We start from the raw sequence: 72,089 nt of genomic DNA, 5'->3' as shown, positions 1-72,089 counted from the left end.
CCTATTTTGGGCTTAGGTACAAATTGCGTTCTTACAATAATTATAATTTACAAAATCCAAACAAATATTAAAACAATTCTTCAATTTTTCCTTTATCATTACTATTTCCATGCGTAAGCATGGATTACAACCTGGTATAGATTTGTGAAGGAATGCAAAAATTTTAGTTGTGGTGTTTATTATATACAGGAATAAAATAAATTAATCAAATAATTCGTGAACAAACTAAAACTTAACTTGCGTTTCAAATAAAATTAAATAAACAATATTGAATTTTTAATACTTGAGACAACACTAAAAGCTATAGGAAAGTCTCAAATCACCAAATATCCTCCCCTTGTTCTTTGTTAAAAGATGAGGAAACTTGAGGTCAATAAAAAGAGAAAACAGTGTATTGTTCTTTGTCAAGGGATGGGAGAAGACTGAGGTCAATAAAAGGAGAAAATAGTACAAATAAATTAAATAATTAATAGTCGAGCATTATATCCTTTTGAGGTTTAGCACCAAGAAGCAAAGATTGGTTGCCACTTGCCAACAATTAATCTAGAATCAATTATGAGAGTTTGTTTAGACTCCTTAAAACAGATTGTTTAACCTTATTTATTAACCAAGTGATTACTCAGATTAATTTTCAAATCTAGGTTAAATACAAATAAATCATATCATGCAAAGATGCGGAAAAGTAAATAACACTACGATATGATGACCCAAGAAAACTAATGAAACTAACTGTTTCAAGGTAAAAACCTAGAAATGATTTAACCTAACTATCCACTATAAGAGAATTGAAGTGTTTATAAAAGATTTAACCCTAAATCAATTGCTACCTTATGTAGTAACTTACTGACACGACCACGTACAAGCTCCAAATCCACAGGCTCCTTCTCTTCTTGGATTTACACCAACAAAAGCACCCACGCTTGTAACTTTGAGATCCCACTTAAAGGTTTCAGCAACACAAACTGTCCAATTTGTGACTCCAAGACCACCCTTGAAGGTTTAGATCATTAGCAGTTGTTGATCTTGTTGTAGCAACTTCAGATCTGCTGGATCTAATGATATGAGAATGATTTCCGGCAGTGACTTTGATAAAAGAAGGTACAATACCTTTTTGATCTTATAAGATCACCTCCAAAGTCTCTCAAAAGCTCTCGAAACGTAGTTAGGGTTTTCCTTTATATACTAAAAGTGTTTCACTTGAAATCCAAAACGTTTAAGTAGAGTTTGGGCTGAAATAGAATTTTGTAGAAATTTTATGTCTGCGATTTTCGATTGGTCAGATCTAATTTTTGATCGGTTAGATTTCACTGAATTTGAATTCTTTGACTTTCTGCAGCTTTTATGTTCTTGTGTTCAGACTTGTAACACCTTGAGTATTGTCAAATAAACTCTATAGACTCCAAGATTTATACCTAGACAAGTTTGTGCTCATAGTTTGCCAATCGTTCTAAACTCTTTGAACCTAACAAATTAATCCGCATAAACAATTCTATAGCCTCCAATTTTACACTGGTAGGTAGAGGAGACCCATCAGATCATAATTTTCATGTCTTTGGCATTTGATTTTCTCAGTTTCAAGCTGGCGAGATTCAAAAATTCTGCATCAAAAAATTATACTCGAAACTATGCTTTTGGTATTGAAGTTTTCCTTGTGAATGCAATTGATTCTTCAAGTTTTAAGTGATCACTATTGGTCCCTTAAATTTTTTTTAAAAAAATGAGGGCTATATATAGTCCTTTTGTTAATTGTCGTTATTGCTATTGTCTATTTTTTATATGGCTAATGGAATAATAAGTGTTTTACAAAGTTGACCTGGCATGATGCTGCATCAGCTTTAAAAAAATATTTAGGGCACATTTGGTACATTGAATGAGGATTACGATTGGAATTTTAATATTTATTACTATGGATAAAATGTGTTGTAATGGAATAACTAAATATATTTATAAGTTTAGTTGTGAGTTGTAACATTAGAATAAAACTTAAGATCTATTTTAGGAAATATCTTACTCAGACAATTATATTTTCCAGAAAAACAATTCACGCTCGCTAACAGAGAGACCCACAAGGCCTATAATTTTCGGAGTCTTTGGCCAATGACTTGAAGAAACATCTGCAGGTTGAAGACTTCTAATCACTTTGCAGCATATAAATATTTATCTATGCCATCTTAATTCTCATCTCTTTCTATTGTTTAATGTTTTAGGTATCATGCAATTAAAAGTTCAATGATTAAAGAATGCTAATGAGATATCAAAGTTCAAACAATTAATTCTTTAGAAAAGGAGGAAGAAAACCTGAACCACTGATGCTCATTCTAAAAGGAAAAAGTCATCATAAAAAAACAATACAAAGGATATTTGACTGGTAAAGATCTTGAACAAATAATTATATCCTTACATTCATAGACCATTAACCATGATAAGAAATATTTAATAGCATTAGAGCACCTTCGTGGATACTCATATCATTCAAGGACTCGTTTTTAAATTGTCATGCTTTCTAATATGCTTTTTGGAATACATCTAAGACATAAATGAAGGTACTGGTCTAGCTATAATGATGGAATAAATCTTGTGATTCATATGTTAATGCGTATCTTCTTCTTCTTATGGGACAAGCATTTTCAAGGACATTGCATTGACTATTCGATTTTGCGTTTACTGAATCCACCACAGTCTATAGTCTACACCCAATTCACAAGTTAAAACAAGGGGAAAATCATAGAAACAATTAATGTTGACAAGGACTATGGTGAAAAGCAGTGTTGCAAGGTACTCAAGCACCCAACATTAAATAACAAAAACCAATAAATAAAAAACAATAATTTATGAGATGTCTCCAACAAAACACATGAATCTCACATGTGTGGGTTTCACATGTCATGAGAGGATGATTTATGAGCTCGATACCCTCCCACCATTGTAGGAAAATAGATTAGATGATTAAATGAAAATGCAAAACCAAAGGTATTTTCTTAAGCTTATGTGTTGATAAGATTTGCAAAAATATGGCTCCATATACCCAACGTTGTTTTAACATACATACATACATACATACATACATACATACATACATATATATATATATATATATATAGTTGACACTCTCCCTCCTTCATTTTCTTTTTTATTTTTAATATTTTCCTTTTTTATTTGTCCCTTATATCGTGTGAGGCTTTGTAAGTACAGTAAAATAATTAACATAATATTTTTCTAAATAAATCTCTAACGTCAAAGTTTCAAGAATTTTAAGAAAATAATTCCAATTTAAATTATGTTACCAAACGTACAAAAAAAAATTAAAATTTTTATTATTTATTTAGATTATTTTAATAATCCATTATACTTTTTAGGTTGTAATAAAACTCGGTCTTACATAATTTCATTTCTCTATGTAACATAAAGTACTTTTTCATTTTAACCATGTATTTTATCATTCACTTCCAATTATATTGTTGATTTTTTTTTATAATATTTTACCTACAATATTTTATTAATCTGCACATTATACAAGAATAATACTAATTTGTAATCATCGTGATGAAAAATAATGTTCCATCGTGATGAATAATACTTAATTTGCGTTCAAAATAAAATAAAATAAATAATATACATAATTTCATTTCTCTATGTAACATAAAGTAATTTTTAATTTTTACCATGTATTTTATCTTTCATTTTCAATTATATTGTTTAATTTTTTAGTTATATTTTACATACAATATTTTTATTATATTGTTGATTTTTTATTATATTTTACATACAATATTTTTATTAATCTGCCCATTATACAAGAATAATACTAATTTGTAATCATCGTGATGAAAATATTGTTCCATGGGACCGTGAAGCATCCATCTAGCAAGGAGAAATAATGTTAGATGATTAAATCAAAATGAAAACCCAATGGATTTATTTAAACTTGTTCGAACAAGGTTCACAGTGAATATTTTATAGAGAATGTGACGTAAAATTCAATTAACCATCAAATGGAGTGGATTTTTTTTTTTCTTTTGTATTCTGTGCATCATTACATGCATGATAAAACATTCTTACGCGAAAAGGCAAAGTCTTTTGTATTCTGTGCATCATTACCGTCATACCCAATCCTTGGATTAGAATTTAAATCGAAATAGAGAAATTCAAATATTGTTACTACAAGCTTGTAGCCCACAATATATGATTTGGCTCCTCTCATTGTTTCTCCCTAGCCTCAACTCAACCAACATTTTTAGTTCAAACACAACGAACCCCTCTTCCTTCGCATTCTTTCCTCCCTCTCATTCGACTTTTGTAGCGTAGCTGTAATGCCTCTAAATCCATGGAACACCCTCTTTTCCTTCTTAACAATCATCCTTCCCCTCCTGAATCCTTTTGTAGCTTTCGCTGTTAATCCACAAGGCGAAGCTCTTCTTTCATGGAAGCAAAGCCTGAATGGACCCACTGAGGCCTTGTCTAATTGGAACCCAACAGATGAAACTCCATGTGGGTGGTTTGGTATCACTTGCAACATCAACAAGGAGGTCGTGGAATTGGAATTAAGGTACTTGAGTTTATATGGTACAGTTCCAACTAATCTCTCTTCCTTGGTTTCATTAACCAAGGTTGTACTTTCTAGTACAAACCTCACGGGTTCAGTCCCAAGAGAGATTGCTATTCTACATGAACTGAATTACTTGGACTTGAGTGACAATGCGTTAACCGGTGAAATCCCATCTGAGATTTGCAACTTGCTTAAGTTCCAAGAAATCCACCTCAACTCGAACCAGTTGGAAGGCTCAATTCCGGTTCAAATCGGCAACCTCAAAAGCTTGAAATGGCTGACTCTCTATGACAACCAGCTCAATGGAGAAATACCCAGTTCAATAGGCAACTTGAAGAACCTCCAGGTGATAAGAGCCGGTGGAAACAAGAATCTCGGAGGCCTTATACCCCAAGAAATCGGGAATTGTACCGAGTTGACCATGCTAGGTCTAGCCGAAACAAGCGTCTCGGGTTTCCTTCCTCCGAGTCTTGGTCTCCTCAAGAAGCTTGAAACCATATACATCAGTACAACTCTCCTCTCCGGCCAAATTCCACCTGAAATTGGCGACTGTATCGCCCTCCGAAACATCTCACTCTCTAAAAACTCGCTCACCGGTTCAATACCGAAAAGTCTTGGAAACCTCAAAAATCTCCAAAAGCTTTTTCTCTGGGACAACAGCTTGGTGGGTACTATTCCATCAGAGCTTGGGAATTGCAAGAAGTTAACAGTTCTCGATGTTTCAGAGAACTCATTAACCGGAAACATTCCTCAAAGTTTCGGAAACTTATCGGCTTTGCAAGAACTCAATCTCCAAATGAATCAAATATCGGACAAAATTCCAGCACAATTAGAAAACTGTAAGGAGCTCACTTGCATCGACTTAGGCAACAACAGTATCGCCGGTACGATACCATCCGAAATTGGAAACCTTACGGAACTTCAGCTACTTTTCTTATATAAAAACAAGTTAGTGGGACCTATTCCATCGTCGATTTCCAAATGTCAAAATGTCAAAATTCTTGATTTGGCTTCTAACGGTTTGACTGGCAATATTCCCCCAAGAATCTTTCAGTTGAAGAAACTGAAAATAATCCAACTTTTCTCCAACAATTTATCTGGTGAAATACCGGAAAATATTGGAAACTGTTCGTCTCTATTTTGGTTCGAAGTTAGAGACAACAAGCTTACAGGGCCAATACCGAGAGAGATTGGGAACTTGGAAAATCTAGATATCTTGGATCTCAGTTTGAATCGAATTTCGGGAATTGTACCAGCCGAGATCTCAGGCTGCCGAAACTTGACGTATCTCAGTTTGCATTCTAATTTGATCACCGGAAACTTTCCTGGTAAGTTAAGCCGCCTTGTTTTGTTGCAGTTTGTTGATTTTTCGGATAATTTTATTGAAGGTACTTGGCCACTTCATGTACTTCCACGACACATTGCTTTCTTTTCAATCTCAAGGAACAATTTAAGTGGAGAGATCCCTTCCTCGATTTGCAATCTCTATTTTGTTAACTACCTTGAATTCTCTCATAATCATTTTAGTATGATTCCTCCATGTTTGGGAAATATGAGTGATCTCATAAATTTGGAACTGCAAAATAACAATCTTCATGGCACCATCCCAAAATTTGTAGAGTGCAGTAACTTGAAAAGTCTTAAACTAGCCGGCAATCAATTAGAAGGGTCATTGCCACGTTCATTGGTCAATTGCAAGAAATTAGAAATTCTAGACGTTGCTAACAACAAGGTTAATGGCACATTCCCTCATTGGTTGGTGAATCTTCCAGAGTTGCGGGTTCTCTTATTGCGATCAAACAACTTTCATGGTTCCATAGGCAATCACAAGACTAAATTCTCATTCCCTAATTTGAGAATTATAGACCTCTCTCACAATATGTTCCATGGTCATTTGCCATCAAACTTTTTCAAGTGTTTATCAGCCATGATGAATGGGAACATGGATAACGATGGATTGCAATACATGGGTGATGATTATTATTTTGTTTTGAGAAGATATATGGATGATTATAATTATTATTATGATTATTATGATTTTGTTACAATTGATGTTACAATTGATATTAAAGGGAATTATATTGATGTGGTGAAAATACTAACTATATTGACAACCATTGATTTTTCCAACAATAGTTTCAAAGGAGAAATTCCAAAGGTAATTGGAAAGCTTGGATCACTTAAAGGGCTAAATTTTTCACACAATAATCTTATAGGTCATATACCTATATTATTCGGAAATTTAACTAATCTTGAATGGTTAGATCTCTCCTCAAACAAGCTCACAGGCAACATTCCTATACAATTGACAGATCTTACATCATTGGAAATTTTAAATCTCTCAAAAAACCATCTTGTGGGATTGATACCTCAAGGTAAACAGTTCAATACATTTACAAATGCTTCTTATAGTGGAAACTTGGGTTTATGTGGATTTCCATTGACAAAAACTTGTGGCAATGATGAGGGACAACAACCACCACCATCACCAACCATCCAAGAAGATGATTTTGGGTTTGCAAATGGATTTCATTGGAAAGTTGTATTGTTGGGGTACGGATGTGGTTTCATGTTTGGATTAGGTATGGGATATCTTGTGTTCTCAAGTGAAAAACCAAAATGTCTCTTGAATATTGTTTATGGAGAACAACGCAACAAGGTGCGAAGATCCAAGAAGAATGCTCATGGAAGAATTAATTGAAGGAGAATTTTGCAGATACAAATAATGATTTCAGGTATATATTTATGCACTATTATATTAGAAAATACATTTTTTATTGAGTCATATTAGAAAATATTTTATTCAATAATTTTAGTTCTTTAAAAAATGCCCTTTTAAATTGTAAAGATGATTTTTCATTTTTAATTTATTTTCTACCAGTGAAAAATACCTGTTTTGTGTCTATGTTGAGGCTATTACCATATTTTATTTTATTTGTTATTATTATTATTATTTTAGGAGGCAACTCCTCTGTCTAGCTAATTAAGGTGTCAAATAATTGGGGGCATATTCTAAAACTACACTTAAAAAAAAATTATTATTACATCTTTCTAACTATTACCTACATTTTGCAGGACAAAGAAGATGTTGTTGGTTGGATCACTTGAAGAGTGGAGTTAATTTTACTAGTGCAAAGTAAGATGTTTTAATTAGGCACGTTTTATTTCAATTATGTTTCTCCTAGAGTTTTTTTTTTCCCAACCAAATGTGTTGAAATAAAACTTTATTTTGATATAACTAAGCTGTGATGCATTTTGGTTTTACTTTTATTTTTTTTCACTTTGTCTGGTTGGTAGATTATTTGTTATTGTTATTTTTAACTATTTGTTTGACCCTCATGGCTTACTCGGGTGATGAGCTCATTGGTCTAGGGTATGACATAAATTTGGAGGTTCCACTCTTAATCTATCACATTATCTATTCACAGGGAATTTTTGGGGGGGTTTTTTGGGGTATTTCATAAAAAAGGGAGTGGAATAATTTGGCCAAATATTATAACAACACTTCCTTATATCAAACAAACATAAAAATATTTCTAGCTGGACTGCTGTAGCATCATTTAGTTTTTTGGTTTAATTCCTGCTTAAAATGGTCATCTACTAAAGAATAAAAAAGAATAATAATTTTATTTGCATTTGCAAATTTTGCTAGAAATATTCAATGTAGACAAGAGTGGAATTTAAATTGAAGTCCCTATGAAAGTTGTTGAGTTTTCTCTTCTTTGTATACCACCTAATTTTGTAGAAAAAAAAATACATGTTTGTATCGCATACAAAACATACGCAGCGAAAAATTAACAGATCTACTTCATTCGCAATTAATAACATGCACTATGTAAGTTTCAGAATTTAAGAACAAGAGAGTTTTCCTTGGAGTGGTGAATTTCAAAAACATAAATCAAAAGCACTTGGAAACACTTTTAATCTTCACTCCGATTCCACTAACGTCCAAGAAGTGTGGTCTCTCAATCAGTTTAAGGAAGAAATAAAGAGTGGCATTCACTCATACATACACATTATTTCACAATAGTGTTGTTACTTACTAAATTCTGTATGTTTCTCTCTTTGTATCTAACTAATTATCTAATTGGGCTAGCCTTTTAGGTCTTTTCAATAGGGCTTAAGTATGGGACTTGGAGTGAGACCAACATGGACCAATAAGAAACTAGCTTCAATGGGCCTTGGGCTTTTCTGTCAACTTTTAACAAGTCCAAAGTTACCATTAACTATATTTAATACTACTGTATAAATATAGTTGCACTTTAGGCCTTATTTATAAATTATATCCCAAGACTTTATTGTACATGCAACCCCTTCATAAAATATTCGTAGTAATACAAAGTCACGAATATAGACTGCTACTTTGAAGATTACTACATCTTAATTCCTTGAGTACTCGGTTTAATCCTTTAAGTTATTCATCATATATTTATGAAATGTAATTTCATAAATATATACTTTAATAACTCCTTACTAAAGTGGTTAGGCCTAACACTCTGAATAACCAAACCCATTAAACTTATCTCAATGGAATATTTTGTATCTCCATTAAGAAATTATGAATTCCATCTTGAGAATAAATGTTCCATCAACACTAAATGTGGTTGTCCAACATACTGAGGTTTTGATCGTGATTTTAGACCTCACTCCTGATATATCAAAGCAACCTACACTTTATGATCAGGTCCATTATTCTCTCAGAATTAAAAGTTCATGCAAATAGAAGTCGTGAGCTTATTATTCATTTGACAATCGTTAGAAGAATAATAAATCTCACAGCGGTCCAGTTTAATATGTTTTAACTCTTAAAACATATCAATATACCAACTAGAAATCTCAATTTCCATGATCACGACAAATCATCTTAGTTGATATGTTATAGTCTTCGCAGATGAAATGTCCAATTTCATCATCGACTATGAACTAAAATTCTGAATTTACAAAGAACTTGTGATTTATATCTTCTGTGACTAAATCACATAAATCACATACTATGCATCTCATGAACTATATGATAATGTCCCACTATTCATGTTATCATTATTTTAGATAATAATAAAACAATTTTATTAATCACAACATTAAGTCATACATAATGTCATACACAGCATCATACAATAGGATTTAAGGGTATACATCTTAACAAATTCTTCAAACCGAATAGCTTGTTATGATTAAATACATTTTCATATATTTAAAAGTATATATATCTTTGGGACCTAGTGTAAAGAACATTTTCCAAGGGAGAAACAATTTAGAAAATGCACCTAGTGCTTTAAGGATTGACACTTATATGGTTAAAACACACATTGTTTAATCCATTATTCGTAGGGAAATTAGAGTAATTGTTTTATAAAGGTCTGTCAAATGTGTACAAGTTGCTTATTTATTTGACTGAGGCAAATTATTATGTGGATTTTCAAGGACAATTCATACAACCTAGCAAGATTCAATTAGGCATTTTTTGCCGACTTTTTTTAAGGAGTGTTCTTTATTGATATTAAACTGTGAAAGGATTAAAAAGTAAGCAACACACTTCAACAAAACACAACACACAAATAAATAATTTACCCTAAGATATGATGAAACTACAAAGACCAATAGTCTTACAAATTTCTTTAAGAAATCCACCGAAACTCTTAAATATCTTTTTCTTTGTAATTCAACATCTTTTTTTTTTCTTTGGGTATTAATTCATGATCAAACAGTCTAGAGACACACACTCTACCACAATTTGTACACATGTCAAGTTGTTATTAGATTAATTTGAGTGCTTTAAGTGATGGACCTATGTGTAAGTGATGTAATGCAATTATTAATTGATACCAAACAAGTTGTGGTAAAGTGTGTGCCAAAATACGTCCCTTAAAAAACACTCGAATCAACCAACGCGACGATGCCCAAGCATCAGTCAAAAACTGGCTTACAACAAAATTACAAAATTAGGGGGATTAGTACCTCCCTACAATTAATTCTTGTTTTAGTTAAAATATCAGCACAGTAGTTTCTTTCCTGATGAGCATGTTGGGGATGGACTTCCTAAAAATGTTGGATTAGTAAGTTGTAGTTAGAAATCACGGCGCTGCATGGATGACAATTAAAACACGAGTTTAAATTTTTTTTTTTTTTTTTTTTTTCATCCATAGCCTATTCAATGAGAAGCAATTCTCTCAGTTTCCTCTCTTATATGTGGAAATGCATTCCATATTCTTATGCAACAATTTAGAGGAAATTTTTAAATCAAACTTGTTAGAAGAAACTCTTGGACTTTTCAGCAAAAGCTGCACAGCAATAGCTGAGTGGCCCAAGTTGGGTAATGAGTTACTTGGGTAAGGCTTAAAAGACCGACAAGCACTGTGAGCTGAAATTGAGATGAGCCCAACTATGGCTTGATGAGCCCAACTGGCCTATAGCCATTTGATAAGCTTTGATGCTTCTGGCCTGTTCTCTTAAATAGGCTTTCTGTCTATAGTACTATGCCTGTATTGGCTTGCTAATTTCTTAATGCAATTTTCCTTTTAACAAAAAATGAAATAGATGAGCCCAACTAATTCAATGATCTGGTGAACCCATTACTAGGAACAAGCATTAATGTGGTGGGCCTGTTGGGTTGCCCGTTGAAGTTTTTTTTTTTTTAAGAATACTAAATATTTTTAACACACACTAAGAGAGGAGAAGGTTTTAAAGAAACTTACAATGGTGTGTGGAACTTAATAGGTTTTTTTACATTTTTTTTTTGGGTAAGACCATGTTAATCCAGTAATCCACACTTCTTGTACAGTACCACATGGATTTAGGAGAGGAGGTTATTGGATTCTAATAGTAAAAGAACAATGTTAATTGGTTCCAGTTAACTCAATTGGTAAAATCTCTGATGGTTGAAAAAGAGATCTGGGATTTAATCCGCGCCTATATTAGAAACCGATTGATGTCTTGATCTGATGATAAAAAGCTATCATCAGGAGCGGACGTCATAAGTTGAAACTCTCTCTAGAAAAAAAAAATAAGAACGTTCGAAAACAAATAATCTCTTATTGAGATGAACCCACTATAACCTCATTTACAATCATTTCTCTAGTTGTTAGCCTAATTCCATTCCAATCTCCCAAATTTTGAGAGCAACCATTGTACAAAATCCTCATTTGTTAACCATTGCACCTATCTAAAAATTCTCCTCTAGCTACCTCAGATCTAGTTGGAGGGCAGAACTAGTAATTCTGTTTCAAAATACTAGAAATTTGGCATTCACATTACTTGCAGCTTCAAGAATCATCCAGTAACCAAACTTATGCAATAATGCACCTTCAGGGTGCCAATTATCATGCCTAACGAATGTCTTACCACCATTAGTAATGGAATGTTTGACCCAAAAATTTACTCCAACCGCATGACCAATTTTGAGGAATTCTCCATTTCTATTTTATAAGGATGGTGTTTGAGATTATATGACTGAATAATCAATTGTTTATATTTTTTAAGTAGTGTCAAATTAATAATTACATGTAGATCCAAGTAAGAGTGTTCATTTAACCAACCAACCAACCTAATGCTTCATGTTGGTTTTTTCATGGGTTGATGGGTTTTATTTTAGGTTGGATTTTTTTTGGGGGGGGGGGGGGGGGGGACTTAGGTTGGATCAAATTTAGGTTGGCAAAGTTTTCAATATGATTAACCTGAAGTGACCCACATTATGTATAGTATATGTATTTTATTTGTTAGTTTGATTTATGTTGGATTTTAAGACTTTGCATAAAATTGCTAGTTCTATTTATTTTAATTAGTTTTAAAAGAGATTGAATATTATGCCCAATTGTGTAAATTAAAATAAATAAATGGGTTTAGATAGTTGAATAGTAGTTTTTTTCCCCCTTAAGCGACAAAATGGCTCCTACATGATGATGTAAATCAACTTGAGTTGGGTTAGTTTTTAGAGCTAACATGGGTTGAGTTGGATTGGAGATTTCCAAATCTAAAGGTTGTGCTATGATATGCACTCTTCATAGTCTAGGTTGAATAAGAGATTATTACAAAAACAAGAGTGAAAACTCAATTTTATTAGCTTACAACAATTGAGTTGGGTTGGTTTTTAGAGCTAACATGGGTTGGGTTGGATTGGAGATTTCCAAATTTAAAGGTTGTGCTATGATAACCACTCTTCATAGTCTAGGTTGAATCAGAGATTATTACAAAAATAAGAGAGAAAACTCAATTTAATTAGCTTACAACAAAGTGAAGGAGTGTTGGGGGGGGGGGGGAGGGGGGGAGGACTTGAACCCAAGTTCTCTTTAGTGAGAGAATCCATTAATGTAGCTGAAACACAAGAATCTCTCTTCAAATGTTGTGAAGTAAATGATTAAAAAAGCTAGTCACCTCTCATTCATGGCTAACTTCACATTGTTAATTATAAGAGTTTGCATCTCTCTTCAAATATTCTTGAGAAGTTTATAAAAGAGCCTATTCTCAAGGTGGCATTATTGCTCCCTTTATGTGAGCAAACGATCTTGAATCTTGCACATTTAGTCTTGAATCATGTGATTGACAAGATAGTTTTGTAAATTAACAAATAACAGAGGAAATTCAAAATCTAGAGTGTTTCTACACTTCTACTACTACGTACTATTCCACAACTTTTTATCACAATTCTATCGTAGCAAACTATGAGTAGTTATTTATCTATCAGTTGGACCTAAATAAAAAATAAAATCCCAATGAACCAAGTTTTTCCAATCTAATGTAGAGAGTGTCCGTTAGACCAAAATAAAAAATATCCCAATAGAGTGTCACATTTTGAGGTTTTTGGCCTCTTTAAATGATGCTTACAAATGAGTGTAGTGATGTATGGTAATTATATCAATGAATATATAATTTATGTGATTATTTAATATACCAATGTGTATTTCTTTTTCCTCAAATAATGTAGGATCTTACAATCTACAATCCGATTTTACGATCTACAATCCCACCTACCTCCCATGATCCTATGTAGGATCTTGATTTTGACAACCTTGAATGCAGTTGATAATTGATTCTAAGTGTCAACAAAATATAGTAGTGTATTTGTGTGCATCGAATTAGTTTTGACTAAAGCCAGACCAAAATTTATAGTTGGTAGAGAGAGCAATCAATATTTGATGATCAATTATGTATATCAACCAAAATCAAGACAAACCAAACATGAGTAATAGAAAAGACTCAAGCGCAAAGGAGCCCTGTAGTAAATTTAGATATGACTCATGTCAGTAAGCTGATCTCACCTCTAATATTTATGATAAAACTTTTATTTAAAAAAGATTGTTAAATCATAACGGTTTATTTCATAGAAAACACTTACGAGTAGCTTATCTAAAAATAAGAAAACACTCATTAATTAGTAAAAACATCTTCCAATGTAAGCCTTGATTTTATTTATCTTGAGACTTTTAGACCACAAACTCTTGCTTTGTGACCTTTGCTATAAATACTTGAAAGAAAGTATGGTCATTTTAATTGGATTTGACTCATCATCTTAGAGACTTTTAGTGTTCGTTTGGGAACAGCTTATTTAGCTGAAACTGAAAACTTTTTGCTGAGAGTACTGTAAATAAAGGCAAAAGTTAATTGAATATTATAGTAGAACCCATGAATAGTACCAAAAAGTCTAGTAGGACCCATAAATAGTAACAAAAATAAGCTAAAATTGTATATAAGTTGAAATTTTTAGCTTGTCCCAAACGCACACTTAATTAGTAAATTTTACAGATCAACACCAATTAAAAATAGAACGTATGTGTTACGTATTTGGAGTAGACTCATGTACTTAGAAATTTGGCTGTGAAGAAGGATGAGTGAAAGATGGTATTAGGTGATTCATAACACAGACACGAAATAATACCTAGCTTGGGTAAAAGTTGTAACCAAAGGAGTAGTTTGATCTTTTTTATACAAGCAAACCAATAGGCTGGGGAAATTCTTCCCCTCTTAAGTGAATAAACATATGCTATCAAGGCTTTTATTTAAAGGAATCAAACTCATTTGGGAAAAAAAAGAAGTTGTACCCATTGATTATCTAAGCGAAAATGGGGATATACCCCTTTCGGCTAAAAATTCCAGCAAAATGTCCCATTTCTGGAACTATTTAGGGATATGCTCTTATTTTGAAACTCGATTTTCTTAAAATCGAGTTTCAGTGTAGAACTCGAGTTCCTTGAAAATTTTCAAGTGGAACTCGAGTTCTACAAAATATATATATAAGATTGATTTGGCTATAACTCGATTTTGAGAAAATTGAATTTCAAAATATGGACATATCCCTAAATAGTTTCAAAAATTGGGCATTTTGGTGAAATTTTTGGCCGAAAGGGGTATATTCCCATTTTTTCCAATTATCTATTAAGAATAGTAGCTCAAGCTTTTGGCTAATAAAACATATTTTCTAAATGATTTCTTCCTGCATCTAAAGTCTAAACATGGAACACGTAGACAATGTCTGATCAGTGTAATTTTAAGATAATTGTTTTAGTACTCTACCAAATTGATTTTTCAAAGAGCCTAAAGTAGCTCTTATTTAATCGGCCACCACCGACACCGGTTGTCAATTGGAGGTTGAGGCGGAAGGTTTAGGGGAGGAGATGAATCTAAAGTTTAGATTTTTTTTTTTAGTTGCTTTTTAGAAACCATTATTTTAGTGGTTTTGTTAGTAAATCAATGACATGACATATTCTGAATTTATTATAAAAGAAGTGTTAAAATTAAAGTGACTTTATACGATAGAGTTTTCCTAAGAACTATAAAAGATCTCGATCTATATAAGACAACCTCATCATCATTGTTTGCACACTTTTGCACAAAACAATAATGCTACAAAAATATTCATTCAAAACAGAAAAAATAAATAAATTAACCCATACCACACACATGTCCATTTATATATTTACTCAAAAAAAAAAAAAAAAAAAACTATGACATATGATGACTCTTGGTTTTGCCTTCGTAGAAAAGATAACGAATTTGATTTAAAGCTTTAGGATATAAAGCGATTATTTATCATTTTCTTTCGTAAGAAAACAAATGATCTCCGTTTATTATGTCTAAATTTATAAAGTAGGCACATTTAATTTGTACACATGATGTTTTTGCATTTTACAAGATTGTTGTCAAGCATAGAGTTCCATAGTATCATATTCCTTATGCAAATATTAACAACAACAACAACAACAATAATAATAATAATAATAATAATAATAATAATAATAATAATAATTATTATTATTATTATTATTATTATTATTATTATTATTATTATTATTATTGTTGTGGGAGTTAAAAGTTCCCGAATAAACATTTGGGCTTGGAGCTTTATTGACGGATACCAGTTTGTTTTTGATTAAGGCCTCTAGGCCCACAAGTTGGTCTACGCTATAAAGGTCCGAGAAGTTGTCCAAGGAAGACTGTCTTCTCGGACAAGCCCAGCAATGATTCTAAGACTTGCTAAATGGGTTAGAGGCAAAACTCTGGAAGAACTGGTGGGTAAGAGGGTGATCAAACACCCTTTAGAAGCAGAGACATGTGAGAAATATCTAAGGAAAAGGATGCTACCTCCACATTAAAGACCCTGCATCTACCTCCTTGGCCACATTAATGGGGAAATGACCCCTGAACAGTAGAAGTCAGCCTTCTTGCTATTGTTTGAAGACTTCCGGAGGGTGGTGGATGGGACATGTGTCTAAAAGGGTAATTTGTGCTACACGTGAAGGATGGAGGGAAGAAGAAGAATGATATAAAGGGAAAGGAAAGGGCATTGAAAGGGAAAAAAAAAAAAGAAAAAAGAAAGGAGGAAGAAAGAAAGTGTTGTAGACTTCTTTTTTAATCTTAAGCTACTATACAAAGAAAGAAGAGTAATATAAAACTTCCTCGGCTTACATCCGAGGAGGATTTCTCGCTGTTTTTACCCTTTGATTGTGTGTGAAGAGGCAATCTAGCCCTCCATTTGTAATCCAATATTCATAAGAACTAGGTTTCAAGCACGCACTCTACAAATTTTATTGGTTAAAACTCATTGGGCCTGAGCCCGCGTCTATCTTTGGGCCCAGGTGCAATTGTGCGCTTACAATTGGCGCCGTCTGTGGGAATCTAGTGTTGAAGGAACCAGAACACCATGGCAGGCTTAGGCTCACACCATGAAGAATCTCAGGGATCACAACCTGAAGATCTTTTTGAACGTCTTGAGCGCCGAAGGGATCGAGAGGGAAGCGTTCACACTGCATATCCTAGCGCGAGTCACGCCTGCGGTGGAGGCAGTGCCACCCATGAAGATGATGCTAAGGCCATGCAGAGGGAGATAAACCACCTCAAGAAGAAGCTGCGTCGCGTCAGACGAAGGCATGCTTCACCCCCATCTAATCCTTCTTCTGGGGAATGCCAGGGAAGTAGTTACAGTTCAAGGTCCTGGTCGCCCCCTAGCAAAACTTCCTCTCGCGAAGAGGATGACCTGTTAGGTCGTAGGCACAGGAGGCTCCCCTCCAGGGGCTTGGGGAACGACGCTATGAGCCGGGCATTACACCAACTCTCCAAATCACCATTCTCGCGTAGGATTGAGAATGTGAGGCTCCCCATGCGGTTCACTCAGCCCACCTTCACCATTTATAATGGCCGAAAAAACCCGGTGGAACATGTGAGCCACTTTAATCAGAGAATGGCGGTGCATTCCCACAATGAGACCTTGATGTGCAAAGTCTTCCCTTCTAGCTTGGGACCTGTTGCTATGAGATGGTTCAATGGCCTAAAATCGGGGTCCGTCGATTCGTTTGGAGAACTTACTAGAGCGTTTGCGTTACGATTTATTACATGCAGCAAAGTTCCTCGGCCGTTGGATTCACTTTTATCTATGGCCATGAGGGAGGGTAAGACGTTGAAAGCATACTCCGACAGGTATTGGGAGATGTTCAATGAGATAGATAGAGATTTTGGCGAGGTAGCTATTAATACTTTTAAAGTGGGCCTTCCCACCAATCATGATTTAAGGAAATCCTTGACCAAAAAGCTCGTACGGAGTGTATGTCGCCTTATGGATCGCATTGACGAGTATAAGAGGGTGGAAGAAGACCAACAGTAGGGGAGGGTAAGGCGAAGGTTATCCCGCAGGAGAAAAGTGATTTCAGGTCGGACAGATATCACAATAATAAGCCGAGGAGAGATTACTCAGGGTAGCTTGGCTCGGCAACTCCTCAGGCTGTTAATACTGTATTCCGAGAGCCAGTGCACCAGCTGCTGGAGAAAGTTCGTAAGGAACCCTACTTCAGATGGCCTAGTAAGATGGTAGGAGACCTTGCGAAGTGGAATCAGAATCTCTTTTGCCAGTACCACCAGGATGTAGGTCATACCACCGAGAAGTGTTGGACCCTCTGGAACCACCTGGAGCAACTCGTTAGCGAGGGGAAATTACAGCAGCACCTATACCAACCTAATGGGCAAGGTAATCAGTCTGGCTCGAAGAATCAGAAGAATAATTCATCTCGGCCGTCCTTGGGAACGATAAATGTTATCTTCGCTTCACCTGGCAGGACCGGTTCATGTCCCACCAGGGTGCTGGCAGTTTCACACTCCCAGGCCGAGGAGTCAGGCGTGAGACCGAAGAGGCTGAGAGTGAATCTGCCCGTTTTGGGATTTTCGGAGGAGGACAAGGCTGGGACCATCCAACCCCATGATGACGCCTTGGTAGTCACTTTGAGAATAGGCAATTACGACGTCAGGAGGGTGATGATTGACCAGGGCAGCGGGGCAGATATTATGTACCCTGACTTGTTTAAGGGGCTGAAATTGAAATTGGACGATCTCACCCCTTACGACTCGCTGTTAATAAGTTTTGAAGGAAATGTCGTTATACCAAAGTGACAGATTCGGTTGCCCGTGCAACCTGGCTCGGAAACGGTTGAGGTGGATTTTATTGTAGTCGACGCATATTCCCCATACACAGCCATTCCTGCCAGGCCCTGGTTACACGCTTTGGGTGTTGTCTCCTCCACATTGCATGTTAAGGTAAAGTTTCCTTCGGGGGAATACATCGAAGAAATTCTGGGCAACCAATCAGTGGCCAGGCAATGCATGTCGGCTGCGGTACTACATCAGGCCGGAACAGAGTCCTCAGCCTCGGTCGTTAAGGACTTATAGCAATTAACGACTCTGGATGCGCCCGACGTGGTGACAGCAGAGGAAGCCACATGCGAAGACTTGGAGAAATTTTTGATAGCTGATGATCCTGAAAGGTTCTTTCAAGTTGGCATATGTTTACCATACTAGGAGAAGATGGAGTTGTTGGAATTTTTGAAGGACAACGTCGATGTCTTTGCCTGGGATCCCTATGAGGCTCCGGGGGTAGACCCGAGCTTCATTTGTCACCATTTGAACGTCAACCCTGCTATTGTTCCTAGAAGGCAGCCGCCTCGGCGTTCCTCTAAAGAGCATTCCGAGGCTGTTAAAGAGGAAGTGCTCAAGCTCAAAAGGGCCGAGGCTATAAAGGAAGTTTTCTATCCAGAGTAGTTGGCGCATATGGTCGCGGTGAAAAAGAAGAGCGGGAAGTGGAGAGTATGTGTAGACTTTACAAATTTAAACAAAGCCTGCCCAAAAGACTCGTTCCCTATGCCACACATTGATCAACTTGTGGATGCCACAGTCGGACATCCTCAGATGAGCTTTTTGGATGCCTTCCAGGGTTATCATCAAATTCCATTGGCGGCGGAGGATCAGGAGAAGACTGCTTTTATTACTCCAACAGGGAACTATCACTATAAGGTTATGCCGTTCGGATTGAAGAATGCTGGGGCCACGTACCAAAGAATGATGACCAGGATGTTTGAGTTGCAACTAGGAAAAACCATTGAGGTATACGTGGACGACATGGTAGTGAAAAGTAAGACAGTACCTTCGCACGTGAAAGATTTGAACGACACCTTCCAAGTACTTAGAAAGTACAAGCTGCGCCTTAACGCCTCAAAGTGTTCTTTTGGTGTGGGTTCCGGAAAGTTCCTACGTTATATGGTTACTCATAGAGGGATAGAAGTGAACCCGGCACAAGTTAGAGCCATTCAAGGCTTACAGCCACCTCGGAATCCAAAAGAAGTTCAGAAGTTAACCGGAATGATCGCTGCTCTCAGCAGGTTTATTTCTCGGTCAGCTGACAGGTGCAGGCCTTTCTTCCAACTGTTGAATAAGTGGAAAGGGTTCCAGTGGTCCGAGGACTGTGTTGTAGCCTTCCAACAACTTAAGGAATATCTTTCCTAGCCACCCATTATGTCTCGGCCTGAGGTAGATGAGATCCTATTTGCGTATCTGGCAGTGGCCGTCCATGCGGTCAGCTTGGTCCTCATAAGGGACGATAGTGGGGTGCAAAGACCGGTCTACTATGTCAGTAAATCCTTGAATGAGGCCGAGGTGCGTTACCTACTTTTGGAGAAGGCACTTCTAGCCGTAGTTCATACCACGCGGAAGCTTCCTTACTATTTCCAATCCCACACCGTTGTAGTTTTAACCCAACTGCCTCTTAGGTCGGTGTTACAAAGTGCTGACTACTCTGGAAGGGTGGCTAAATGGGGAACTATTTTGGGAGCCTTTGATATTAAATACATACCACGCACCTCGGTGAAGGGCCAGGTTCTTGCAGATTTGGTGGCAGAGTTTGCTGAACCATTGTTGGAAGAAACTGTGAAGGAATCACAAATGGATGAGAAATCAGTTGGCGTGATTACGAACAAAGGACCTTCGCTTTGGAACGTATCCGTTGATGGCGCGGCTAACCAAAGAGGGTCTGGTATCGGACTTGTTTTGATGTCCCCTGAGGGAATCGTTTTTTAAAAATCTTTGAGGTTAGCGTTCTCGGCGACTAATAACGAGGCCGAGTACGAGGCAGTCTTGGTCGGCATGGACATGGTGTATAGGATGGGCGGAAAGCAAGTTCATATGTTCTTGGATTCTCAGTTGGTGGTCGGCCAGGTTACGGGGACCATGGAGGCTAGGGATCTAAGAATGTAGGAGTATCTGACCCAGGTCAAGTGTTTACAATTGAAATTTGATTCTTTTATCCTTTCTCACGTTCCCAGAGGTGGAAACACACATGCAGACTCACTGGCCACCTTGGCAACGTCCTCGGCTCAGTGTCTGCCTAGGATTATCCTCGTGGAAGACCTGCTAGAACTCACTCTGACCACTTTTGGGGCCGCCTGTGTCCATCTGATAAGGCCTGGACCTAGTTGGATTGACCCTATAGTATCTTTTTTTAAAAACGATGTTCTTCCCGAGGACAAGTCTGAAGCAAATAAGATCCGTCGAAAGGCCCTTCGTTTCTGGCTATCCGAGGATCAGAAACTGTATAAACGTTCCTTCTCCGGACCATACTTGTTATGCGTGCACCCTGAGCAAGCAGAGGCGCTTTTGGAAGAATTGCATGAGGGAATTTGTGGAAGCCATACCGGGGGAAGGTCCTTAGCCCATAGGGCTCTGACTCAGGGATATTGGTGGCCCAATATGTAGAGGGAAGCTCAAGATTATGCAAGAAAATGTGACCAGTGCCAAAGGTTCGCTCCCAACATTCATCAGCCTAGGGGAACCCTTAACCCTCTGTCCAGTCCTTGGCCTTTCGTTCAATGGGGATTGGACATAGTAGGTCCTTTTTCGAGGGCTGTAGGAAACAAGAGGTGGCCACTTGTGGGAACCGACTATTTCACCAAATGGGTCAAGGCTGAACCCTTAGCAAATATTAGGGACGTCAATTCCAAGAAGTTTATTTGGAAGAATATCATCACTAGATTTGGGGTACCACACACAATCATTTCGGACAACGGTGTTCAATTTGATAGTAGAGCTTTCAGGAAGTAGTGCAGTGACATGGGCATCATAAACAGATACTCCACTCCAGCCTATCCTTAGGGAAATGGGCAAGCCGAGGCCGTCAACAAGGTCATAGTCAGTGGCCTCAAGAAAAGGCTGGACGATGCGAAGGGCAGATGGGTAGAGGAATTACCACACGTCTTATGGACGTATCGAACTACACCGCGCAGGTCCTCTGGAGAAACACCATTCTCCAGGACCTACGGCACCGAGGCTGTGATACCCTTAGAATCTGGTTTCCCCACCCTGAGGACGAGCTCTTTCAGTCCAGAAAATAATGGTGGCCTCCTAGAGAAAGGCCTGGATTTAGTTGAGGAATGGCGAGAGGCAGCCATGGTCCAAATGGCTTATTATCAGCAAAAGCTTAAACGAGGGTATGATGCCCACGTAAAGTTAAGGCCGCTGGCGCCTGGGGATCTAGTGTTGAGAAAAGTTATGGGTACTGTCAAAAACCCAGCATGGGGAAAGCTCGGACCCAATTGAGAAGGACCCTATCGGATCATCTCTGTAGCGGGCATAGAATCATATCGGCTAGTTGATCTAGATGAAAAAATTGTACAACGCCCCTAGAATGTAAACAACCTTCGAAGGTATTATTATTAATAAAAGGAACTTTTATTATTCACGGTTCAATTTATGAAGATGTGTTTAGATTTATCTCTTACATATTATTAAATGTCAAACAGAAACTTGGTGATGCATAGTCCTCGGACTACATACCTTGTGAAAATTGATATCTTATCATTTGTTAAACAGAACCTTAGTTATGCCGGGTCCATAGACCTTCTACTTTGGGGAAATTAACATCTTAAGTTACTATTATTAAGTGTCAAATAGAAACTTGGTGATGCATGGTCCTCGGACCACATACCTTGTGGAAATTGATATCTTATGATTTGTTAAACAGAACCTTAGTTATGCCAGGTCCATAGACCTTCTACTTTGGGGAAATTAACATCTTAAGTTACTATTATTAAGTGTCAAACAGAAACTTGGTAATGCATGGTCCTCGGACCACATACCTTGTGGAAATTGATATCTTATCATTTGTTAAACAGAACCTTAGTTATGCCAGGTCCATAGACCTTCTACTTTGGGAAAATTAACATCTTAAGTTACTATTATTAAGTGTCAAACAGAAACTTGGTGATGCATGGTCCTCGAACCATATACCTTGTGGAAATTGATATCTTATGATTTGTTAAACAGAACCTTAGTTATGCCGGGTCCATAGACCTTCTACTTTGGGGAAATTAACATCTTAAGTTACTATTCTTAAGTATCAAACAGAAACTTGGTAATGTATGGTCCTCGGACCACATACCTTGTGGAAATTGATATATTATTAAGTGTCAAACAGAAACTTGGTGATGCATGGTCCTCGGACCACATACCTTGTGCAAATTGATATCTTATCATTTATTAAACAGAACCTTAGTTATGCCGAGTCCATAGACCTTCTACTTTGAGAAAATTAACATTTTGAGTTACAGATTCTTAAGCATCAAGCAGAAAGTTGGTATTGCAAGGTCCTCGAACCCCATATTTTGGTGAAATTAATGTTTCAAGTTACAAATTCTAAGTATCACGTTGATATGCGCGGTTCTCGGCCCATATGCCTTGTGCAAATTGATGTCCTACTTACTATCAAAACAAAGTTTGTTTATGTTTGATCTCTACATGCCTCAAATTGAACTCTAAGTTAGTTTGTTGAGTGTTATCATTGCGTTGCACAGGTTATACTCTTAAGGTGTAATTTGTAAAGCACAAGTTAAACATGTGTACAGTTGTTAAAGTTACGACAGATCAACTATTGGAACTGAAGTTAGTTGTTTCATTCTTTCTTTCTTCATGTGTTAATGAGAGCCCTTATGGTAAAAATAAAAATAACATTAATACAATTCAAACGAAAGGCAAACAAGACAGATTTTCTCTAATTGTTCTTGATATACATTACAAAGGTAAATCGCAGTTACAGAAAAAATGAAGAAGTCCTAGGTTCGGCCCTAAGCTTTTGGAAATGGGTCTTGTTGGGAAGTACTGGTGCCCTTAGTACTCTTCAGTTCCATTTCAAATGAAGACAGGACTTGTTTTCCTTTATTCGCTGTAGTTGGTGGGGGGACAATGGGCTCGGCACTTTGACTCGTGGCCTTCTCCTCACCTTCACCATGTTCCTTCTCTTTATTGGAACCTATAAGTTCTGTAGGAGCTGGAATGGGCTCTGGGTTCACTGAAGGGGATGCAGAGAGAGCTGTCTCAGGGGCAAGAACGACAGCAAGAGCCTCTTCTATCTCCTGTATGTCCAGGGGAAGCCATATGTTCTCGCGCCTCCTCAGCTTGGAAGTTGAGGAGATCCCTGCTGCAGTTAAGGCTTCCCCCCAAACCTGCTAGCAGTATTCTCGGTACAATGCCGCGAATTCCTCTGTCAGCTGGTTTTTTTGTGGCCGCCACCCCTTCGGCGTAAGCTGCTTTCTTCGCGGCCTCCAGCGAGCTTTTGTAGGTACGAGCCTCGTCCTTCATCTTCGCAAGCTCCTTCTCAAGGTCAGAGTGGTCCTGCTGAGCCTTGGATAGCTCTTCATCCCTTTGATGAAGAAGCTTACGCTGCCCCTCTACTTGGGTTTTCATAGTCCTCAAACTGGCCTCAGCGCCATCTCTTTCTCTTTTTAAATTCGCTAGCTGAGAAGTGGGCTTCTCGTTCTCCGTGAGGGCCTAGCCTAGGGACTTCTCGGTTTCCAACCGAAGCTCCAGTTCCAGTCCAGCTTTCTTCCGAGAATCCTCCACGAACTTCTCGGCGGTAAAGACTTCCTGGATGGCCTGCGACAGAATATCAAAAGGTCGAACACATAAAAATGTTTACTAATAGTTAGATGCGATAAAGGAAAATGAATATAAGTAGACAAGTAAAGTGAAGATAGGAGTTAAAACTTACCAGGGCCAAGTCCCTTTTTAGTGAAAGGAACAGGTTGGACTGGTTCATTTTTTCCAAGGCCTTCATGTCCTTGGGCAACAGGAGAGGACGTTCCAAGGCATCGGCCAGGTGAAGAGCATGGCCTTGTTGGAACATCCTGATGTTGGACTGGCTAGAGATTGGTGCCCCGTCCAGCTTCAGCTCGGGAGACCACGTAGCCGGTGCTCGGCGTACTTCGGCAAGATCCTTTATCTCCCCGCTTTCTACTAAAGGAGCACGTCCCTTGCCTTTGTCCAGTTTCTGTTGCTGGGGTTGCTGTTGCTGTTGCTTCAGCTTCTTCTTCCTTTCCTCACCAGCCTCCTCGGTCTCTCCCTTCCTCTTCTTCTTGGGCTCCTCGATGGAAGGCTTGGGATCGGACATAGGAGGGGGTGGTGACAAGGATAGAGGAACTTGAGATCCCCCTGCTCCTTTCTTGGCGACTCTCTCGCCCCTCTTGTGCATTAACCATTTTAGCACGTCCGACATTTCCTCTTCGGAGCTGAAGTCGGGGTGGGCAACTACTAAACCTACAATCCCGGAAGTCTCGGCGGGCTCGTCCTCCTCGTCCGAGAGTACAACAAACGGGTTCCTTCGGGGCCTTTCAATGTCCTCAAAATGGAACTGGTCTATCTCCTCGTCCAACGAGTGCAGCGAGGAGGCTTCTTCTTCTGGGACGGTGGTCGTTCGGGAGTTTGCCGAGAGTGGAACTGTCGCAATAGGGCGCGTATACAGGATGGTATTTGGTTTGTCGGCAATATCGTGGTCGGAGAGAAAGTGCGGCCTTGTTACGTTTATCCTTTTGCTTCGCCTATCCCCCGCGATAATCGCATTTTCTATCTCTTGGAAGTCTGTTGATATAGGGTCGTATCCTAATATCAAGTGTGTCGCTCTCACTTGCAAATCTTCACTCACGAAGACTTCTGATCGGAGGACACGGTTCAAGTCGGCGATGTTATAGAAGCTGAGACGGGGGCGCACGTGTTGTTTATCTGCAAGGAAAAACGTCCGAGAAGAAGGACATGGTCAGACTGGTGATAAACATCAAAGCAAAAGGAAATAATGTGCGATAAAAGTTAAAAAATGGTAAAGGTAGTGGGATGGAATTAGGGGTTAGTAAATCTAATTCCTAAGAAGTCACACCTGGATCACCCCATTCGACTGGGCAGTGGAGACCGTCATACCAGTTCCCTGAGGCGATAAGGTAGTCGTCCTTCATGCCTTTGTTGGATTTGGGCAGACACGAGATCAACCTAACTACACTAGACTGCGACTTAATGTAATAACCTACTTTTGTAAGTTTGTGGCATTCGTACATGAAGGCAACATCGTGCCATGTGAGGTTCAAGCCCATCTGCTCATTTAGAGCGTCGACACTTCCTAAAACCCTAAACACATTTGGTGCGCACTGGTCTGGGCATATCCTATGGTTGCGGAGGAATTCCCTAGTCACACTTCTCATAGGGAGAGTCATTCCACCTTCAATGAAGGCGATCATGGGAATGATGACTTCCCTCATTTTTCTAGAGCCTCCTACGGCTTCTACTGGGAGGTATTTTAGACCTATGTCATTAGGAATTTGATACTTGGCCCTAAACCCTTCCATACCAGTGTCGGTATCTATTAGGCACTTGAATCTACCCATTTAGGAGAGGTGAAAATACAAGTTTTGAGAAGAAAAGAAGTTAAGAGTGGAGTTGAGGACAGAATCCGAGAAGGGAGGAGCAAAGAAAGCAAGAACTTACGGGGTTTGGTTATGCAAGTCTTCACGAGTTTCTGGAGAAAAAAGGTTATGATTGATGCGTTGATATGATTGAATTCTGAAAGAAATGAATGGAGGCGCGGGTTTCCAAGTGTTTTGACGTGCGGGAGGCGGCCTCGAAATTAGATTTTTCTTGCTCAAATTTTCAGGGGGTGACCTGGACCCTTAGATGTTCATCTCACCGTTAAACGTGGGGAACAGGGTGTAACTTGCGGTCATAAATGCGTGCATTCCGAATTTCGAAGCGTCAAAAACGTTTTTCAGGGAACGAAAGGACCCGCACCAGCGTGGTGGTCTGCAAAGCGTGTGGGAGGTATTCTGGTTGGATCAAAACTCTATTTCTCTCCTCGGATGGATGGAAAAAATAAAGTTTTGAGGGGCTATTGTGGGAGTTAAAAGTTCCTGAATAAACATTTGGGCTCGGAGCTTTACTGATGGATACCAGTTTGTTTTTTATTAAGGCCTCCAGGCCCACAAGTTGGTCTACGCTATAAAGGTCTGAAGAGTTGTCCGAGGAGGACTGTCTTCTCGGACAAGCCCAGCAATGATCCTGAGACTTGCTAAATGGGTTAGAGGCAGAACTCTAGAAGAACTGATGGGTAAGAGGGTGATCCAAGCACCCTTTAGAAGCAAAGACATGTGAGAAATATCTAAGGAAAAGGCTGCTACTTCCACATTAAAGACCCTGCATCTACCTCCCTGGCTGTATTAATGTGGAAATTACCCCTGAACAGTAGAAGTCAGCCTTCTTGCTATCGTTTGAAGACTTCCGGAGGGTGGTGGATGGGACAGGTGTCTAATAGGGTAATTTGTGCTACACGTGGAGGATGGAGGAAAGAAGAAGAATGATATAAAGGGAAAGGAAAGGGCATTGAAAGGGAAAAAAACGAAAAAAGAAAGGAGGAAGAAAGAAAGTGTTGTAGACTTCATTTTTAATCTTAAGCTACTATACAAAGAAAGAAGAGTAATATAAGACTTCCTCGGCTTATGTTCGAAGAGGATTTCTCGCTGTTTTTACCCTTTGATTGTGTGTAAAAAAGCAATCTAGCCCTCCATTTGTAATACAATATTCATAAGAACTAGATTTCAAGCCCACACTCTACAAATTTTATTGTTTAAGGCTTATTGGGCCTAAGCCCGCGTCTATCTTTAGGCCCAGGTGCAATTGTGCGCTTACAATTATTATTATTATTATTATTATTATTATTATTATAGTTTACAAAATCTAAAAAAATATTAAAATAATTCTTCAATTTTTTTCCTTTATTAATACTGTAGGGACATTGGGCCTAGTAATTTATAAAGGATGGCCCAAAAAATCTCTTGGGCTAGAAACCCAATCCGAGAACATCAAATGAGCTAGGGGTACATGAATGTACCTCGTAAAGAAAAGGCTAGGGGAAGATGTGATAACGTGTGGACAAATTATGTCCGAGGAAAGCTTTGTCCTCGGATAGTAAAGTCGAGGTCATAGGAAGAGAGGTTTAATATCCCCAGAGCATGTTATAGAAATTCCTATAGGTACGGGAAGACACAGTACACGTGGAGGACAATAGGGAGGGCGGTGGGATATCTAAGGTCAAACTGCTACCACCGCCCATACATTAAAGACTCTGCGATTGATGTACTAACTACATTAATGGAGAAATGGGACCTGAACATGAGGTTTGAAACTTGGTCCCTAATCCTAGAGGACTTCAGGGAAATTTGATGGGACAAGTATCTAAAACCAGCATTATGACCATGAGGTGGAAAATGAGAATGGACGAAGGAGGAAGTATAAATAAGAGAAGAGACCTTCAGAAGAGGGGGGGGGGGCTTTTCTTTGAGAAGAGAAAGAATAGTATAAACCATTGTAATCAACCTTAAGAAGCAAGATTATAAACTATCCTCGGATTGTGTCCGAGGAAGAGCTTTCATTCATATTATTTTATATAACTCCTTATTTGTGTCATTGGGCCCAAGGCCTTTTCTTCCTTTGTTGTTTAAACCACCTTCGAAATCTAAATATCAAGCCCACTCTCTACAAATTTATTGTAAAAAGGCCTTTCAAGCCCTTTCCCTTTGGATTGTGGATTGGGAGTTCGAATTGTGTCCATACAACTACTATTTCAGTGTGTTCTGCTTAGATCCCTTAAACCAAATTGGTTAACCTAATATATTAGCCAAGTGATTATTTAGGTTAATTATTCAGATTTAGGTCAAACAATAATAAATCATATCATGCACAGCAGTGAAAAAGTAAACAACACCAGGATATGATAACTTAGGAAAACCGATGAAACGAATCGTTTCAAGGTAAAAACATGGGAAGGATTTGACCTAGCAATTCTCAAGGTAAAACAAATCTACTATAAGATAATTGAAGTTTTTAAAATCAAATTTAATCCTAAATCTATTGCTACCTCCAGTAGTAACTTATTGACACGACCACGTGCAAACTCCGAATCCACGAACTCCTTCTCTCCTTAGATTTACTGCAACACAAGCACCCACGATTATGACTTTGATATCCTACTCAAAAGTTTTAGATCACCCTCAGTTGTTGATCTTTGTAGCAGCAACTAGGTTCTACTACCACTTGATTATAGATCTTGCTCCGGTAGACGCTTGTGTAGTTAGAAGGTACAAAATCTCTCGTATTTCATAAAGAGTAACACACAAGTCTTCCTAAAAGTCGAAAAAACATAGCTATGATTTCCCTTTTATTTGTGGACAAGTTAGATTGAAACCCTAAACGTTTTCATGAGCTAGGCTTGATTTAAAATAATGCTAAAATTCTTTTTTCTGTGATTCTCGATCGATCGGGCCTAATTCTCTATCGATTGAGCTTGGCAGATTATGACTCATCTTTTCTGCAGTCAGCTCGAACTTGAAGCTTGAAACATACACCTTTGAGCATTGTCTAAAACATAGAATAAACATGTTTTGTTCTCGGTTTGCCAACACATACAAAATATGATTCTAAACATCTAATCCTAAATCTTTAGAACTTAACAATTTCCATGCGTAAGCATCGATTACAACTTGGTATAGATTTGTGATGGAATGCAAAAATTTTAGTTGTGGTGTTTATTATATACAGAAATAAATTAAATTAATCAAATAATTTGTGAACAAACTAAAACTTAACTTGCATTCAAAGTAAAACTAAATAAAAAATATTGAATTTTTAATGTTTGAGACACCACTGAAAGCTAGAGGAAAGTCTCAAATGACCAAACACCCTCCCCCTGTTCTTTGTCAAAAAACAAGAGGAAACTTGATGTCAATAAAAAGAGAAAACAGTGCACTGTTCTTTATTAAGGGATGAGAGAAAACCGAGGTCAATAAAAGTAGGAATGGCAACGGGTCGGGTTTGGGGCGGGTTTTTTGATACTCGGACCCAACTCGCGGGTCCTCCCCCAATCTTATTAATTTAAAAAAAAAAAAAAAAAAAAAAACACAAGCACAAACACAAACACAAACACAAACACAAATACAAATCAATCAACATTGTCATCAATCTTGCTGAAATGAGATTTTTAGACAATAAATAATAATAAACACAAAAAATAGAAGAAACAAAACTCCGTTTATGGACCGATTCTTACATGAATCCTCAAACATCAAATACCCAAAAACATAAACTATAGAGAGGAAATGAACCCCCAAAAAAAAAATGAAGAACTTAGATAGTAGCTTCATCGACGGTAGTTTCAGCAATCTTCGCTTGACCTCACAAGATCCGTGCTCCTCCCAAAAAAAAAATATGAAGAACTCAGACAGTAGCTTCATCGGCTGTGGTTTCAGCAATCTTTGCCTGACCTCACAAGATCCGTGCTCTTCTGTGACAAACAGCAACCACCACGAGATTTGTGCTCCTCCACAAGGGTAAGGGTGGGTCAGGGAGTGAATGAGAGTGAGGGTGAGGATGAGATGTGAGTGATAGTAAGAGTGAGTGAGGTGGTGAGGGGCGGATGAGATGTGAGTGTGAGTGAGGGTGAGAGTGAGAGTCAGTGAGGGTGAGCTGAGACTTGAGAGAGGCGGCTAAGGTGAGACTTGAGAGAGGCGGCTAGGTTGAGAGTTGACAAAGAAATGAGTTTTAGGGTTAGGTTTATGATATATATATATATATAGGTAGGGTTTTTTGTAATTTTATATTTAGCTAACTAGGTCGGGTCGGGTTCAAGTTCAGGCCAGGTTTTTTTCAAAACCCGAATCCGACCCTATTCTTTATCGGGCCGGGTACCCGCGGGTCGGGTAAAAATTATCATCCCTAAATAAAAGGAGAAAACAGTAAAAATAAATTAAATTATTAACAGTCAAACATTATATCCTTTTGAGGTTTAGCACCAAGAAGCAAAGATTGGTTGCCAACAATTAATCTAGAATCAATTAATCCGCATAAACAATTTTATAGCCTTCAAGTTTTAAGTGATCATTATTGGAGCCTTAAATTTAAAAAATGAGGGTTATTTATAGTCTTTTTGTTAATTGTCGTTATTACTATTGTCTATGTGACTAACGGACAATGACGTGTCATCTTTTTACTACTAAGTGTTTTACAAAACTAATCTAGCATGATGCTGCATTGGCTTTAAAAAAGATTTAAAATAAAAACTTAAAACACCAAAACATCAAAATTCCAAAATGTAAGCCCATTGTCCATCTCCATTTTGTCTTTTTCGCCTCATCATGAATCATCCATTCTGCCAAGATTTCCGTTTGCTTCATTTGAGATTTTATTGATTATGTGTCTTTTTTTTTATTGCCTTGGTTTTTTGTTTTGAGATTGAAGAGGGCGAGAGTGGGTTTATTGATAAAGTTGATTTTTTTCTAGGAAAAAAGCTGCGTTGGACGCCTAAGCAAGACTGGGTTTTTGTTTATCTTTTTTGGGTGCTTTTGAACTTTCATATAATGAATATGGGCTTAGTATTTGAAATTTCAAATACCAATTTTTGGTTTTCTATTTTAGTCTTTAACTATCATTGAATCCTCTCACTACAAAATACGGGGTCTATAGCCGCGTTTCAAAAACGCGGCTATAGACCCCGAAAACGCGGCTATAGACCTGAAGCCGCGTTTTCTATGGCCGCGTTTACAACCCCGGCCTAAGTGGCGCAGCAACAGACCCTGCGGGTCTGTAGCCGCGTTTTTAAAACCGCGGCTACAGACCAGACCTGAAGCCGCGTTTTTTAAAAACGCGGCTATAGTCAGCGACCTATAGCCGCGTTTTTAAAAAACGCGGCTACAAACCTGCCTTGAGCTGCGTTTAAACCGCGGCTATAGGTCTTTTTAAAAACAAAAAAAAAAAATTTACTGGGGTTTTTTTTCCCCAAAAAATTCAAAAATTCAGCTTTTTTTAAAACAAAAAAAAATTTCTGGGTTTTTTTTTCCCCAAAAAATTCAAAATTCAAACAAAAAAAATTTTTAAATTAAACACAAACCCAAAAAATTCAAAATCAAACACAAACCCAAAAATTTTAAAATCAAACACACCCATAAAATTCAAAATCAAACACAATATACTGACAATACAAATGCACCGTGCTCCAAAATATAACAATACAAACCATGAATCTCCTCTCATTCAACAAAACCAACCCAAATTTAACACTAAATCCATTCAAAGAACACAAAAGCTCAAGAACACAAACCTATTTAAACATAAGCACAATATCAACAACACAATAGCAAAAATCACTTCTAGCAAAAGTATAATACCCATAATAAAATTAGAGAATTTTTACCTCAAATAGTAGAGATGAGTGAGCCTTTAGCTTTTCTTATGAAGTTTTCCAGTGACCCTTGCTTGAAAAATGAAGTATATGGTGGTGTGGAGTGTACCGGTGTGTACGTTGTGTTGAAAGAAAAAAAGAAGGAACGAGAGAAAAAAAGAAGGAAAGAGAGAAAAAAAGAAAGAAGAAGCAGCAGTAAAGAAACAAAGAAAAAAAAAAGAGCAGTGTTGGAGTGAAGAAGGAAAAAAAAAAAAAAAAAAAGGAGAGCTGGGCGTGACTTGCAGAGAAGAAAGAAAGAAAGAACTGAAGAAAGCAGACAACAATGACCAAGAAAGAAAAGATAAGAAAGAAAAGATAAGAGTGGGGGTAGGTGGGAAAGTGGGGTTCTGGGTTTTTTTAATGGTGTTATCTATAGCCGCGTTTTCAAAAACGCGGCTATAGCCCCTCCCTTATGTTAAAATATCAATTTATTCGGATGCACGTACAGCTCATCCTTTTAAAATATATATATATTATTTCACTGGACCTATAGCCGCGTTTTTGAAAACGCGGCTATAGCCCCTCCCTTATAAAAAAAAATTTATTCGGATGCACAGGTAATCTTTTTAAAATATATATATTATTTGACTGGACCTATAGCCGTGTTTTTGAAAACGCGGCTATAGCCCCGCCCTTATATAAAAAAAAATTTATTCGGATGCTCAGGTTATCAGTGTAAAAAAAAATATATGGACCTATAGCCGCGTTTTTGAAAAGGCAGCTATAGCCCCCCCTTATATATAAAAAAAAAAAAAAAAAAAAAAAAAAAAAAAAAAAAAAAAAAAATTTATTTGGATACACAAGTCATCTTTTTAAAATATATATATTATTTGACTGGACCTATAGCCGCGTTTTGATAAACGCGGCTATAGTCCGGACGTAAAACGCAGCTCAAGACACTAGAAACGCGGCTTTATACCTAACCTATGGCCGCGTTTAACAAAACGCAGCTATAGGTTGGGTCTGAAGCTGCGTCTCTAGGAAACGGCGCTATAGGTTTGGTCTATAGCCGCGTTTTTTATAAACGCAGCTAAAAAACGCGGCTATAGCGCGCGTTTTTTGTAGTGTCTCTCTATTTTTCTCTTACATTTTTTGTTGAAACAATAGTATCTAAAACAATTGTGGTCCTTTAGTGCAAATAGGATATAAATTTGCATGTATATGCCTATATGGAGCTCTTGCTCATTCTTTTTCCCATATGGCTTCATCATGCCTTGTGAACACTTAGATTTGGATTTGAGAAGAAGATTAAGGTTAAATTTATATTATAATCCCAGTGAAAGTAAAATTAAAGGGGAGACTTAGATTAAATTTAGATTTGAGAAGATATTTTGAAATTGAAACAATTGTATTCACTATTGACTCAAAAGGGACTTTGGTATTGTGAAGATAAACCAGCTAGATTAAAGTTTGATTTTGGGCATTGCCAGTTGATGGTAGAGGAAGAATTGCAAGAGAGAGATAAGGGGAGACCTATTAAGTTTTTATTTTTAAGTTTTTAATAGAAAGATGAATTAATTAATTAAAACATGTGTACGTATAAATCCATTTTAAAGTTAATTATGTGCCATAATACATGTAAAATCTTTTTTTTTTCTTTCTAATAAAAAGAAATGTTACATTGATAATAAAAAAAAGATGCTACATCATTGTTCTATAACTTTTGTTAGCCATATAGGCAATAACAGTAACAACAGTTAACAAAATGACTATTAATGCTCAATTTTTAAATTTGAGGGACCGATAATGCTCACATAAAACTTGAGGGACAAATTGTACTCGTAAAGTAAAGTTTAAGGACTGATAGTGCAGTTTTGGTAAAATTTTACAGCCTCTGGTATACATTGGCTAATTTGGTTAGTAGAATGACCCTTAAGGTCATAATTTTCACAAGTCTTCCACAATTCACGCTCGCTAATAGAGAGATCCACAAGGCCTATAATTTTCCGAGTCTTTGACCAATGACTTGAAGAAACATCTGCAGGTTGAAGACTTTTAATCACTTTGCAGCATATAAATTTCTATTTATGCCATCTTAATTCTCATCTCTTTCTATTGTTTAAATGTTTTAGGTATCGTGCAATTAAAAGATCAATGATTAAAGAATGCTAATGAGATATCAAAGTTCAAACAATTAATTCTATAGAAAAGGAGGAAGAAAACCTAAACCATTGATGCTCATTCTAAAAGGAAAAATTCATCATAATAAAAACAATACATAGGAAATTTGACTGGTAAAGATCTTGAACAAATAATTATATCCTTACATTCATGGAACATTAACCATGATAAGAAATATTTAATAGCATTTGTAGGAGGCAAAAAATTATCAAACCAATTACAAAATGCCACATCAAAAATTTAATGACAAATTCTAGATTAATATGTCATTAAATTAACTGAATCAAATGATGACATGTGTCATCCAAATTGATATTACATTGGCATATTGAAATTTGTCATGTGTCACTGGGCCCCACAAGATAAAGATAAATCCACTATTCAAAGTTTGTGGATAATTATTCTACTCAAAATTGATGGATAATTATCTTTATTAAAATAAATAGAGATAATTATTTAACTTTGTTGATTATTATCTTTATCAACATCTGATATTTATCAAAATAGATAAATAGAAATAATTATCTCTAAGCAAAATTTGGACCAATCAAGAGCCTACTACATATTTTCAAGCAAATCAATTCAAAGGGGAGCTTATCATCTGAAATCACTATAAATAGAGGACATCCCCTCTCATTTGGAGGTTTTTTTGTAAGACGTTAAAGCTCTGGAGAAATTCTGCCTCAAAAACACACAAAGAACATTCAAAGAAGTTCCTTGAAGTTCTATTGGAATTAAGCTACAAAAAGCCTCCATAAACTTCAACAAACCCTAAATCTTTGAAGCTCAACGGATCAAGCCTCTAAAGCCCCGAAGAACTTCAACCCAAAAGCCTTCACATTCGAAGACTTGAAGAACAATAAATCTCTATTAAGCTCAAAGCTAGAGATTTGTTTTGGAGACCGTTCAATCCATCTTCCAACTAAAGTCAAGAAGATTTCTTATTCAAGTCAAGTTCAATGAAGATAGAATTAGAGGATATTCTTTTGTAAAAGAATTGAAATAGAGATTGTACTTATTATTCATCAATACAAATTTATATTTGCAAACCATATTTCTTTTCAATTGTTTGATTTTCTGCAGTTGGGAAATTTTGTGTTTACAGCATTAGAGCACCTTCATGGATACTCATATCATTCAAGGACTCATGTTTGAATTGTCATGCTTTCCAATCTACCTTTTGGAATACATCAAAGACAAATGGAATCTTTGTGGAATCAAAAATCCTATCCATAAAGTCAGGGCCGGCTCAATAGGGGATGCAATTGATGCAATCACCTAAGAGCATCCGCATCAGTAGCTGCATAATTTCTGTCCATTTTGCAAGAAAAAAAAATGTTTTTTCTATTTTAGACACCCACTTTTACAAAACACTCACATCAATTTGTCTATTCTACACATTTATTTAATAAAATATTCATTCTTGAATCAATATCCAGCCACCATCAATGATCAGATCAATGGCAATCATCAACTAGCCTCTATCAACAACCCACACAACTACCACCATCAAGCCAGCCTCCATCATCAACCCACCCATCAAAATCCCAAAACCACTAATCAAAATCATCGAAACCCACTGATCAAAATCCCAAAACCCACTAATCAAAATCATCAAAATCCATGGATCAAAATCACAAAACCATCAAACAAAGATTGAGCTACATCAACGATCAGAGCAGCGGCGAGGCAACGACGATTGGCGTGAGTAGCGGCGAGTGAGGTGATCGGCTGTGGCAAGACTTGAGAGAGCAACGAAGATCAATGGAGGAGGCGAGAGCGTGAGGTGAGAGCCAACAACCCGAGAGAAAAAGAGAGAGTGAGGTGGAGAGAGAAAAATAATAATAAAATATCAAACGCAAGAACTACAGTAACCGTGCATATATGAACAGTTACTGTAGCAATTGTGCATAAATGCACAACTTTATTCTCATTTATGTGGGTGTTTTTTGGGTCAAAATGTGTAAAATGTGATTTGGATGCTATTATGAAAGACTTTGCATCCACTGATATGGAGGCTCTAAGGCCCCAAATAATAGAAAGGCCTCCACTTGTAAAAAAAAATATAATATAATTTAATTAAAAAAATTTTAAGCACTTTTATTGGTCAATAAAATGCATTAAAAATTCATCATTGTATCCTAAAATGCAGAAGATTAAAAAGGGAAAAAACAAAAATAGTCAAACTTCAGCTAACAAAATTAAATTTTAAGAGACAAATTTATTAACTCATTCTTGAAATATGCTAAAATCAAAATTAATACCAGACAAATTCATTAATAACACAACGTAATTGTCTTGAAATATGCTAAATTAGAGATTATAAATTTCAAAAACAAAAGAAAAATCTCTCATTTCTCTACCCCTCTGCATCTCCATCTATATTCTTACCTTTCTTTTCTTCATCTTCATTTTGATTCTTGATCTTTTTCCATAGACTCAGTCTAGCTTGAAAATTTTCTTTGTTGATTACCTTCAATTCACAGCAAATTCAAAATTGAAAAGGTGATCTTCTTCCCTTCTCTATCTTTCCGAAAATAAAGATGATGAGTCTGATATTTATTTAACTTAAATTATATATATTTTTTAGTTTATTTCACTGCACAATTGATAGATGGGACACGTTTTTACTATGATAGGATCCTTTTCTGCCCCTTTCTTATTTAACTGCGCAAGCCATTGATGGGAGTGGGACACGTTTATTTATTTCATTGCACAAGTCGGCTCTGGTTTTTACGTTTATTTATTTCATTGCACAAGTCGGCTCTGGTTTTTAGTCATACGATAGGCTGGGAAAATATTAATACAAAATTCTGCCCCTCTCTTAATGGACCATTTTCTACTATGATACGTTGTTTATTTTTACACTTAGCCATAGGAGTACAGGCTGGACATCTCACATCTACCCAAGCGCATAGCAGCACAAGCCGCACTACACAGTTGCGCACTGCACAGTGCAACCCACAATTACAAGACAAGCTCATTTTATCAACTATTATAAATTATTATTCCAATTAATAATTTGATGTGTATCATATTGACTCATTTGTATTGTAGTGACACTAATTTATTAAACGATGTAATAAATTAATTTTTATTTGTGCAGATTTAGATTTTGAAGTGGTCACAACCTAAAAAAATTTCAATAACCAAGTTCTATTATTCAATATTTTAAATTTTATTTTTAGTTAAATTATCATTTTTAATTATAAAAAGGCCACACTTAAAATTTTTGCCTAAGGCCCCTAAAGTTATTTAATTTTACTTGAACTTTTTTTTTTGTAGCCTTACTCGAAATTAATTTAAGTGTATATGAGCACGAAACTTTCTCCTGGAAACTTGAACTTCAACCCTTACCCCACACTCCACAAGCAAGCACTTATACTTGTGAAGTGATCATCGCACTAAAAGCCTGCAGTAGTTTACTTACTATTATTAGTGGATAAAAAACTAACTTTTAAATTAAAATCAATAAAAATTTACCACATAAAATATGTTGTAAAAATATTATAACATAACATTACTTTTTAAATAAAATAAGTAATTAAGTTAAAAATGTAAGATTATGCTAAGTCCACTAAGGGTCCGTTTGGATATAGCTAAAAACTGAAAGCTGAAAGTACTGTAGTAAAATAATTTTAAAATAGGTAAATAATATTGTGTGATCCACTTTTAATTAAAAAATTGTTAAAAAGTGCGTGTACAATAACTGCACAGTATGTGCACAGTAATTTGTACATTGAGATGAGACGTGCAGTAGGGGAAAAAAAAAAAAAACGCTGAAGACTCCAGACGGCCCTTTTTTTCATCTGTATCCAAACCGCACCTAAAGTCTCCAAATCTGCCGTTGCCACTTAACAAAAATTCTTTATCACTTCTTCCTTGGCAAATTGCACGCAAAAGTCATGATATATAAATGATTTTACCTGTATATTTAAACACAATAATTGAACGGTTCAGAATCTCCGATAAAATTTGTATGATAATGTTTGGTTGCATAGTGTTGAAACTTATGGTGGGCCAATGACAAGAGCTTGAATTAAATGTTCTTTATGAATTGTCAAAAGAAGATGGCCAGAACATCACCTGATATACAAACCAAATTCATGCTTCTTTTCTTTTGGCCGAAATAGATGACCCTTTGGCCATAAATGCTTGCCATTTTCTTTGTGTAACTTTCCTTTGTGTACTTTACTCCCTCTCATTACACTTCGAAGCATAGCTGTAATGCCTCTAAATCCATGGATCACCCTCTTCTCCTTCTTAACAATCATCCTTCCCCTCTTGAATCCTTTTGTAGCTTTCGCAGTTAATCCACAAGGCGAAGCTCTTCTTTCATGGAAGCAAAGCCTGAATGGACCCACTGAGGCCCTGTCTAATTGGAACCCAACACATGAAACTCCATGTGAGTGGCTTGGAATCACTTGCAACAAGAAGAAGGAGGTCATGGAATTGGAATTAAGGTACTTGAGTTTATATGGTACAGTTCCAAGTAATCTCTCTTCCTTGGTTTCATTAACCAAGGTTGTACTTTCTAGTACAAACCTCACGGGTTCAGTCCCAAGAGAGATTGCTATACTGCATGAACTGAATTACTTGGACTTGAGTGGCAATGCGTTAACCGGTGAAATCCCATCTGAGATTTGCAACTTGCTTAAGCTCCAAGAAATCCACCTCAACTCGAACCAGCTAGAGGGCTCGATTCCGGTTCAAATCGGCAACCTCACAAGCTTGAAACGGCTGACTCTTTTTGAAAACCAGCTCAATGGAGAAATACCCAATACCATAGGCAACTTGAAGAACCTCCAAGTGTTAAGAGCCGGTAGAAACAAGAACCTTGGAGGCCTTATACCCCGAGAAATCTGGAATTGTACCGAGTTGACCATGTTAGGCCTAACTCATACAAGTGTCTTGGGTTTCCTTCCTCCGAGTCTTGGTCTCCTCAAGAAGCTTGAAACCATATATATCGGCTCATCTCTCCTCTCCGGCCAAATCCCACCTGAAATCGGCAACTGTACCGCCCTCCAAAACATCTACCTTCACGAAAATTCACTCACAGGTTCAATACCAAAAAGTCTCGAAAACCTCAAAAGCCTCCGAAATCTTGATCTCTGGAAGAACAGCTTGGTGGGGACTATTCCATCAGAGCTTGGAAATTGCAAGGAATTATCAATTCCTTTGGCAATTTCCAAATGTCAGAATCTCGAGGCCCTTGATTTGTCTGAGAACTTTTTGACTGGGAATATTCCCCAAGGAATCTTCCGGTTCAAGAAACTGAAGACGGTCTATCTTTTCTCCAACAATTTATCAGGTGAAATACCGAAAGAGATTGGGAACTTGGAAAATCTGCATAACTTGGATCTCAGTTTGAATCGATTTTCGGGAAATGTACCTGCCGAGATCTTAGGCTGCCGAAACTTGACATATCTCAATTTGCATTCTAATTTGATCACGGGAATCTTTCCTGGTAAGTTAAGCCGCCTTGTTTTGTTGCAGAATGTTGATTTTTCAGATAATTTAATTGAAGGTTCTTGGCCACTTCATGTACTTCCACAGCACATTATTTTCTTTTCAATCTCAAGGAACAACTTAAGTGGAGAGATCCCATCCTCGATTTGCGATCTTAATTTTTCTAAATACCTTGATTTCTCTCATAATCATTTTAGTATGATTCCTCCATGTTTGGGAAATATGAGTGATCTCATAAATTTGGAACTGCAAAATAACAGTCTTCATGACACCATCCCAAAATTTGTAAAGTGCAGTAACTTAAGAAGTCTTAAACTGGCCAACAATCAATTAGAAGGGCCATTGCCACGTTCATTGGTCAATTGCAAGAAATTAGAAATTCTAGACGTTGCTAACAACAAGGTTAATGACACATTCCCTCATTGGTTGGTAAATCTTCCAGAGTTGCGGGTTCTCTTATTGCGATCAAACAACTTTCACGGTTCCATAGGCAATCATAAGACTAAATTCTCATTGCCTAATTTGAGAATTATAGACCTCTCTCACAATATGTTCCATGGTCATTTGCCATCAAACTTTTTCAAGTGTTTATCAGCCATGACAAATGGGAACATGGATAGCGATGGATTGCAATATATGGGTGATGATTATTATTTTGTTTGGAGAAGATATTTCTATGATTTTTATTCTTATTATTATGAATTTGTTACAATTGATGTTACAATTGATATTAAAGGGAGTTATATTAATGTGGTGAAAATACACACTCTATTGACAATCATTGATTTTTCCAACAATAGTTTCAAAGGAGAAATTCCAAAGGTAATTGGAAAGCTTGGATCACTTAAAGGGCTAAATTTTTCAAACAATAATCTTATGGGTCATATACCTATATCATTTGGAAATTTAACTAATCTTGAATGGTTAGATCTCTCCTCAAACAAGCTCACAGGCAACATTCCTATACAATTGACAGATCTTACATCATTGGCAATTTTAAATCTCTCAAAAAACCATCTTGTGGGATTGATACCGCAAGGTAAACAATTCAATACATTTACAAATGCTTCTTACAGTGGAAACTTTGGTTTATGTGGATTTCCATTGACAAAAACTTGTGGCAATGATGAGGGACAACAACCACCACCATCACCAACCATCCAAGAAGATGATTTTGGGTTTGCAAATGGATTTCATTGGAAAGTTGTATTGTTGGGGTATGGATGTGGTTTCGTGTTTGGATTAGGAATGGGATATCTTATGTTCTCAAGTGAAAAACCAAAATGTCTCATGAATATTGTTTATGGAGAATGACGCAACAAGGTGTGAAGATCCAAGAAGAATGCTCATGGAAGAATTAATTGAGGCAGAATTTTGCAGACACAAATAATGATTTCAGGTATTTATTTATGTACTATTATATTAGAAATTACACTTTTTTATAGATTCATATTATAAAATACTTTATTTCATAATTTTGTTTCTTAAAAAAAAATGTCCTTTTAATTGTAGAGATGATTTTTCATTTTTAATTTATTTTCTACCAGTCAGAAATACCTATTTTGTGTCAATGTTGAGGCTATTACCATATTTTATTTTATTATTATTTTAAGGGGTAACTCCTCTACCTTGCTAGTTGAAGTGCCAAATAATCAGGGACATATTCTAAAACTACACTTAAACAAATTTATTATTACATCCTTGTGATTATTACCTACATTTTGCAGAACAAAGAAGATGTTGTTGGTTGGATCGCTTGAAAAGTGGAGTTAATTTTACTAGTGCAAAGTAAGATGTTTTAATTATGCACGTTTTAATTCAATTATGTTTCACCTAGACTTTTTTTCCCACCAAATGTGTTGAAATAAAACTTTATTTTGATATGCTAAGCTGTGATGCATTTTGCTTCTGCTTTTATTTTTTCTCTTTGTCCGGTTGGTAGATTATTTGTTGTTCTTATTTTGAACTATTTGTTTGACCCTTATGGGTTACTCAAGTGATGAGCTCATTGGTCTAGGGTATGCAATAAATTTGGAGGTCCTACTCTTAATCTATCACATTATCTATTCATGGGGGTTTTCGGGGTATTTCATAAAAAGAGAGTGGAATAATCTGGCCAAATATTAAGACAACACTTCCTTATATCAAACAAACAAACAAATATTTCTAGTTGGACTGCTGTAGCATCATTTAGTTTTGTACTTTAATTCCTACTTAAAATGATCATCTACTAAAGAATCAAAAAGAATAATAATTTTATTTGCATTAGCAAATTTTGCTAGAAATATTTAATGCAGACAAGAGTGGAATTTAAATTTAAGTCCTTATGATAGTTGTTGAGTTTTCTCTTCTTTGTATACCACCTAATTCTTCAAATAGAATAGTTTGTTATGATTAAATAAATTTTCATATATTTAGGGTCTATTTGAGATTCGCTTATTTTGTTGAAACTGAAAACTTTTTGCTGAAAGTACTGTAGATAAAGGTAAAAATTAGCTAAAATAGTACAGTGAGACTCATAAATAGTACTAAAAAGTGCAGTGGTGCCCATGAATAGTAGCAAAAATAAGCTGAATAGTAAAATAAATTGATAAAAATAAGTGTTGCTAAACGCACACTTGAAAGTATATATATCTTTGGGACCTAGTGTAAAGCACATTTTCCAAGGGAGAAACAACATAGAAAACGCACCTAGTGCTTTAAGAAATAAGGATTGACACTTATATGGTTAAAACACACATTGTTTAATCTGTCATTCATAGAGAAATTAGAGCAGTTGTATTATTAAGGTCTGTCAAATGTGTACAAGTTGCTTATTTCTTGACTGAGGCAAATTATTATGTGGATTTTCAAGGGCAACTCATACAACCTAGCAAGATTCAATTAGGCCTTTTTTTCCCTACTTTTTTTAAGGAGTGTTCTCTATTGATATTAAACTATGAAAGGATTACAAAGTAAGCAACACACTTCAACAAAACACAAATAAATAATTTACCCCAAGATATGATGAAACTGCAAAGACCAGTAGTCTCACATATTTCTTTAAGAAATCCACCAAAACTTTTAAATATCTTTTTCTTTTTAATTCAACATCTATTTTTTTTTTCTTCTGTGGATATTAATTCATGATCAAACTGTCTAAAGGAAAACACTCTGCCACAATTTGTCACACGTCAAGTAGTTAATAGATTAATTTGAGTGCTTTAAATGATGGACCCATAATTGATACTAAACAAACTATGGTAAAGTGTGTGCCAAAATACCCCCTTAAAAAAAACTCGAATTAACCGACATGACGTCGCCCAAGCATTTGTGAACCATTGGCTTACAACAAAATTAGGGGGATTAGTACATAACAAAAGCCTCCCTACTATTAATTATTCTTTCTCGATAAGCATGTTGGGGATGGGCTTCCTAGAAATGTTGGATTAGTAGAAGCTTGTAGTAAAAAATCCGAGTGCTGCAAGGATGACAATTAAAACACTAGTTAGCTCCTCTTCCTAGCTTTTCTACGAAAACTAATATGAAGTATACATGTGAACGACCAAATGATTTGCCATAAAATAGGTTAGACAATTTGGAAGAAAATTGTTTGGTTTCATCTATAGCCTATACAATAAGAAGCAATTCTCTCAGTTTTCTTTCTATATGTGGGAAACTAGGGATGCTTTCCATATTCTTATGCAAAAAATTATTAATTGATTTAGTGAAGGACGACAAACTTTTCCTCCAATTCGAAGGAATTTCTCTCAAAACAACTACATGAAATTCACAAATCCATATCACATGATCTCATTTATTAATGATACGGCTATTAAATTGGTCATATTATCTATCAGTTAGTGATTGGAAGTCATGAATCATGTGATTGACAAGATAGTTTTGTAAATTAACAAATAACAATTTAGAGGAAAGTTAAAATCTAGAGTGGTTCTACACTTCTACTACTACAATTCCACAACTTTTTGCCACAATCTATTGTTGCAAACTGTGAGTAGCTATTTATTACTTATAAATGGAGTTTTTTTTTTTTTTTGAGAAATGATATGCCCACAATTTTATTACAACAAATTCTAAGTGGCAGGTCATTACTAGTTGTTATTGTTGGGGTAAAAAAGTAATTTTAGTGTTAAGTTCAAATTTGAACCAATAACAACTAACTACCTGTAATTTGTTGTGAAAATATTACAAAAATATTATAAATGTAGCATTTTTTTTTTTCATCATTCACACCCTACCACAATTGTATTGTGACAATTGTGGCAAAAAAAAGTTGCGTCAGTGCTGGATTTTTTCATCAAACCTGTTCTAAGAAACTCCAGGACCTCCAGCAAAAGCTGCAAAGCCCAGCTGAGTGGCCCAAGTTGGGCAATGAGCTGCTTGGGCAAGACTTAAAAGAACGACAAGCATTGTGAGCAGATATTGAGATGTACCCAACTGGGCTAAGCATTTGCTAAGCTTTGATGATTCTGGCCTGTACTTTTATAGGCTTTCTGCCTCTAGTACTATGCCTGTTGAGGCAAGCTAGTTTCTTGATTCAATTTCCTTTTAACCAGAAATAAGAGATGAGCCCAATTAATTCAATGATTTGGTGAGCCCATTACGCGGAACAAGCATTAAAGGGGTGGGCAGTGGTCCTATTGGGTTGCCCGTTGAAGATACTTGTGTGGAACATAATGGTTTATTTTTTACCCTCTTCTTATTGGGTTAGATCATGTTAATCCGCACTTCTTATACCACACGGATTTTGACGAAACCAGATTCTACTGGTAAAAGAACATTCAAATAATAAATAATCTCTTGTCTATATATCTATACATATAATAATAGAAAATTTTAATTCAGGGTTGGCCGAGTTAGTTGGGCTCTCGGTTTCAAGGTGCTTGTATTGGGTTTGATTGGATGTGCTCCCCAGTTCGAGTCCTGCTACCTGCACTTTGAAAAGAATTTCCTGGGCCAGCGCTTTACCTATTCGTGGGCTCACCCGGCGTGAACAATGATTAGTCTTTGGTTGAAAGCCTTGAGGATACACTGTGCGAGAGCAAAAAAAAAATAATAATAGAAAAATCTGAGAGAAAATCCAATTAGATTTCAAATTGAAATTCAATTAAAGTCTAATTTTGCGTCATGTGTCCCATCTAATTTAAGTTTTTAAATTTTTGTCCCAAGTGAGTTAATTTAATGTAAAAATTTGATTTCAATTAGAATTTAATTTTGTAACATGTGTCCCATCTAATCTAAGTATTTTAATTTTTGTACCAAATGAGTTAATTTAGTATAAAAAACGAGGAATCCAATATAAGTAAATCATAAAAATAAAAAAATAAAAACATAATTTTTGAATGATTTTATATTTATGAGCTTTTTTTAGAAAACTAAAAACAATTCAAGTTTATAAGTCATATATATATAGTCCCATCTAATAAAAAAATTTAAGTTCTTGAACCAAGTTAGTTAATTCAGTATAAAATTGGATTTCAATTAGAGTTTAATTTTACAGCACGTGTTTCATGTAATCAAAGTGTTTTTAATTTTTATGCCAAATGAGTTAATTCAGAGTAAAAAACGAGGAGTCCAATATAAATAAATTATAAAAAACATAACCATATATCTAACACTACATATAAAATTAGAGGAAGATAAAGTTTGAATGATTTTATATTTATGAGCTTTTTTTTATAACTAAAAATAATTTAAATTTATAGGTCATATATATATATATATATATATATATATATTAATAGGTAAAACTTAGAAAAAATCCAATTAGATTCTACAATTAAAGTTCAATTTTGCGTCATGTGTCTCAAATTATTTATTTTTAGAGAGTTTTATTTCTTAATTTTGGAATCAAATGTGGAACTATATCATAAATATCCATTCAAGTGAGTTACTATGTACAAAAACCAAAAAGTTTAGAATTAAAGAACATAAAATATTTAAAAAATAGACAATTTACATTTTCTACCTAATAACATTTTTATAAGACTTTTTAAAGAGTTAAAAAAATAAAATAAGAATGACTATCAATAATATTTAAATTATATATGTAAGAATATTTTACTATGCATCTTAATGTGTTATCTTTTGAATATGCACCACTGTAAGTTTCTTTAAAAAACCTTCTCCCTCTCTCCCCGTGTGTGTGTTAAAAATATTTAGTATTCTAAAAAAAAAAACATATGCATAGGGTTACATGCTAGTTTAACTTAATTGGTAAAGTTTCTAATACGTTCTCTAAGTAAGAAATACTATTTTATTTATTTTTAAAAAAAATCTAAGATTCCAATTTATTTCTATAGAAAACACAGGATGAACCCACCATAACCCCATTTAACCAACCAATCTCTAGTTGTTAGCCTAATTTCATTCCAAGCTGAGGATCTGATAAATCTCCCAAATTTTGAGAGCAACCATTGTACAAAATTTGCTAAGTCAAGTTGTGATAACCAACCTAAAAATTCACCACTACCTCAGATCTAATTGGAGGGCAGAAATAGTAACCTTGTTTTAGAATACTAGAAAATTTGGCATTTACATTACTTTGAGCTTCAAGAACTATCTAGTGACCAAATCTACGCAATAATGTGCCTTTAGGGTGCCAATTATCATGCCTAACAAATGTCTTACCACTGTTACAAATGGAATGTTTGATCCAAAGACGAGCTATTTCCCTAATAAGCTTCAAAATTTGACTCCAACCCCATGAGCAATTTTGAGGAATTTTAACACTCCAAGAGCTTCAATTGAATTGCTATTATCCCTTTCTATTTTATAAGGATGGTTTTGAGATTATATGACTGAATATTTAATTGGCTAGTATTTATATCATTGTAGATCCAAGTAAGAGTGTCCATTCCCAAGTAAGAGTGTTCATTCAACAGACCAACCCAACGCTTCATGTTGGTTTTTTCATGGGTTGATGGGTTTTATTTTAAGTTGGATATTTTTTTTTCCAATTTTTCTTTTGTTTGGGGGGGGGGGGGGGGGAGGGGAGGAACTTGGATCAAATTTAGGTTGACAAATTTTTCAATAAGATCATCCTGAACTAACCCATATTATGTATAGTATATTTATTTTATTTGTAACTTTGATTTATGTTGGATTTTAAGACTTTGCATAATATTGTTAGTTTTATTTATTTTAATTAGTTTTAAAAGAGATTGAATATCATGCCCAATTGTGTAAATTAAAATAAATAAATAGGTTTAAATAGTAGTTGAATAGAAGCTTTTTCCTTCAGTGACAAAATGGCTCCTACATGATGACGTAACTTAATTTGAGTTGGGTTGGGTTTTAAAACTAACATGGGATGGGTTGGATTGGAGATTTCCCAATCTAAAGGTTGTGCTATGATATGCACTCTTCATAGTCTAGGTTGAATCAGAGATTATTACAAGAACTAGAGAGAATGCTCAATTTAATTAGCTTACAACAAAGTGAAGGAGTGAAGGGTGGGGTGCACTTAAATCCAAGCTCTATTTAGTGAGAGAATTGGTTAACGTAGCTGAAACACAAGACTCTTGGGGAGGTACCATTGCTCAATTAATGTTTAAATTATAACAAAAACTCTAGGGTTAGCTTAAAATACAAGTTACAAGCCTAAAACTGAAAGGAACGATATACATGTGCTAAAAAAAATGACTACAAAGCTACTTTAATGGTTAGCAAGTAGCAGAAAGTGTTTTCAGTTCACAATTTTAATATAAAAGCATCTCGGTTAATGTTGTGAAGTAAATGATTAAAAGCTAGTCACCTCTCATTCATGGCTAACATCACATTGTTAATTATAAGTTTTTATCTCTCTTCAAATATTCTTGAGAAGTTTCTCAAAGAGCCTATTCTCAAGGTGACATTATTGCCCCCTTTATGTGAGCAAATGATTTTGAATCTTGCACGTTTAGTCTTAAAGAAGGAAAGCAAGAATTAACAATATTATGTGTGTCTTAGAGTTTACCCACATTAAAATTTGTAAATCACATACTTTGGAGCCGAAAGAAGAAAAGCTAGTTAGGCCATTACCCTTGAAAGAAGGGAAGAGTACCACCCACAAAGGAAAAGCACAAATAGAAAACACAAAAGAAATGGCCAACCATGAAGGAAAGAATAGCTTTCACAAAGTGATTATATGTGTGAGATTAAATACTAAACAACTAGATGATGAACTTCAATTGTATAATTGGCTTATGTAATAGTTGCGACCTGTGAGGTTACCCACACGTGTTGTGGAGCCAAATGGGCCATGCAATGCTTGGAAATATAATTCATAGTCAAAATGATCTAATATTTGACTAGCCGTTGATTAGAGAACCTTTTTTTTCATTGGGATTGTCTCTCATACTTGCTCAATTATTGCTCAAAAACAATCAAAGCAAGTGAGCAATCTAACACTCCCCCTTTGCCCATTCAAAAAACTTGTCAATCATATGTGATTGTCTAATAAAACAGCGATAAAATGTGTATGATGTAGAAAGAGAGAGATTTGCATCAGCAACTATATGGAGTTGATTGATGCAGCTTAAAACCCGTATAGGCCATTAAAAAAACCAGAGCACTAGAAAGTTTGCAGCTGCCACCCAAACTTCCACCTTAATAGTAAAATCATTTTTGGCCATATATTTTTCTTTAAAACTTTTCTATCTTTAATCCCAGGCCAACCCATAAAAAATATTCAACTTATTACCACCTCAGATTCTTGCTTCCCTTGTAACGCTTTTTCTCAGCAAATGATCTCATTAGAAGTTTATTTAAAACAAGTTTCAATTTGTTCAACCAGTGAAGTCTTTTACTCATTGAATAAGGGACATGTGATCGAATCCCACCTACACTAACTCATTTAGAAAAAAAAAACTCTCCCTCTTACGCTTGAATTCATGTTCTGGTCTATATTCCAACTAGAATACTTGTAATATGATTAATTTAACATTGTTGATTCAATTAATTAAATGTTTTATGTATTCATTTTTGTCCTCATGCAATTAAAAGTTCATTGATTAAAGAATGCTAATGAGATTTCAAACAATTAATTCTTTAGAAAAGGAAGAAGAAAACCTAAACAATTAATGCTAATTCTAAAAGGAAAAAAGTCATCATACAAAAAACAATACAAAGGATATTTGACTGGTAAAGATTTTGAACAAATAATTATATCCTCACATTCATGGACCATTAACCATGATAAGAAATCTTTAATAGCATAAGAGCACTTTCTTGGACACATACTCATATCTTTCAAGGACTCGTATTTTAAATTGTCATGCTTTCTAATCAGCTTTTTGGAATGCATTCAAGACATAAGTGGAATCTTTGTGGAAGTCAAAAATCTAATCCATGGACCATGATATTGTAATTCATAATCTGGTACTGGTGTAGCTATTATGAGAGAATAAATCTAGTAAATCATATGTTAATGCGTATCTTCTTCTTCTTCAAATGGACTGGCATTCTCTTACATATTTGTTGAGAAGATATGGACATATGGTACAAGCATTTTCTCCATTTGCTTATTTGATCTTGCAACTTGCAAGCACATTGCATTAATTAACTATTCGATTTTGCGTTTACTGACTCCACCACAGTCTACACCCCACTCACAAGTCAAAACAAGGGGAAAATGATAGAAACAATTAGTGTTGACAAGGACTGCAACAATTAATATGGGTCCATTTACCCAAGATCGAATTTTTTTGGAAATTTCAACAAATCTATATATATATATATATATATATATATATATATATATAGAGAGAGAGAGAGAGAGAGAGAGAGTCAAAAGATTAGTGCCAAGTATTCTATCTATTTTTAATTTTTTGTATCAAATGAAGTCAAAAGATTAGTGCCAGGTATTTTATCTATTTTTAAATTTTTGTATCAAATGAATTATCAAATACAAAAATTGAAGAAACTAATTCAATTAGATTCTAAATTAGACTTCAAAAAAAAAAAATTTGAGGAACAAAGACTTTATTTTATTTAAGTTAAACCAGCAATGTCTACTAGTACAATGAAAATAACGTGTGGTAGAACATCCTCTATTCACACAACAAAATTTGATATATTTAAAGCATAACGAGCTAGCCTATAAGCTATCATATTGCCTTATCTCTTTACATGAGAGGAATGTAATTGATTAAAACACCTAGCACTAAATCTGAGATCATCAAACAGTAAGCCATCCAGAGATAAGAAGGGTCTGTCATGTATTAGTGCCTGCATTAGAACCTATGAATCACCTTCTAGAACTATATTGGAGAACCCCAACTCTGAAGCAAGCTGCACTGCTGAGGAAGCTGCTAGTGTTTCGATCTCCATAGAGTTGTGAATCTGAGGTAACAATTTTGAGAGCGAAGCTAGGACAGTAAATTGGGATTCAATTTTATGCTACGTTTCCTTTTTTTTTTAATTCTTGTAGCAAGTAAATTATTGAGTGCAAAAATCGAAGAGTTCAAATCCAATTAGATTCTAAATTATATACATGTAAAGTGAGAAATCGTTACATATTTTAGAAATTTATAGCTTAAAAAATGTATAAGTTGTAACTCTAACTATATGTGTGTGTGTGTGTGTAAGTGTGATTATTTTTAAATATACATGTACATATGCATGAATTTATACGCTAGTTATGATATAAAAACAATGTTCCAAAGGACTCATATAATCCAACGTAATATTTTTTTTTTAAAGATATTTTATAAGATGATCTAATAAAATCTCTCTCACAACATTTATGAGTCTCACATGTGTAGGACTCATACCATGAGAGGATGGTTTATGAAACTATTTCATAAGATACACTTTTATCATGAAAGGAAAATAGGTTAACTGATTTTAATTATCAAAATACAAAGCCAAGAATCTTCTTTTATATATATAAAAGAAATTTTCCATTCTATATGTTATGGTTGCGATAAGTGGACACTCTCCCTCTTTTCTTTTCTTTTTCTTTTTTTTTTGTTTAATATTTTCCTTTCTTTTTTTCTCCTTATACCACATGATGAAATGCCGCATAACTGCATTAAAATTAACACAAAATTTTTTTAAAGTAAAACCCTAACATCAAAGTTTCAAGAGTTTTAACAATATTATTCCGATTAAATTATATTGCCAAAAATTTAAAAATAAATAAATAAACAGTTATATTATTTATTTTAGATTATTTTAATAATTTGTTAAAATTTAGGTTTTGATAAAATTCAGTCGTACATAATTCCATTTCTCTATGTAACTTAAAGTAATTTTTATTTTTCATTTTTGCCATGTATTTTATTGTTGAAACGCTTGTTTTAACATACATACAATTATTAATCTGTATGTCATTACATAAGCACAATACTAATTTCTAATCATTGCGATGGGTCCATGAAGCAAGGAAGAATAAAACACAAACCCAATAGATTTATTTAAGCTTTTGTGTTAGGAAAATGATCATTTTGATTTTATTGGAAATGAAGAAAGTTTCTTTCACTGTTAAATTTTTCTTTTTCTTATCTAACATTGCAGAGAATAGTATGTAATTTTACATGAACTACGAAATGAAAATATCATGGAGAGAGGATCATTTTCTTTTGTGTTGATCTGTACATCATTATCACTTGCATGCTAAACAATAAAGTAGGGAGCAGATAAATGAACCAAGTGTGTCCAATAGTGTACTTGCTATGAATTATGATCAAACATCATCACCATTAATCATTCTTTTCTAGCTATGAGGATGTGAGCTTTACACATGTCAGTTTCATGAAGAGAGGGACCTCTCTCACCCGAGCCTGGCTATATCAGACACGAGATCTTATTCTCTTAGTTCTCTATATAACTCTAGAACTAGCTAAACTTTTTACTAAGCACTTACACTGACCATTTGAATGGTTCTCCACAGCCTCTCATAGCTCTATTATGCTCACATACTTATGTGCTGCTTTATTTCCATATATACTCACACAGCATTCAACAAAAGGTAATGCCCATTACAATCAACAAGCTTAATGGAAAACCCCCCAACTCTTAAAAAGTGTAAGGAAAAAAAATTATCCTTGTTTTTTTTAGAGAGTTTTAAGTTATAGTATTTACTCCTGATAATAGGTCTTTATTATCAGACCAATATACCAATCAGTTTTAAGTGTAGGCGAGTATTGAACTTCAGACCTCTCACTAGATGAGTTAACTAGAACTCACAAAAAAAATTATCATAGTTGTGTGAAAATGATTTCATCATGGATTCCAAAATATAACTTTGCATAAAACACATCCTTTGTAATTCCGAGGGGCAGCCGCAGTATATGTGTGAAAATGATTTTCTTTGGGTAACCACTTGGAACTGCTTAGTGCTTAATGAATTGGAATGTACATAATCTCCCACTTGTGTGCTCACTGAAAGCCATTATCAGGTCATGTCAGATGACTGATAGGTATCTAATATGAAAACATTATCACTTTTTTTAATGGTGGAGCTTCTTCTAGATGGCCCAAAATGATGTTTTGTACCGCTCAATTATCTAGTCTGTTATAAGTATAAATCCGCATGTGTGAAGAGACTAATAGATATATAAAATCAGTACGAAAAGATCTCTCAATCATTTTTACGTGGAAATGTGAAGTCTTGATTTTTTGTTTTGGAGGGGCCAAACTGCTATAGTGAATCCCTAAATTAGAATTTGAAGCGAAATACAGAAATTAAAATATTGCGCAATTGGAAAATACAGAGGGTAAATATAACATACTTAAACAGTGGCACAGAGGTAGAATTTTAAGAGACAAAGTAATTAACAAAATTTTTTAAAATAAACAAATAAATACACTAAATATAGAGTCCTATAGGAAATCCATCTTCTTCTTCTTTTTTTTGGACTGCAGTGCTAAAAATTATTAATAAAATACACACTTTAGATATTCATATAGGAAATATGAAAATTTGGAGACAAATACATTTGTTGTAAAATATAACTCAAACATAGGGCTAAATTTAAATTTGTGGAAAGTTTGGAAGGCAATGTCACTTCCTTCCTACTTCACAGGAAAAGACATAGAAAAGGTTTAAGAATTATTAAGAAAAATTATAGCTTCCATCTAATGCTTCTGTACACTAGACAGGATATTGAGCAAACACGAGGCCATTTTTGGCCACGTATCCACCCAATGTCTCCCTCTATATGACATATGGTATAGATTGTAAATGCCCTTACAATTTATTGGTGTACATTGCAAATGTTCTCAAAGTTTTAGAATGCACAATTCTAAAATCTTGTAGATGATGGTGGATAGATTAAACTATTAACTTGTAGAATAATTTATACATTGAGATGGATGATGTAAATTAACAACAAATGAGGGTGTTGATTATAAAATTATTGAATTTGTGGTTCATATTATAAATATATAGCTTAGGGTGGGATGGTTACAATTAACCAAAAAAAATATGATAAAATAAAATTACACCCAAAAACATAGCTAATAGATAAGAGACCATGGGAAATTGGTGAAGGATTGTTCCAAAAAGTTCAAGGGTACAATTAAAGTTGCTGCTTTGCAGATAAGCAAACTGTAACATGGTAAAACTAAATTGATCGTTTGCTTGAATTATTGATATCAAACTTTTGAGTCACTTGGAATATATGAATTTCTATTATTAACTCAGTTTACAATTTATTCTTAAATCCCATCATATTATTATAAAAAAAAAAAACATGACACGGATGAGCACATGATGTGCTTGTGTATCATTGAAAAATGACCAACCATTCTCAGGTTCATTACATGCAAACTTTCCAACCCAAAACAAAAGAAGATAACTTGTAGTAGGAATGCTTGCCCAGTTGCTTGCACAAGTCATCAATCATGCAATTATATCCATGATTTGGTTCCAAAATGCCTATTTAGTTGGAACTTAGTTTAGTACATTGTGACACCCCTAATTATGGGTTTTAGATTGGATAAATGCATGTTATGCGTTGAATCCCACATCGACAATCACGAGGAGTTCTAATAGTCACTTGACTAGTCTTTTTGAAATATAATGCAGATATGAATAAGGCCTCTTCGGATCACGACAACATAGTTTCAATCATTTATCAGAAGTATTCACTTGAATCTTGCAAATTGAAGTTATGTCTTTCTTTCTTTCTTTCCTTTTTTCTTTTTTGATTTGTAATGATTTTTCATGGATGGTTATACTAAGAAATAGTGACGGAAGAGAGAAAAGAGATGTAATAGGAACTTATTCTACTTTGATGGGGTTTGCTTGTCCCTTCCTCTTTGCCATCGACAAAACAAAGACACTTTTTATAAACCAAAAGCTGTCCTATACCATGGCAGTTTTGGGTTCTTTAAGCAACGATCTACTTCCTCTCTCTCTTTCTTTCATGTGCAGCCCTCCCCATCTCGTGCTTAGATTCCTAATTGGACACATTTGTAAGGTAATTCGAATATAATAATATCAACCTCAGAGCATAGTCACAAGGTAGCCAATACGTGTGACTCTAAATTGTGAAGAAAATCCCACAACAAAATGATTCATATTCTCAGTATGGCCTGTAAATCACGTGACGTCTTTGTTACTTTAATTACAAAACTCAATGGGGGTTTAATTATGTTGAAAAACAAAGCCCCATTTTTTAATACAAATTCTGCAGGATCAGCACCTTAGCTCTTGTAACGGGTGACCTTAAAAATGTTGAATTTGTAAGTGACATAAACAATGGTTACAAAAAATTTCATTTGAGAGTGTTATTTTTTAAATAATAAGCACATTGTTAATTAGCATATGAATTTCATAGGACAAATGGACCATGTCATAGATCTCATCTTGAATTTATTTGAGATTCGAAGAGGCAGGTTTACAAGCATCTGGATCTAAGTCCATATTTTTCTAATATAGATCTAAATCTAAAACTGTTACAATTTCAACAACAGGATTAAGGTCTGTATCCCATATGAATGATCAAGATCTAAGTCCCCTCCAAAATTTAGATAAAAATGGACTCAGAGGTTATGGTAAGAGCAGAGAACAATGCAGCATTGTATTTGTTCCAACAAATCTTTTTGCAGCTTTTGAAAACCTTCGAAGGGATATTTTTGGACATAGATTCAAAATCAATCTGAAGTGATTTCTGTTCTTCCAATACAACAATTTTGTAGGCTCCAAATGAAACAAAATTGGAAAATGAACCCTCACCCACTAATACAAGTTTAAATATCATTATCATCAGTAAAACTATAAGTTCCTTTCTAGAGAAAATTAAATGTTTTTGGATCCACAACTAAAATTGTGAAGTGGTCTCAATCCCAGTAGTAGTAGACTCATCTAACTCTACTCTAGACAAGGCTGACTCAGACCCCTCAGTGCTAATTGGCCAAATTATGCAGCAAGTGACAAAACCTTTTCACTTACTGATATTTTTTTAGTTCTCAATTCTTTTCTTTAAACTAAAAAAAACAAAAAAATTAAGATTATTTTGTACAAACCCACATATTAAAAAGGATAAAGTTCACACCAGAAAATCAGAGACAAAAGTGACTCTCACCAAGCTCTCCCACTTTCCATTTGAATTAAAAAAACAGTTATCCCTCCCTTCCCCCCCACCTCTTCTCCATCATCAACCATAAACAAATGCTAAAAAACAACCATCTAAAATTCCATTTCTCTCTGCATAAAAACATCATGGCCTAGCTGTTCTTGGATCCGGGGATTCTGGGTCTTTCAATTTATTTATACATACACCACTTAAAAAACTTGTAGCCCACAAGACATGATTTGGTTCCTCTCATTGTCTCTCTCCCTAGCCTCAACTCAACCAATTAAACCCTCTTCCTTTGTGTACTTTCTTCCACTCTCATTACACTTTGTAGCATAGCTGTAATGCCTGTAAATCTATGGAACACCCTCTTCTCTTTCCTAACAATTATTACCATTTCCCTCTTGAACCCTTTTGTAGCTTTCGCCATTAATCCACAAGGCGAAGCTCTTCTTTCATGGAAGCAAAGCCTAAATGGATCCAGAGTGGCCTTGTCTAATTGGAACCCAAGTGATGAAACTCCATGTGAGTGGTCTGGAATCACTTGCAACATCAACAAGGAGGTTGTGGAATTGGAGTTAAGGTACTTGGATTTATATGGTACAGTTCCAACTAATCTCTCTTCATTGGCTTCATTAACCAAGTTTGTACTTTCTAGTACAAACCTCACGGGTTCAATCCCAACACAGATTGCTACACTACATGAACTGAATCACTTGGACTTAAGTGACAATGCGCTAACCGGCGAAATCCCATCTGAGATTTGCAACTTGCTTAAGCTCCAAGAAATCCACCTCAACTCAAACCAGCTAGAAGGCTCAATTCCGGTTCAAATCGGCAACCTCAAAAGCTTGAAATGGCTGACTCTCTATGACAACCAGCTCAATGGAGAAATACCCAGTTCAATAGGCAACTTGAAGAACCTCCAGGTGATAAGAGCCGGTGGAAACAAGAATCTCGGAGGCCTTATACCCCAAGAAATCGGGAATTGTACCGAGTTGACCATGCTAGGCCTAGCCGAAACAAGCGTCTCGGGTTTCCTTCCTCCGAGTCTCGGCCTCCTCAAGAAGCTCGAAACCATAGCCATCTACACAACTCTCATCTCCGGCCAAATCCCACCTGAACTCGGCGACTGCACCGCCCTCCAAAACATCTACCTCTACGAAAACTCACTCACCGGTTCAATACCGAAAAGTCTCGGAAACCTGAAAAGCCTCCGAAATCTTCTTCTATGGCAGAACACCTTGGTGGGTACTATTCCATCAGAGCTTGGGAATTGCAAGAACTTGACAGTTCTCGATGTTTCGGTGAACTCGCTAACCGGAAACATTCCGGCAAGTTTCGGAAACTTATCGGCTTTGCAGGAACTTCAGCTGAGCATGAATCAAATATCGGGCGAAATCCCAGCACAACTCGGAAACTGTACGGAGCTCACTCTTATCGAGTTAGACAACAACCGTATCGCCGGTACGATACCATCCGAAATCGGAAACCTCCCGAAACTTCAGCTGCTTTTCCTGTGGCAAAACCAGCTTGTGGGTCCCATTCCATCTTCAATCTCCAAATGTCAGAATCTCGAAGCCGTTGATTTGTCTCAAAACGGTTTAACCGAAAACATTCCTCGAGGAATCTTCGATCTCAAGAAGCTGAACAAGCTTTTGCTACTTTCTAACGATTTATCGGGCGAGATACCCGAGAGTATCGGAAACTGTTCGTCTCTGATTCGGTTCCGCGTTAATGGAAACAAGCTTACGGGCTCGATACCGAGACAGATTGGGGCCTTGGAGAATCTGGATTTCTTGGATCTCGGATCGAATCGGCTATCGGGTGTCGTGCCGGCCGAGATTTCGGGTTGCCGAAACTTGACGTTTCTCGATCTGCATTCGAATTTGATCTCCGGAGAGTTTCCCGGCGAGTTGAGCCGCGTTGTTTCGTTGCAGTTTGTTGATTTTTCGGATAATTTGATTGAAGGTGTTCTGAGTCCGAGTCTTGGATCGCTGAGTTCACTCACCAAACTCATTCTCGGGAAGAACAAGCTTTCTGGATCGATTCCGAGTCAACTCGGTTCGCTTTCGAAGTTACAGTTGTTAGATCTGAGTAGCAACGAACTGTCGGGGAATATTCCGGCGAGTCTGGGGAAGATTCCGGCGCTGGAGATTGCTTTGAATCTAAGTTGGAACCAACTTTCCGGCGAGATTCCGGCGGAGTTCGCTGGGTTAGACAAGCTCGGAGTATTAGATCTCTCTCACAACCATCTCTCCGGCGATCTCCAATATCTCGCGGACCTTCAAAATCTCGTGGTCCTCAACGTCTCCTTCAACAACTTCTCAGGGCGCGTGCCGAACACTTTGTTATTCGCCAACCTCCCTCTCAGCGTCCTCGCTGGAAACCCCTCTCTCTGCTTCGCCGCCAACGATTGCAACTCAGAAAATCCCAAATTTTCTCCAAAATCTCGTACACGCGCCGAGGCAGCGCGTGTAGCAATGATAGTTCTACTATGCGCCGCGTGCGCTTTGCTCATCTCGGCGCTTTATATCGTTGTGAACTCAAAGAAGAAAAACAGTGGGGCCCAAGACAATCCCAATGCTGATGTGGAAATGGGCCCACCTTGGGAAGTGACACTTTACCAGAAACTAGACCTGTCAATTTCTGATGTGGCAAAATCATTAACACCTGGCAACATATTGGGCCGAGGTCGATCCGGCATCGTTTACAAAGCCACAATATTTCCATCAAACTTAATGATCGCCGTCAAAAGATTTCGGTCATCCGAAAAGTTGTCTGCATCGGCCTTTTCGTCTGAGATTGCCACACTGGCACGAATTCGACACCGAAATATCGTGCGGTTGTTAGGTTGGGGAGCTAATAGAAAAACGAAGCTGCTTTTCTATGACTACTTAACTAATGGTAATTTGGACACATTGTTACATGAGGGGTGCGCAGGATTAGTGGAGTGGGAGATTCGGCTCAAGATAGCATTGGGTGTGGCCGAAGGGCTTGCTTACTTGCATCATGATTGTGTGCCTGCTATCTTGCACCGGGATGTGAAGGCCCACAATATATTGTTGGGGGACAGGTACGAGGCTTGTTTGGCTGATTTTGGGTTTGCTAGGTTTGTTGAAGATGATAATAATAATTCATTCCCGGCTATTCCACAATTTGCTGGATCTTATGGCTATATTGCTCCAGGTATGTATCAAACTTTACCCTTTTTCTTTTGGATATAATTTGTTATTATTATTAGGCTATAACTTTTTTTTTTTTTTTAGAAATAAACACACACACATATATATAAGAAAAGAGGGATGAGATAAGGGAATACACTCACACGCCAACATCAAAACTGCATGCTATTAGGCTATAATTTAATTATCTAGTTTAGGAGGTGATTATGATGATTAGACAAATCTGATTTATGAGTTGTTAAATACTAAAAGCTTGATTAGTAATGTGATTAATGAGTTAATCATTGGTTAGTGACGTAAGGCCTTTGCTAACATACGATGAGATGGGATAAAACCACTTTTTTGGACACTTCCATTTCTATGATAGTTGTTTGTTGTCGCTTTGTTTGTTCCTCATATATTTGGCTGTAAAGCACATGCATATTAGTATTTGATACGAGAAGCGAACTATTCCATGGGTATATCATATATGTGTGCTGAGCTCATTAATTTGCGTCGTGATATAAACTCGGAAGTCTTAAGTTTAATTAACCATACTATTAGTCCATGAGCTTTTGAGAGTATTTCATGAACAATAAGTGAAATAATTTAGTTAAAAGACTATAACACCACTCCATTGTATAAAAAATAAAAATAAAAAAGGTGAATTGGTTCTGGACAAGGAATTTGGTTTAGCATATGACATAACATGGACCATGCATGGCAAGTGTCCAAAACACCACACCTTTATGTGGCCTGACAATTGCACTACTTAGCTGTGATATACTTGATCTCTTTTGGATTTTATATTTTCATTATTTAAACAACTTGTACCTTGTACCTGTGCCTCTAATAATTGGTGACACAAATTGATCATTTCATATCTGTGAAAATTGAACTGAGTTAATTTTAACATTATTATTTTCCCTTCATATGGTTTATATTGCAGAATATGGTTGTATGCTAAAGATCACAGAAAAGAGTGACGTATATAGCTTTGGGGTCGTTTTACTAGAGATCATAACCGGGAAAAGACCGGTGGATCCATCATTTCCTGATGGGCAACATGTGATTCAATGGGTACGTGACCACCTGAAGAGCAAGAAGGACCCAGTTGAGATCCTAGATCCAAAGCTTCAAGGCCATCCAGACACCCAAATCCAAGAAATGTTACAAGCCTTAGGAATCTCCCTCCTATGTACAAGCAATCGTGCTGAAGACCGACCGACAATGAAAGATGTGGCAGCATTATTAAGAGAAATTCAACATGAGCCCACCATAGGAAATGAGGGCCACAAGCTGAATAGCAATTCATTGAAAAAGATGGAAAAGCAATCGTATTCAATTTCATCATCGTCGGTGACACCAGCTCAATTGCTACTCCTCCAAGGCTCTTCTCATTGCTCATTTGCTTATTCATCTTCTTCAGCTGGCTATATATCAGAACATCAATAACTATATAGATTTTTATGTGTCATTATGTAGTAAGGGAAATATATATGTTCCAATATTGATTTGTAGTTGTAGGGGTTATAATATATAAAGAAACTGTAAAGAGTTAGCAAGGATCAATATTTTGGATAATTTGAAAACAAGTTAAGCAAAATGTGTATAGCAACTTGAAATTGTTGTCCCTAGTAAATGGGATTATTTGATATTTCCCAAATTCAAACTTGTTTTCACATCTAAAAATATTGTTTTTTTTTTTTTTTATACAACTTGTGTCAAGTGTAATTTTGCATTGAACATAATATGATTCCGACATGTCTTCATCTTTCTTTCTTTTTTTTCCATATATGTATATAATATTACCAAATTAAACAATGTGTGTGAGAAAGAGAAAGGAACACAAATTGTTGCTTCATTGCAAAGTCATTTTCCATCACTTCTCCCAAAAGGAGCAAGGGGGTGTGTTGATGGATGTGTGTGACTGTGTTATTAATGTTACCAAGGATGAAAAAGAATTTTAGAAAGTGATCTCTCTCTCTCTCTCATGTGTGGTTGTGGGAAAATGTGTGCAATGATTGGGCATTGTGATCCCCTTATCTCACTTGATAATTGTTGAGTTAAGGATAAGAAAGAAGCTTCTTTGATTTCATGCATCCATCTAGGTCCCCACACCACGTGAAATGAAACCGTACTACATTCAATAGGGCACTTAAAAAACTTAATTACGAAAAAAAGATAACTAGATGTGCAAATACAACTAAAAACAAGCCAAACGTCTTTTCCAAATATTAATTGATGTATACAGATGTACATACATGTATACATCAATACTTGTGTACAATACATTTCAACTTGCCACCACTTATTCTTGGATAAAGATAGAGACTAGAAATGATGACTGATAAAGAAGTCCTTCAATTACTTACCAAAAGGACAAAAAAAAACAAGAAATTCTTCGTATTTTCTTCTCCCTTTGATAAATTTTAATTATTTTGCACAATTAAAATGGATTAGATTGTTTATGCTGTGTTGTGTGAATGTGTGTTAAGTCTCGTATTTTTACCAAGTGGATCTTGAGTTTATAAGTAATAATTACGAAATGTGACTAGCTATTTTGCTTGTACAAAAAATTTTTGGCTCTGTATCTAACTAGTTACTGTAAAGAAGAGCTACTGACCTTTCACAAAGATACTGCAGCGGGAAGCACCACAAAATATTGGTGCAAGACTTGAAGACCACTTTACATATTTGTTGGAAGCTTTGCTTTGTTGGTAGCTCACTTGAGCAATAAGTATTAACTCGTGGCAATGCTAGGCTGTGCTTGCAGTATCTTATTTTTCTTCTTATACTAATATTATATGCAGCAAAGTACTAAGCTAACTCTTGTAGCTCTCTGTTTGCTCTCACGTGATGCACATGCAAGTTTAGCCACAAAGTGATAAAGATTCTAGCAACTTAATGGACCAACATGTGAGCTCTGAGATACACTGCTGGCATCAAAAATATATTTCAGAGAAACCAGGAAATTTTGGCCATTGATAGAAAGTATATATCTAAGATTCCCAAAGTAGATCATAAGTACTTAAATTAATATGATGTATATTTTGTGTGGTCATAGGGTCCACCACATGTGTGCATGATACATGGGATCCCACATGAATTTACATTAAGATGGTGACTGCCATGTGGTTCACTATCAGCACAGCTTTAACAAAGGACTAGTAGTTGATTTTGGCAATCTAAGTGACCAAAACTTTGGTATCCCTTGGATAGGGTAGGCAAATAGGTGGGTTGGTGTTGATTTTGGCAGATCTAAGTGAGGTTTGCTTCACAACTAACTTGGATCTAGCAAGGATCCAATCAAATTAGTAGATAAATTTCTGGCTGGTGCTAAGTTAAAATTTTAAAGGAAGTGAAACTTTATACTGAAACACATTGAGGTACACAAACATGTTACCATGGAAAATTCTTTTCAGGTGAAATGGATGAAACTAGACTTATGATATGATAGAAAATGGATGGTTGAAAACTGAGGCGTGAGATTAAAAAGATTACGAAAAAAGATGTGGTAAACAGTAGTAAATCCTTTGTCACAGTTTGCCCCAAAGATTAGTGGCCAAGCTGGAATTGCATAATTAGAGCTAAGAGATGACTGATAATTAGAAGATCCGAGAACCCAGAATTGAATCAGATTTTCCTTGTGTAAAATCATTTCAACAGGAAAAATTATGAGTGTTAAGCATGTTGGCAAGGCTTATTATTGGTATGTTATTAATTAAATGATTCAATAAACCAAAAATATTTTCCTATCCACTTCAAAAATAACCCTATTTGCAGAATTGTTCTTGGTCACAAAACCTGTCGAAGTTAGTTTGGCTCTAAGAGGAGGGGGGAACAGAATCTCCATGTGAAAATAGTTTATGACAGTAATATTTGTGTTCACTAACAACCAGGATATTACACTGTTTCCCTGTGAATATCCTTGGTTGGAGCCACATCTTCATCTTTTTCTATTTGGTTGGAGATGCATCTTCATCTCCATGATAGAAATACCTTGTTGTGTTGTCATATAGGTCCATTATTACACTCGGACAAGACCTAATGTCCCAACCCAAATGCTTCACATCTTTTGTTAGATAATTATGTTTTCATTGATTTTAACACAAGGATGTGTCCATCAAAACGTCTCATCACCTTTTGATTGGCACTCCAGTTTGTTGGGGGGAAGGGTCAGGGGGAACAGGTGAGCAGTGTCCCATAGTTTTCATTATGCCTTTAGGCTTTTAAGTACACAATTCCTCTGAAGTTGAGAAAAAGAGAGAAGTTATTCAGCCATATTTTCATGGGTTTGACTTGCATTTAGTGCTCCAATAGACTAGACAAAACACAGTCACAACACATCCAACAATGGCCATGCGTTGTTCTCATATCTCATCCAGTTTACTGAAATACTGGAAAGGAGTCTTGCCCTATTTTCACACGGTTGAAAGATCCAACCCACAAACAAAGCAAACCATATAAATGAAAAGAAATTTTTTCATAGCAAAAAAAATAACTAATAGTGAGATAGAAACTTAAAAGCTAAAGGCTACAATTTTTCCTGAGCAGAATAAAATATGAAATTCATGGCAGTGGATGTGACATATTAGCTGCAGCACTTAAAACAGGTATTGGTTTCAACTTTAGTTGTACAGATCATCATCATCTCCAGCAGCAGTGGCAGAGGAAAATGGGTCTGAAGCTCCTGCTGCAGCACTCTCAGTTCGATCTGGAAACCGGAACTCAGATCCAAAACCACGTGATTGTTGTAAAGTCTGAGCAAAGAGCTGGTATTTCCTGATGTCTGCATCACTGACACTTCGGCGAGCATATTTCATCGACTCTTCAAAGTGTGCTGCCTTTATCTCAGGGACCTCATCAATGTCATCCTCCTCCATAGCTTCAGGGTTCTCTCTCTTCCTTCTCTCCCTCTCAATATCCTGTCAGATGGGTTGAACAAAGAGGATATAAGGAACATGAAGTCCATTTTTATGAAGAACAGAAGAATATATAGGAAGGGGTGGGAGAACAACGATGTGCATGCAGGATGTGCATATTATCAACCCAAGGTCATGCACCCATAATAACAATAATAATAAACCAAGGCCAACCAACATTACAGGAGCAAATACAGAATTCTACAAATTGTAAAACCATCAAACCTGAAGGATATTTTACTTTCATATGCACAGCCAACAAAAAAAGAATTGAAGCATTTATATAAGCTATGAGAGGAGGAACAATGGAAAATAGCCTTGTTGGCATTTAACATTTTAAGATTAGCAAATTCAAATTTTCTGAACTACAATCATGCTATATATATATATATGAAGCATGATAACACGAACAGAGTGCACAGAACAAAAAAAATTATTTATAACAGCCATTTACACCATCAAAAATGGTGCCATATGTCTACCAAGTCAAGGAAAAATTACACCTTATATAAACACACTAATCAAAGAATTCTCACACCGAGTGAGCAGCTTTACTAGACCAGCAAAAATTATTTTTGGTAACTAGTTGTCTTCCACAACCAAGGTGGTCTAAGAACAATATGCTTATGAAACTAATGCTTTGCTAAATGCAACTTCAAATTTGGGAAAAGCACTTACCTTCTCAATATTTTCTCTAATAGCATATTTGCAGGCACGCTGACAAATTTCAGTGATATCTGCACCGCTAAACCCTTGAGTATACCGCGCAAGAGCTGCAAGGTCAACCTCCTTAGAGATGGGCGATTTCCGCAAACATGCTTTAAATATCTGATGACGGGAAGCCTCATCTGGAAGTGGGATATAAATCAACTGGTCCAGACGTCCAGGCCTGAGCAAAGCTGAATCAATAATGTCTGGTCTGTTTGTTGCCCCAATAATGAACACTGTTTTCTTGGCTGTCATACCATCCATTTCTGTCAGAAGTTGGTTTAGTACTCTGTCTGCAGCACCACCAGCATCACCAACAGAGCCACCACGCTGAAAGTCGGGACCATCAAATAATCAAAATAAACAGTTAGTCTTAGTACAAAACTTTGCAATTAACAGCAATAAGTTGTTTTTTTGTTTGTTCTTGTTTAGAGGTGAATGGATATGTGAAAGTACAGCCTAAATGGTCAGTACCTGAGTTGCAATAGAGTCTAGTTCATCAAAGAAAAGGACACATGGAGCTGACTGCCTAGCCTTGTCAAATATCTCACGCACATTTGCCTCACTTTCTCCAAACCACATTGTCAACAACTCAGGTCCCTTGACACTAATGAAATTTGCCTGGCATTCATTGGCAATTGCTTTTGCAAGTAGTGTTTTACCACAGCCAGGAGGCCCATAAAAGAGAACACCTTTAGAAGGTGACATGCCAAATTTCTCAAACTTCTCAGGATGCTCCACTGGGTATTGGACAGTCTGCAAGATGCCAAAAAATTGATACGAAATTTATTGTACATAAATGAAATCTTACAGAGACAGGAGAATGCTCTAAAATGCATATTTCAGAAGGGAAAAATCAAGATGGAACAAAGTACAAACCTCCTGAAGCTCTCTTTTAACGTTGTCCAAACCTCCCACATCTTCCCAGGAAACATTAGGAACCTCCACAACCTACCAAACAATAAATCATGATTGTTATCTCCTGTAAATGCATATGGCATCTGAAATAGCCCATAGAGAAACAATTTCCATATGAAGTAAAACAAGACTTCTTTTCAAAACTCACTGTTTCACGTAGCGCTGACGGATTTGAAGTCCCCAATGCAGATTGGAAGTGTTCATTAGTCACAGCCATCGAATTTAACACCTCAGCATCAATAGTTTCATCCTCTAAGTCAATGACATCCATCTTCTCCCGAATACACTGAAGAGCAGCCTCTGTGCAAAGAGCAGCAAGATCTGCACCAACATAACCATGGGTATCTTTCGAAACTCTTTCAAGATCAACCTGAAACATAATACCAATTAAAACATAAGATAATGTTATCACCATAAAGAAAACTATGTTTTAAATAACATTTGAGAAAACAGTAGACAGAATCTCACATCATCTGCAAGTTTCATATTCTTGGTGTGGATTCTAAGAACTTCCAATCTTCCAACCTCATCTGGTACACCAATGTCAATTTCACGATCAAATCTCCCAAATCTCCTCAGTGCAGGATCAATACTATTAGGCCTATTGGTTGCTCCCATGACAATCACATGTGCTCGGGACTTAAGGCCATCCATTAATGTCAGGAGTTGGGAAACAATACGCCTCTCCACTTCACCATTCGTCTTTTCCCTCTTTGGAGCAATTGAATCTATCTCATCAATAAATATAATAGATGGGGCATTCTTTTCAGCTTCCTCAAATGCCTTTCTCAAGTTGCTTTCAGACTCACCAGCTAGCTTTGACATTATTTCAGGTCCATTAATTAAAAAGAAGAATGCACCTGTCTCATTAGCCACAGCTCTTGCAATCAGAGTTTTTCCAGACCCAGGTGGCCCATAAAGCAAGATACCTTTCGGGGGCTTCACACCAATTGATTTGAAGAGCTGTGGGTGTCTAAGAGGAAGTTCTACTAGCTCACGGATCTGAGCCATTTGCTTCCTAACACCACCAACATCATCATATCCCACTTCATTCAATCTCTCCTCATCCTCACGTTTGATAGGGTCTCCCTCACAGAAGATTTCAGTATCTGGTGCAACAACACAATATTCACCAGGGTCTGTCTCTATAACCTTGAATTCAACACTTCTCATTCCACCCCTGACTAGAAAAAGGTCACCCTTCCTCACAGGTCGGTAAGATTCCAAGAAATATGCTGTTGAAACAGGAAAAAGAATCAGACAAAATCACAAAAATATATAACTACTTAATTTCTAATTAAAATAAGCAATAAATGAGCCAAGATGAAGTTAAAATAGCAAACTCACGCTTCAAATAAACATCAAACAAGTTGCCACTGACACCCTCAATTGTATCATCAACCGGAAGGATGTGAACTCGTTTCCCATACTTCACATCAGGGCACTGATGAATGGATATAACATCTCCAAGACGAACTCTAAGATTTGATCGAACAACTTTGTTCATTCTGATTTTTGGTTCTTCACATTGTTCATCAGCAAGAACAATACAGACTGTGTCTCTTCGCTTCTTTCCCTGTACACCACCAAGAAAGGAAAAAAAGGAAATGAATCACATTCTCAAAATCAAATTCACCTCTTAAGTAGCTATATAGAATGTAAAATCACCTTAAGTAAAACAGTGTCCCCACGGAAAAACTGAAGCTTTTCCATTGTATTAGGATGCATGGAAACCACAGAGTTATCATCAGTTACAGCTTCATCAACAACAAGACGATTAGGAGACTTCTTGCGTTCCAGAATTGCAGTGGAATAATCCTTCTTATTACTTTTCCTGTTTTGAACATACAAATCATTTATACTGGCAGAAAGGCTAAAGGCGTATGAACTAATTAATAAAGAATTTCAGTAACTTTGGGGAAAGTGACAAGGTGATAACATGGACAGGAGAGAGAGAGAGAGAGAGAGAGAGAGAGAGAGAGAGAACATTGAATAGTTATGAGATACATGATATATACACAATGAACAGAAGAAAAGGCGACATATTACAATAGTGTGTGATAATTTTTTATCCAATAAACTGAATGATGCAAACTAGTTTTGTGCCCAACATAAGCCTCCCAAGGTCAAGCCTCATTGGAACTTCAAATTTCTACTGTATTTCAAACTAATTTCAATTTAGCACATATATTACAATGTGATGCAGGAATCAACTATTTTTAACAGTTAAAAACAAACAAACGTACCCCCCCCCCCCCCAAAAAAAAAAAAAAAAACCCCATCAAAACTTCAGCTGTTATCAGTAGTCTAGATCTTCTGTATATCTACATTTTAATATTGGTGGAAAAAATAATGTTAACATCCAACATAAAAATTGCAATGTGCTTTATCAATTGGATGACAATGCAGATTACCAAACTTTCTCAATGAATTCATCATCAAATTGACCCATGTAAATCGAAACTACAGATTTGAAAAGTAAATGTTCGACAATTATTAAAAACCAAGAGTGACATTTAAATTCACCAACAAGAATAAAAGAATATTTAAGATATTTCTAACTAATTTTCTCATTCAAAACTAAAAATACACAGTAAAAACATCCCAGGAGCTTAACTCTTACAATAAGCATCACACCCATATATAATTTTATTTCAAATACACGTTACACTTAAAATCACATGCTCTACAATTCACTTAATTTTTGTAACTCTGTTTAATTATCCCAGTGAATATATTCCCAAAGAGTCATCAATCACATTTAATCCTAGTTCACCATTTACATTACAACAATCCCATGAAGACAATATAAAAAACTAAAACTTCAACTTCAACTTCAACAAAAACCAAACACAGACAAAAACCCCTGCAAAGCTTAACCCATTAATCAATATGCAAAACAAACCGATCATATTTCAGCACAGCACAAACAGACACAAAATTCTACAGAAAGATTCTATCTTTACACAATGTAATAATTTTCCAAACGAAACAATCTTCATCATCCTAAAAAAAAATCCCATGAAACTATCTTTCAGGAAAACAACAAAAATTCCCAAAGAAACCATCTTTCGATGGAAACAAAAAATTAAACATAAAAAGTTCTCAAGAAACTGTTTTCATGGGAAACAAACAGAAATAAGAAGTAGTGAAAAACGTACTGGTCCGCCGAGGAAGAAGAGGGCTGCCCATGATCTGGGGCAGAAGAGCTTGGATCTGCCATGGTTTTTTTTTTTTCTCTCTCTCTCTCTCTTTCTCTGAGCTTTTCGCTTTCGTGTACTACAAGGTTTTTGGAAGAGTTTAACTTTAAAACGCTTAGTTCGGTAAAGTTAAGAAAAAAAAAAAAGAGTGAAAGTCTTTTGTGTTTTGTTTCGATATTTATAGGAAAAGAAAGAGAGTTCTACTCCGAGTGCAACTTTATTTTTTGATAATAAGTCCGAGTACAACTTTAACTAGGACTTGTTGGAGATACGGCTCTTAGCCAATAATATTGTTCCACGTGTCAATGAACGAATAATATCTTGCCACGTAAGCGCCAATTAACAATACAACCTAGTAATAACATGTACTATATTTTAAAATCAAAAATAAAAAATTTTATATCATAACGAATATATAACATATTATATTAAATTAAATTATTGATATTATAATTATTTATTGTGCCAAGGTTTCTTTATATGCAACGATATAGTTATAAAAAATATAAATATTTTTAGTTTCATAATTTAATTTTATATTAAACGTCAACATTTTTCATCATATTTTTATTAGAATTTTGAATTGTGCTTTAGTCTTCTTCTTTTTTAAGAGAAGAATTGTACTTTAATCCATTAAGATTTTTCTACAAATTGAATGATTAATCTTAATTAAATTTTAGTATGAATGAATGAATGTTTGTTTGTTTGTAATTTTTTCAATAAGCAAAAATAAATTATTTAAAATTATAATAACATGAGAAAATAAATAATTTATTTTCTTAAAAATAATACCAAAAATATAAATTCATGGATGGACCTTTCAAGTTAAGGAAGGCCTAAATATAAGCAGGGAAAAAAAACTGTCTTATGAGTTAACAATGTCGGAAATGTGGGATTTGCTAGTTTTCAATTATAAATTTATCTAATTTAAAAATATTAGTTATAGCATTATGAGCAATGTTATGAATAATATTTCAAACTCGTTTTGGTCTATCCATTAGAACAAATTGTTTCGATACCAATCTATTTTGGGATTCTATTTTAGGGTATTCATTATTATATGTCTGTGTGTATGATATTGATTAAAACCCATATAAATTATTAAGGATCTTAAAATTATAAGTCCACATTTCAATTAGAATATCAATCTTTAAGCGTAAAATATATATTTAATTGATTCTCAAAATATATATATATAATACAAATATGATCAAATTAAAAATTAATTTTTCAGAATATAATATGATTAAAATATATCCATATAGTGACAGAAGAAAAAGGCATAAGCTATTTTTTTTTTTTTAATACTAGGTGGCTTAAAAATCAACATAAAAATATGGGCTTCACTTAAATACTAGTCAGGCTAATCAAGTGAAGCTCACAAAACTTAAAAAGTAAAAGAAAATAACACAAAATACTAAGAGGACGTTTGGATAGCACGTCCACGTCCACGTTTAGCCCCGTTTTTTTTTTTTTTTTCCAAGCGCATCTGTCACTGTTCATTGGCCATGAATAGTGATTTTAGGCCAATGAACAGCACTTTTGGCATGAATAGTACTTTTTACACATTAAAAAATTATTTTGGTATAGTGTTTTCAGTTTTCAGTTTTCAGCAATAAGTTCTATCCAAACAGACTCTAAGAAACTAGATTGGGAGATTTGGTTTATCTCTCGTACTTGTTTATATGGATATATCTTTTTGTTTTAAATACACAACGACAAGTGGTAGTGAGTTTTAATATCTACAGTTTACTTAGTTAGTAAATGATGCAGTATTCTTTCATTAAAATAAAATGAAATTCCTTTTAAAAAAATACTAAAAGTAAACTAAACCAAAAGTGTTGAAAATTTGTAACCATGTGGCGTGTGTTTAAAACTTAAAGTGGTTGATGGGTTTTAATGTTTTTGGGCTGGGCTAGGTTGTTTGGGCTGATAATCACAGGGGAGGGGGCTAAGGTTTTGGAAGAGTGTGAACCAAACTATAAAAAACTCAAAATATACCTAACTAAAAAAAAAATTGGGTCTGGCCACTCCTAGGTCTATCGTAATAAATTATTTTTTTATTTACAAGAAAATAAATCACACTTAATTAGTTGGTATTTGCAAATAATTTATGAAATTATACTAAATGAGCGGGATGTAAAATATTTAGTCTTTAATCTCAAATTTTTCTTTTCAATTTGTAATATACCCATACTTTATGTCTGCTTATATTTCTCATTTGGTATGCTAGATTTTAAAAAGTTTTTTTTATAACTTTGAATTGAATCAAATGAAAGTCACTCATGTATATTCTATTATTATTTTAAAAATACAATACACATATTCAGTATTTCTAACATGGTATTAGAGTCATTGCTCTAATTTATTGTGTCTTGCAGTCTTGTCTCTTTTGGTATTTTCCCTTGCCTCGACTTCTTCAGTTAGTAAACCTTTTTCATGCCTCCTCCTAACTGCTCCACTACCGTCAGAGATGCCCAAGGTTGAATCTTCACCACCAAAAGCTCTATCACCGCCACCAAGACCATTGCCTCTATCGAATCTTCCACATCGGACCTCCGGTTAGGACATAAGACATATCACCATGTAGATTTTCAACCGCTCGACACAACGCCGCCAGAATCATCATCATCTAACCATCCACGCGCCGCCACGCGCTGGTCAAAGTTTCAGCCGCTTCGTCCACGCGCCTTATGCACTTTAGGTATTGCTCTGATCATCTCACTGCTGCCGCTATCGGAATCATCTTTCTCCGATCTACATCGTTGGAAAAGAATTGGCCTTATCAGACTTCCCACACGCTCTCATTCACCGTTTAAGGATTCTGGAACGTCGTCTACGTGCCTCACGCACTACACGCGCACCCTGTTGCCACTGACGTCATCTATGATGTCATTCTGCCATGTCAACCCTAGCTGACGTCATCTGCTTACATCATCACCATTCTTTGCTGACGTCATCTACTTACATCATCGTTGACAACAAATGTTAACTTGTCCTTGGGTTAACTTTTCTGGCATTAACCGTTGACTTTTCAAGGGTTGACCGTTGACTTTTTGCCAAGTTTTACTTTTTGTAGTCCAGGTGTTCCTTACCTAGTTTTTCGCTTAGATTTCATTTTTGTAGTCTATTTTTACATAATTTGCTTCTAAATAAAGAATAAAAACAGGTCTTCTTCTTATTGCAACAATCGTCACCGACAATCCAACAAATATTTTTGCAATTTTTGCAAACGTCTTAGCCATAATATTGAGACTTGCTATCAACGCAACAAATCAGCTGTTTCCATTTCTGCTGCTACTATTGCTAACACAGAGAGTATCCAACCAATGGCTACCATGTTTACACAGTCTAAGTATTCTAGATCCACTTTCACCATTTCCACAAATGACCTTAAAAATATCATCGCTAATACCATTCGTATGGTTGGTAATGCATCTTATTCCTCTTCTCTCTCAGCTTTATCTAGTATGTCTCCTTTCTCTTGGCTTATAGATTTTTCTTGTTACAACCACATGAAACCTCACTCATCCTTATTTTCTGAACTTAATCCTGCACCACACCCTCTTAATATTCGCATAACTAATAGTTCCACAATGTTCGGTCATAATATATGTTCTATCCCGACCTCCAATCTCTCGGTTCCTAGGGTCTTTAATGTTCCTAACATTTCTTACAATTTATTTTCTATGGGTCAATTAGCTGAGTTGGGTTATCACATTACTTTTGATTATTCTGGGTTTATTGTGCAAGATTCGAGGACGGAACAGGAGCTTGGGACCGATCCCAGAGTTAGGTATATGTTTCACATGGACAACCTTCATCTTCCACCTGTTGCTCCTGTTTCTGTTGCTGCTACAGCTACTGCAGTTTCTTCTATTCCTTCCCTTGCATTTTGGCAACCCTGACTTGGTCACGCATCTTCCTCTCGAGTAGAACACTTAACTTCTAGAGGTTTGTTAGGTTCAGTGTCCACAGAAAAATTTGATTGTGTTTCATGTCAGTTAGGAAAACAACCAACTTTGTCTTTCAATACTAGTAAATCAATGTCCACTAATATTTTTGAACTAATTTATTCTGATGTTTGGGTGTCTTCCTCTATCTCTAGTATTGGTGGATTTCGATATTTTGTTATCTTTGTTGATAATTATTCCCGCTATAGCTGGATTTTTCACATAAAATATCGTTCTGAATTATTGCAAGCATATTC

At 35.8% G+C, this 72,089-nt stretch overlaps 4 protein-coding genes across 4 annotated transcripts; 3 read left to right on the top strand and 1 right to left on the bottom strand.

Moving 5' to 3' along the window:
* The first annotated feature begins 4,310 nt into the window (after positions 1–4,310).
* LOC142630508 (uncharacterized) lies at positions 4,311–7,247 on the top strand. The gene is made up of 2 exons (XM_075804503.1): positions 4,311–5,255; positions 5,496–7,247. The coding sequence occupies exons 1-2, from the start codon at positions 4,311–4,313 to the stop codon at positions 7,245–7,247; spliced, it is 2,697 nt and encodes an 898-aa protein (XP_075660618.1).
* Positions 7,248–38,104: 30,857 nt separating this feature from the next.
* On the top strand, positions 38,105–41,342 carry LOC142630395 (uncharacterized). The gene is made up of 2 exons (XM_075804382.1): positions 38,105–40,857; positions 41,186–41,342. Exon 1 carries the CDS (start codon positions 38,217–38,219, stop codon positions 40,770–40,772), a length of 2,556 nt encoding a protein of 851 aa, XP_075660497.1. The 5' UTR covers positions 38,105–38,216; the 3' UTR covers positions 40,773–40,857; positions 41,186–41,342.
* Positions 41,343–55,172: 13,830 nt separating this feature from the next.
* On the top strand, positions 55,173–59,820 carry LOC142632312 (uncharacterized). The gene is made up of 2 exons (XM_075806749.1): positions 55,173–58,153; positions 59,078–59,820. The coding sequence occupies exons 1-2, from the start codon at positions 55,309–55,311 to the stop codon at positions 59,581–59,583; spliced, it is 3,351 nt and encodes a 1,116-aa protein (XP_075662864.1). The 5' UTR covers positions 55,173–55,308; the 3' UTR covers positions 59,584–59,820.
* A 2,775-nt stretch (positions 59,821–62,595) lies between these two features.
* On the bottom strand, positions 62,596–68,019 carry LOC142631299 (cell division cycle protein 48 homolog). The gene is made up of 9 exons (XM_075805444.1): positions 67,841–68,019; positions 66,348–66,513; positions 66,027–66,255; positions 65,148–65,914; positions 64,828–65,049; positions 64,641–64,712; positions 64,236–64,517; positions 63,732–64,091; positions 62,596–63,056 (listed from the first exon to the last, which is right to left on the bottom strand). Exons 1-9 carry the CDS (start codon positions 67,900–67,902, stop codon positions 62,760–62,762), a joined length of 2,457 nt encoding a protein of 818 aa, XP_075661559.1. The 5' UTR covers positions 67,903–68,019; the 3' UTR covers positions 62,596–62,759.
* Positions 68,020–72,089: the final 4,070 nt, after the last annotated feature.

This window comes from Castanea sativa, chromosome 4 (genome assembly GCF_040712315.1).
Source record: "Castanea sativa cultivar Marrone di Chiusa Pesio chromosome 4, ASM4071231v1".
Classification (NCBI taxonomy): Eukaryota; Viridiplantae; Streptophyta; class Magnoliopsida; order Fagales; family Fagaceae; genus Castanea; species Castanea sativa.
Note: the sequence above shows the minus strand (reverse complement) of the source record. Positions and strands in the feature narration are given on the sequence as shown.

What these genes read in the sequence shown, in the direction of transcription:
- LOC142632312 (XM_075806749.1), top strand. Translation starts at nt 55,309, where the DNA reads ATGCCTGTAAATCTATGGAACACCCTCTTCTCTTTCCTAACAATTATT. An exon ending in TTATGGCTATATTGCTCCAG is followed by an intron (nt 58,154 to 59,077) that starts GTATGTATCAAA and finishes TTTATATTGCAG; the next exon opens with AATATGGTTGTATGCTAAAG.
- LOC142630508 (XM_075804503.1), top strand. Translation starts at nt 4,311, where the DNA reads ATGCCTCTAAATCCATGGAACACCCTCTTTTCCTTCTTAACAATCATC. An exon ending in GGAATTGCAAGAAGTTAACA is followed by an intron (nt 5,256 to 5,495) that starts GTTCTCGATGTT and finishes TATAAAAACAAG; the next exon opens with TTAGTGGGACCTATTCCATC.
- LOC142630395 (XM_075804382.1), top strand. Translation starts at nt 38,217, where the DNA reads ATGCCTCTAAATCCATGGATCACCCTCTTCTCCTTCTTAACAATCATC.
- LOC142631299 (XM_075805444.1), bottom strand. Translation starts at nt 67,902, where the DNA reads ATGGCAGATCCAAGCTCTTCTGCCCCAGATCATGGGCAGCCCTCTTCT. An exon ending in CGTCAGCGCTACGTGAAACA is followed by an intron (nt 64,713 to 64,827) that starts GTGAGTTTTGAA and finishes ATTGTTTGGTAG; the next exon opens with GTTGTGGAGGTTCCTAATGT. An exon ending in TAGACTCTATTGCAACTCAG is followed by an intron (nt 64,092 to 64,235) that starts GTACTGACCATT and finishes CCCGACTTTCAG; the next exon opens with CGTGGTGGCTCTGTTGGTGA.